At 41.4% G+C, this 72089-nt stretch overlaps 1 protein-coding gene across 1 annotated transcript; it reads left to right on the top strand.

Annotated features, from left to right (window-relative positions):
- The first annotated feature begins 27569 nt into the window (after window positions 1-27569).
- p2rx7 (purinergic receptor P2X, ligand-gated ion channel, 7) lies at window positions 27570-54164 on the top strand. Its single transcript, XM_034171245.1, has 13 exons — window positions 27570-27842; window positions 30328-30475; window positions 30556-30627; window positions 31180-31252; window positions 31744-31840; window positions 34532-34612; window positions 37658-37793; window positions 38300-38436; window positions 41187-41277; window positions 45888-45953; window positions 47470-47574; window positions 47796-47903; window positions 52617-54164. Exons 1-13 carry the CDS (start codon window positions 27724-27726, stop codon window positions 53118-53120), a joined length of 1737 nt encoding a protein of 578 aa, XP_034027136.1. The 5' UTR covers window positions 27570-27723; the 3' UTR covers window positions 53121-54164.
- The last annotated feature ends 17925 nt before the right edge of the window (window positions 54165-72089 follow it).

The raw sequence follows: 72089 nt of genomic DNA, 5'->3' as shown, positions 1-72089 counted from the left end.
TCTCCATATATGGTTCTACTGCTGCAAATTCAAATAGCACCCACCATTCCTCATCTTCTCACCTTGCATCGAAACAGGCTGAGGCAGCCGCAGAGCTGGCAGTGAAGGAGGTCGAGTACAAGATCGCTCAAGAGGAAAGAAAGCAGAAGGAAAGGATTAAGGCTTTGGAAGAACAACACAAGAAAGAAATGGAAATTCAAAGATCTGAGTTGGAGCGTCTGCAGGCTGAGAAAGAGGTGGAAGCAGCCCGAGTCAGGCTTGAAGCTTACGACAGACAAATAATACAGGTGGGAGACGTCCAATCAGTCAGAAGTGAGCAAGTCATCCCCAACAGCGCATCTCAGCTGCCATCTAACACACCTACATCATCAGTAACCCCTAGTGTCGCTCAGCTTGCAAAGGCAGTTCAAGACAGCGTAATGATGAACAGACTTCCTACACCAGAGCCGACGGTGTTCAATGGAGAGCCAATCCTCTTTATTGAATGGAAGTCCTCCTTCATGTCACTGATTGATCAAAAGGGCATCTCAGCTGCAGACAAACTCTATTACCTTAAAAGGTATGTGAGCGGTCCAGCTCGTAAATGCCTTGAAGGAACCTTCTTCAGAAATGATGAGGAAGCCTACCGAGATGCCTGGGAAAAGCTTAACCAGCGGTATGGCCAAACATTCGTTATTCAAAGAGCATTCAGAGAGAGGCTATCAGGTTGGCCAAAAATACAGTCTAAAGACGCTGAAGGGCTAAGACGCTTTTCAGATTTCACAAATGCATGCATGCTTGCTATACCCCATGTAAAGGGCCTGGAAATATTAAACGACTGTGAAGAAAACCAAAGGCTCACACAGAAACTGCCAGACTGGTTAGCTGCCAGGTGGAATCGCCATGTTACAAAGGCCCTGATGGAAGGTAAAGAGTTTCCCCGCTTCAATGATTTTGCTGCATTTCTTTCAGAAGAAGCGGAAGTTGCCGGTAACCCAGTCACCTCTATTCATGCACTCCGTTCTCTGGAGACAACAGGTGACAAAGGTAATCCAAAAGACAATAAAAGAAACAAGGCCAGTGTATTCAATACAAAAACGACTGTACAAAGAGATGAACAATGTACTCATAAAACACGCACGGGATCTCCATGCATGTTGTGCCAAGACACACATCAACTCCACAAGTGCCCAAACCTCATGAAAATGCCTCTGAAAAATCGAAGGTCATTTGTCAAGGACAATAAATTGTGCTATGGCTGTTTGAAACCAGGTCACGGTGTGAAGGACTGTAAATACCGCCTTACTTGTGACATATGTGCAAAAAGGCATCCAAGCTGCCTTCATGATGTAAATTACAGTAGTGATCTGAAAAGAGAAAGGCATATGAATATTGAAAGTGCAGCACAAATTGACACACCAGAGACAACAACCGCCATGTCACTTAACATCGCCAGAGAAGGACAATCTGTCAACACCTCAATGATAGTTCCAGTGTGGGTGTCATCAACTGCAAATCCTTGCAAGGAAAAGCTTGTCTATGCACTACTGGACACACAAAGTGACACCGCCTTCATTGATCAGGATGTGAGCCATGAACTGCAAACCAATGTTTATCCAGTGAAATTAAAATTAACTACCATGATGGGAAAGAATACAGTTGTAAGCAGTGGAAAGGTGTGTGGTCTCCGTGTCAGGGGCTACAGCTCTGCAACAGTTATCCAGCTCCCTCCTGCATACACGAAGGACTGTATTCCGGCAAACCGCAATCACATACCAACTCGTGAAACAGCCAAACGCTGGAGTAATTTATCACCAATTATCGATGAAGTCCCACCACTCCTCAGTTGTGAAGTAGCTCTCTTGATTGGTTATAACTGTCCCCGAGCCTTAGCACCAAGACAAGTGATACTAGGCCAAAATGATGAGCCTTATGCTGTGCAGACAGACTTAGGATGGAGTATAGTTGGCAGCTCAGAACCTTGTCTTGAGACTGATATGACAAGCAGCCTCTGTCACCGTGTCACTGTAAAAGAGATCCCTTCAGTAACTCCCATGGATGCAATTCGTGCATTGGAAAGTGACTTTAAAGAGGTCAGCAAAAATGACCGAACAGTGTCACAAGAGGATCTCATCTTCCTCGACAAACTCAAAAAGGGCATAAGGAAGACTGAACAAGGTCATTACAAAATGCCACTCCCCTTTAAGGAAAGACCACAGATGCCTGATAACAGACAGCTCGCAGAGGTCCGACAACTCAAGAGGAAATTTGCCCGAGACGAGACATACAAGGAAGATTATGTCAAGTACATGAATGACATCATTCAAAGAGGTGATGCTGAGGAAGCTCAAGATGATGCATTTCCTGGTGAAACGTGGTATATACCACATCATGGCATTTATCACCCAAAGAAACCTGATAAGCTGCGTGTGGTTTTTGACTGTTCAGCCAAGCATAAAGGAACCAGTCCCAATGAGCAACTCCTGACTGGACCAGACATGATCAACAATATGACAGGTGTTCTTCTATGCTTCCGGCAGCATCAAATAGCTCTAATGTGCGACATAGAGAAAATGTTTCACCAGTTTCAAGTCCAAGAGAATGATCGCAACTACCTCTGCTTCTTGTGGTGGAAAAATGGAGATACAAGCACACAGCCACAAGTGTACAGGATGACAGTACATCTGTTTGGCGCCGTCTCCTCCCCAGGGTGTGCAAATTATGGGCTAAAACACCTAGCCAATGAGAACAGTCTTGCGTTCCCACTAGGTTCTCAGTTCATAGCCAGAGACTTTTATGTGGATGATGGAGTAACAAGTGCAAAGACCGTAGAAGATGGTATACGGCTGGCACAAGAGGCTCGTGAAATTTGTGCAAAGGGTGGTCTGTGGCTACACAAGTTTGTATCGAACAGCGATGCACTTCTAAACAGCATACCAGCATCAGAACATGCAAAGGACATCAAAACAAAGGACCTTGCTTTCTCTGAAACAACAGAGAGAGCACTGGGTATTCACTGGAGCATAGAAAGAGACTGCTTCACATTCAACTTTGTGCCAAGAGAACAACCTCCTACACGGCGTGGGATGTTGTCAACTGTAGCATCTATATACGATCCTTTGGGATTTGTCGCCCCATACCTTCTCAATGGCAAAAAAATCCTGCAGGAGATGTGTCGTCAAGGTACTGGATGGGATGACCCACTGCCTGAACATCTAAGGCCACGGTGGGAGTGTTGGAGAAAAGATCTCATCAAACTAGAGAAATTGCAGATAGCTAGATGTTATGTGCCTGATGGCTTTGGAGAAGTGGTGAAAGGGGAACTGCATCATTTCTCAGATGCAAGCACCACTGGATACGGACAATGTTCATATCTAAGACTGATAAACAGTGACAGAGATGTTCACTGTGCTTTTGTCATGGGAAAGGCTCGTGTCTCTCCCACAAAGGTCACCACCATCCCAAGGTTGGAACTCACTGCAGCAGCAGTCTCAGTCACAGTGAGTAGCCTGCTCAGAGAAGAACTACTGTATGACAATGTGGAAGAGTTCTTTTGGACAGATTCAAAGGTCATCCTAGGATACATAAATAACGAAGCAAGACGCTTCCACACCTTTGTCGCGAATAGAGTACAGAAGATTCGCAATAGTACAATCCCACAACAGTGGTTTTATGTTCCCACCTGTGAAAACTCTGCAGACAAGGCATCCAGGGGAACAACAATGGATGAACTACTGTCATCTGACTGGTTCACAGGTCCTAAATTCCTGTGGGAAAGGGAAATACACCACCCCACAAAGGAGAGTATTGAACTTCCAATCGGAGATCCAGAAGTGAGGAAGGTGCAAATATTACACACACAAACTACCGAACATGTGAGTCTTGCTGATCGACTGGTAAAGTTTTCATCCTGGTCTCATGCCATCAGTGCTGTAGCACGTCTCAGACGCCGTCTGCTGAAGGATAAATCAAAGGCACACTCTACTGTAAGTGAACGACAAAAGGCAGAGCTTGTAATCATCAAAGCTCTCCAAAGACAAGCATATCGGGAAGAAATAAAGTTACTAAGCAAAGGTAGACCATTACCGAGTAACAACAAACTGCACCCTCTTGACATGTTTTTGGACAGAGATGCTGTGCTCAAGGTGGGAGGACGACTGCACCACTCATCCCTTTCAAGCTTTTTCAAACACCCAACTGTCATTCCTTGAGAACATCATGTCGCAAAACTGATAATTGCACATTGCCATGAAAGGGTTAATCATCAAGGCAAAGGTATGACAATGAATGAAATACGATCCAATGGCTACTGGATTCCCAGACTGGGTCAAGCAGTTGCATCCTATGTTCGCCAGTGTGTGTTTTGTCGTAGACTTAGGAGACCTGTGGAATGTCAGAAAATGAGTAATCTCCCAGTGGAAAGAATGGAACCCTCTCCACCCTTTACCTACTGCGGCATGGATGTTTTTGGTCCATTTCTGATAAAACAAGGACGGAAAGAACACAAAAGATATGGTCTCCTCTTCACATGTTTCTATTCTCGTGCCATTCATGTTGAGATGTTGGATGATCTTACAACTGATGCATTTATCAATGGACTGCGATGCTTTATCGCATTACGGGGCTCGGTCAAGCAGATTAAATGTGACCACGGTACCAATTTTGTAGGCGCCAAAAATGAATTGAATGCAGCTCTACAGGAAGTTGATGCTGAGAGACTAGTAACTTTCCTCACAGAAAAGCAATGCGATTTTGTCTTCAATGCACCTCATGCAAGCCATGCTGGTGGAGTGTGGGAGCGACAGATAAGGACTGTGAGAAATATTCTGAACTATACACTCAGCCTCTCGCCTAGTCGACTCAATGACACTTCCTTAAGGACCTTTTTGTACGAGGCAGCAGCGATCGTAAACAGCCGCCCACTCACAACAGACAACCTCAACGATCCGAACAGTTTGGAACCACTGACTCCTAATCACCTCATCACCATGAAGGCTACCACCGCTTTACCCCCCCCCAGGAAGGTTTGTTCGGGAGGACCTGTATGGACAAAAGAGATGGCGCCAAGTGCAGTATCTGGCAGAGCAGTTCTGGAGCCGTTGGAGGAAGGAGTACCTCCACAACATCATGGTCAGACAACGATGGCACAAGCCTAAGAGAAACATTCAAGTAGGTGATATAATAATGGACATGGACGAAACACAACCACGATCTATGTGGAGGCTCGGAAGAGTCTCAGAAACTGTAACAGACAAAGATGGGCTCGTAAGACGGGTGAAGGTATTGCTTGGAGATAAAAATCTGAGCAAAAGAGGTGAACGCGTGAGTAAGGTATCTGTGGTAGAACGCCCAGTTCACAAGTTGATTCTGCTATTAGAAGCTTGTTAGAGATAAAGTTCAATATAAAATGCAGGAAGGTTTATAAGTTCATAATTTTCTGTAAAATGGTCATTTCATGTAAGGAAATAATTTGTGTGTTAAGTTAAAGTGTGTTAAAACACCAAATTATTTGGTGGGAGTGTGATGACCCAAGGGTAAAGTTTATTTCCATTAGATGTTTTATTGTGCTTTTATTTTTGTACTTCCTTTCAACCCGGAAGTGTATCAAAAAGGACAGTGTCGGAAGGTAACTTGACACAAGGTAAAAAACGAGGAGGGTGAGCAAACGCAAGGAGAAACGTGATGGAGCTCAAACGGGGAGAGAAAGTTTAGTTTCAGTCGAAAGTGGCTACAAGGTACGGTAAATTTATCGAGGAATATGTTGTAAATAAGCATGTTATGTCTTTAGTAAAGAGTAGAATATTAAGTTAAAACCCATAAGTAGTCTGTGTTCTAATGTATTGTTTTATTTCTTTGCCCCTTTTTTATAGCTCTTACGTTGGTTTGAGAACGGCAAAAAATCAATAAAACCCTTAAACCATCAGTCCGGGCTAACTGATTTCGACTGGAAGCTACAACCATCTATCCAGTAGAGTATGGACAATCATACATATTGCTTAACACAAGAGAGTTTGAGGGAGCACAAATCTGTTATTCAATATACGAAGACAAAATCGTGATCCACAAGAATGCAATCTGCAACCTCACCACTAGATGACAGTGTAGCTTTAATTTACCAATTAACTTTGCTTATTTTAAAAAAATCTTTATGGCATCAAGAACAACCTACAAGAACTTTGATACAGATCCACCAACAGTTGATTTATTTTAAATCACCAAAAATAAAAAAAAAATAAAAAAATCCTCTGAACATGTAGTTTTATTGATGTTAACAGCAAAAATCAGGAAATTGTTAATACAGTACAAATAATAAAAATTCTTACTTGAAAATTACAGTTCATTTGAAGAACATGCAAAAATATCTTAAACACTTGATCTAGCAGAGAGCTGGCTTCTACTCTGATGGTCTGAAGACTCTTCTTGGAAGAAGCATCCTCTTCACGTACTGCAGCTGGTGCAGTTTATCTCGTAGTACATTATACGAGCTGCAGGATGCATCCTGAGCAGGTCGCCCAGTCCGTTACAGAGACAACCAGTCACTCTCACACACGGAATATACAGAGAGACCATCCTTTATTCTCTCTATTTGTATGGGTTTTTTTTTTCAGCATTGCAATCCTGAAGTACGTGATGCAAAAATACCGACTTTAGTTGCAGACCACTGGATGCCAGCAGACCTGCAGCAGCGAGCTCGTGTTAATGAATACCTGTCTTGGCAGCACTTGAACACCAGAGCTCTCAGGTCAAAGGTCTTCCTGCTCAAGGCAGAACTGCGTGATAACCTGATCTGCTTCACTTCTTAGAAAGATGTTTAGATAACCTGATTCAGTGAGAGTGTGTGTGTGTGTGTGTGTGTGTGTGTGTGTGTGTACGCAGAGTGCAATGGTACCAAACATATGGAACCAAATTGCACTCTAAATGCAATGCAACACAAATGGGACGAATAATTCATGTTACGTGACATACAAAGCACCAATCAAATGACAAGGATCCACTCAGCCATTAAATAATTATTGTTCAAAGAAGCCAGTTCAAAGAACGAAAACTAAATGGTCGTTCTGATGCATTCATGAACAGAATGGAGAAATTAACTTTGAGAAGTAAACAACCTTTTTTGCATTTGAAGTTGTGTGCATTGTTTTCCCGGCTTCAAATCTTGGTTCCAGGAGTGGAGTTTCTCCTTGTTTTCTCCACAAAAATATATTCACATTGCTGCAGCTTTAACGGCAGTGATGAAGAGGGGTCGAAATCAATCTGCTCGGACTGTGCGGAGGCTTTGTTTATGTCGGGTGCTGTGCTGAGACCAGACCAGAGTGGGCTCGAGTGGCCCTGAGGGATATGAGCCGAGGTTATTGCCACACTGGGAAGGAATCTGGGCTGGAGGGCGTGTTGTCCAGGAGCATGGCGGTGGATACAGAGTATCACGTTCACACACTGTTAAAATGATGTTGGATAATTATTTTTATTAGCATTTGTAGACCAGAGGCTGAAGAGGTCTAGGAATTGCTCGACATGTACGCGATATCTTGACTAAGACCATATATCGAAGTGACACTTCACTGGAACCTCTGACAATTTCAACAGGGGTGTGTTTTGATGCTAAATGTGGCCAACAGAGGGCACAGTCTCTCGCCTCATTTCCACTGAGCGCCATAGCACGGTACAGAACAATATTTAGCGAATTTCCACATTCAGATTTGGGGTACCATAATAATGGAAGGGTAACAAAAGGGAGGAGCTAACCCACTGCTGGCTTTTGATTGGCTCATAGCAACACAGGAACGTGTCATCACCCTGTGACACCCAAGGTTGGGTAGGATTACTTTGAAAGAATACATGTGGATTACATGTATGTACATACATTTGGGTTACTTGTAATCTGATTACTTTTGGATTACATTTCAAAGTAATCCTACATCTTATGCACTCTACAGAATCCTGTTGAAAATATACACACAGCATTTTAAATATTCACACAACACAGAATGTCAGCACAAAGCAGCCAAGCTTGGTCAGATGAGGAGGTGCACAATTTCCTGGTGGTCATTGTGGAGGAACAACGATATGTCACGCTGCCAATCTCACTGACATGTCGACATCTATCATGCTCCACCTACCAAACAAAGGGTACTGCTGGCAGTGGAAACGCAAGCCAAGCCACGCTTTCCCATTCCAAACCGTACTATACCATGTCGTATCCATCCTGACCGCTTGGTGGAAACAAGATAAGTGACGTGCAAACTATTCCAGAAAGGGACTAGAGGGTGCAGGTTTTCTTTGCAGCCACTGACTCCAGCAGGTGATTTCACTGATGAACTCATCCCACCTGTTCAAAGGGATGTTAATCAGTGAAATCACCTGCTGATGTCAGTGGCTGCAAAGAAAACCTGCACCCTCTCAGCCCTTTCTGGAATAGTTTGAACACCACTGGTATAAAGTGATGCCACAAGGATGTCATGGATCCTAGTGAAACTTGCTCCTGTAGATTATACCATGCACAACCTTGAAGTTGGGCTTGCTGATGCAAGTTGAGATCAGTATTGCTCTAGTTCTTAATTCCATTAGTCACTGACAATCATCAATCTGAAGCGGATGCATCATTAGTGTACATTTTTTATTAATTTTGTTTAGTACTTAAGAGTCCTGGCAAGGTCATATATAGACGTGACTTTTCATTAAATAAATCACACTGGATTATAAATTGCAGGAGTTCCCAAACAAGGGGGGGGGGGGGGGGGGGGGAGACGACCTTGTACTCCCTCAAATATGGTTCCAAAAGGAGAAGGTTCCCAAATCAAAACCACTCACACCTGTTCTCCATGGAACATGGAGTTACATCATGAAGGGCAGCCGCTAAATCAACATGTGCATCCACTGTAGACAAAAAGCCAATAGACTTGAGTATTTGTGGAGTTAAGTTTTAGTTCTGCAGAAGTAGTGATTGAAAACTCAAGACTAGCTGAAAATATCAGTTGACTTATCAAGCATATTAATCAAAATGTACATGCTGCATATGCGTCAAACATTTAAACTCTAAAGAACAAAGTTAATCATAAATATAATTTGTGCTTAGAGTTCATGTATTGCAATACATTTCCCATGTTCCTTCCTCAGTTAACAGTTCCTATTTGTTAATGTTAAGATGTCTCACTACAGGGACTCCTTTAATTCAGTCTCAAATGGTGACTTGAACACCAACATTATATAGTTTGCAACAATTTAAGTATTAAAGCTGGTTTACTGTGTGTGTTGGGCTGCATTCACATTACAGGCTGAAGTGACCTGGAAGTGTGCGCGCATGTTAATGGTCCAAATCAACTCCAAGAAATAAGAGTTGGACACAAACATTTGTGAAGTTTACTGGCAGTTTCAGTTTTGACATCAGCCCATTTAATAAGTGACAGATGCACACTTGGCAGACTCAATGAGAGAACCACTTCAGCTGAGGACTTTCAACTTAGACCCTCAATTATTAGCACATGACAGTAAAAAGTCGTAAACCTTTATCTCAAAACACATCACAGGCTAAAACTAGAGCTTGGTGAGACTTTGAAATTTTTTTAAGTCCCAGAACCTTTGACCCATTGCTGTTAGAAAGTCCAAGTCTAAGACAAACTGACGTGTTTCTCTGGATAATGTATGTTACAGGTTTAATTGGAGTTCACTGGGAACAGAACCTGCTTTCAACAGCTACATCAGGTCTCTTTCCTTCCATCATGTTGCAAAGTTCAAAAGCCAGATGGTTTCTCACAGGATAAACATATTCAAATGAAAGTTACACATTTAGGGAGCTTAATGAATGTTTTAAGAACACAATAGGAGACAAAGTATGACAAAAGTGTTTATTTTCACAAGATACACACTCCCTGTCACAGTCATCAATTGATCAAGATGTCCAGCCTGAAGAACAACAGACTTGTACACACACAGCAGATTTACAGTAAGACTCACTGTTCTGATTCAGGTTCATAACATTAACCAGCCATGATGTCCAAACCGCTGCTTCTGCTCCCAGGATACAGATCTGGCTGCTTGGACCTGAAAGTTCAACGCATAAACATTAAGAGACATGGAGGAATCGGCATCACCAAGAGGACCATTATACGCTACTACCCACCGTGTGGATGCACCTTTAGGATGGTAAAAACTGGGATGGCTCCTGGCATGGAAGCTAGGGTGCTGGACCATGACCTGGGGGTGGATCCCAGGTTGGTAGATGAGGCGCTGCAGCGGAGCATGGGTACGCAGCCAAGGCTGGACCTTGGAGCCCTGAAGCAGACGGGCCGCTGCCTGCGGTGGATACTTGGGCTGGACCTTGGGGCCTTGGAGCACATGGCTACCTGCCTGGAATGGATATTTGGGCTGGTAGCTCAAGCCTGGTTGCTGAGAAGGGCGGCTCCGGGGCTGTAGCAGATTCCCTGGGTGGTACCACATCACTTGACTTGGGTACCCAGAAGTGAGAGATCTCATATTGTACATGGAACCTTTATAACTGGCATCAGGCTTTTGTAGACTTTGTAATCCACCAGGATGTTGATCTACAGGAGAAAGCAGTTTCATAGCCCAACACCACAAGTTAGATACTTGCAAGTTTTAGCATATTGTATGAAGAAGAACTCAACTTTTATGATCTAAAGATTGCCTCAATTATTCAGCACAACTGGATCCTGAAACCTCAAACTTACATGTACTTGCTTGAAGATGTCCAACAGAAACCAACCAGAAAATAACCCTAAAACAAACAGAAATAAGAGAAAACAAGCTACAACAATTTCAGACATAAAACACCAAAAGGACATCAGGATGAAATATCACCATAAAACTGATCCCATGGCTTCTGAGACCCCGGGTTCAAAGAGCTCTGCTATCAGCCGTCTCCACACTGCCAGAAATCTTCTCTCTCAAACCTGCAGGGTTCAACATATAACCTGTCCTGTCAGCCAATCACACACTCTTCCTAATTGTTAAGTGGAAACAGGTGGAAATCTCAGATCTGGGAGTTGGGGGCGCTCATCATCTTCTTCATGTTTTTTTTTAAGCAATAGCTAAAACTTATTGGTGCATTACTGCCACCAACAGGAAAACGTGTGAATAACATACTGACTATACATCTCAGCAGAAATACTCATTGTGTAACAGTCTCACATTAAAACCTTATTGAAGTTATATGTCCATATCTTTCGCTCCTACGCCATCTTGTGGTAAAGTAGAGGGACCGTTTATTTTATTATTTAGTTCCGCCCGAACCCTAATTAAGTGCGCACTTCGCCACAGGGGCACCACGTGTACTGATTGTCTCCGGAAAATGTGAAGATTAGTAAGATAAAACAAGAAATTAGGCCGATTAAAGAAGAAAGAGTACAAGTAAAGACCTGAGAAGAACATTTAGCCCCTCGTGGATGTCACCTTACGATGTTTGTCCAAATTTGTTTCTGTTGAATTGCATTTAATTGATGGGCAATTCGTGTTTTCATATTTATTTTGTTGTATTTCTTTTTGTGACGTTCTCACGGGTTGTCAAAGGTTATGAAGATAATAAGCCGTTTTAACCACCTCGTGCCTATGCTAAATCTTTGAAGGTGCTACAGTGAGAACTCGTCTGCTCCACATGGGTGGACGAGAAGGATGGTACCGTGCCAGGGACGAGGGTGATGACAGCATGTGCCATCTGCCACGGCCCGATGTACATAGCAAAGGACGCAATAACCAAAGGAAGGCCAGGTTCCCCCAAGGTTAATGTTGCTTCAAATAAAGGACTCATAAAGATTATTTCATAATAAGAGAAGTTTGAAGACACTCCAACTTCATTCATCTTATACCTGCATACACAAATCAAGCAGCCTGTCCCAGCAGTCACAAGGCGTAAGGCGGAGTTCACCCTGGACAGGATGTTAGTCTGTCGCGGGACCACAAATAGACAAACACATTCACACACACCTACAGACAGTTTAAAGTTTCCAGTTTATCTAAGCTGCATGTTTGGATGTGGGAGGAAGCCGGAGCACCCGGAGAGAACCCACAGGAAAACTGGGAGAACATGTAAACTCCACACAGAGACCAGGTGGGAAGGGAAACCATGACCCTTATGCGGTGTTATAGATCTATCTAGTAGGTGACATCAACATTATTCAGTCCATGAATTGTTCTGTGAATTATTTCTGTAATTTATGTTTGTATCATGGCCCAAGCAGAGGGTCACCCCTTTGAGTCTGGTCTGCTTGAGGTTTCTTCCTCAGAGGGAGTTTTTCCTTACCACTGTTGCTCTGGGGGTTGGTAAGGTTAGACCTTACCTGTCTGAAGTGCCTTGAGCCAACACTTGTGATGTGGCGCTATATAAAGGAAATGAATTGAAATCGAACTGTTTTCGGAGGATTTTTTTTTTCTACTGTGGAGCTTTTTTTAAGGCCAGTCTGAAGGTGATTCTGTAGAAGCTGTGGGGGACACAGCCTTATGGTTTGGGCCTTATTTAGACAACAATGAGGGAGAAGAAACCTTGAAGGAAAACCTTCAGTCTGACAACAGTGACAATATTGGCAGAGTTCAGAACAGAATGGTGATTATAAAAAAATTAAAAAATAATGCAGGCAATTTCGGCATTCTGGTGGTGATGATAAACTTTTTTTTTTTTTTGCCAGTTCTTTGGTCGTAATCAACTTATTTAAAAAATTGTTTATTTTACTATCTGTGACATCAGAAAAAAGTGATGAGGATGTGTGGATTTTTTTATTTCTTTTTTTTTTCTTACAAACAGGTCATTTCAAATCTGAAAAGTGACACAAGGGACTGAAAAGAGCAGCTATATTTAAAATAAATATTCCTTCTTGAATACAGTTCGTGTTCTGTACATTAACTAGTGCAAACATAAATTTCTGTTATTTTTTTGGTGCAGGGGAGAAACCTCAAATATTAAAGTAGTAATGTGTGTATAATTAACACATGCTTCAAAAGAAGAATGACTCGTGTGTAACAAAACTGTTCCAAGTTCAGTAATTATTTATGTCCATCATTTGGATTAGCGTTGGGGCCTGTAATTAGCCCTGTATTTTCATATCTGTAGGTAGTTTCAAAGACAAACATTTGCTACAACTCTATTTTGTGACAAAGCAGTTTAACTCGTCATAAATAAAAGTATGCCAAGCATCATGTATGTTTTCAGATAGTTAAATGTTAAAGCATTTTATTAGCTTGTACATCTGTTGCTAACGGATTATTTAAGAATTAAAGTTTTTGACAGTAATGCCTAATAAATTCTCTCTCTTATAAAGAACTTTAGATTGAAACTGAACCAGCAGAAATTCCCTGCTATACCAAAGATATCCACAGGGGGGCACTGTTTGCTTATACATTATTAAAAAGTGCTATATATAAACAGTTTCTTATTTTCCCTTCTTGTTTCTCACAGCTTCAGTCTTAAAACACATCTAGACAAAAATGAAAAAAAAAATGATTGGGTAAGAATTTTTTATTAGAATATTACAAAAGTATATTTTTTTAATGAAATATACATTCTAAAAATAGAAATAATAATGAAAAATGTTTCTCCTCATTCACAGCGGCTGTGTATCCGATTCCTTCTGCTTCTACTCACGATGCATTTGGAGAATCAGGCTCCTGATCTCCCTCTTCTGTTGCACTCGTTTCTGTGAAAACCAGTGATTAGATGTTAGTATGAGTGTTAGTCCTTTTGAGTTTTATCAAGTCTCAACGTCATTCTTGGGTTTGAACAGACATTTATTTTGGCCAATATGCCTCCATAATGCCGTCAGAACTAAGGCAGAGAAATATAAAAAACATAAATTAGCTCACAAAATACAGAGAACTTACACAAAATAAAACAGAAATTCAGATGAATAAAGCAGTACAACAGAAACCAACAAAAAAATTACCTCATTGGCCGCATTTACTCAAAAGGAATAAAGGTGACTTCACACAGCTTCCTCTCAACGCAAGACACCTTCTCCTCGTGTGGCTTCTAATGTGCACCAATTAATTATATCCCCTGAACGTGCAGAACAAAACACAAGTTCCCCTTCCTGAGGTGTTTTTATCCAAATGAATGAACTATATTTACATGAATTTACTTTAAATGATTACTTATTTATTCTTGAACCTTTTAAATGAAACAATACTATGTATTTGTCTTTTTACAAGAGTATTAAAAATAATGAATTACATATATGGCAGCAGCCTTTGACGGCAGCCACACTCCCACCAAATCACTTGTGATTTCTATTATGAACAGATGAGTTGGTCTATTCTAAGGTCTATTCCAGAGTACTGGAGAGGAGAATTCGACCGATGGTCGAACCTCGGATTCAGGAGGAGCAGTGTGGTTTTCGTCCTGGTCGCGGCACACTGGACCAGCTGTACACACTCCATCAGGTGCTCGAGGGTTCATGGGAGTTCGCCCAACCAGTCCACATGTGTTTTGTGGATCTGGAGAAGGCGTTCAACCGTGTCCCTCAGGGCACCCTGTGGGGAGTGCTCCGGGAGTACGGGGTTCGGGGTCCTTTGCTAAGGGCTATCCAGTCCTGTACAACCGCAGCAGGAGCTTGGTTCGCATTGCCGGTAGTAAGTCAAACCTGTTTCCAGTGCACGTTGGCCTCCGCCAGGGCTGCCCTTTGTCACCGGTTCTGTTCATTATTTTTATGGACAGAATTTCTAGGCGCAGCCAGGGTGTAGAGGGGGTCTGGTTTGGGAACCACAGAATCTCGTCTCTGCTGTTTGCGGACGATGTGGTTCTGTTGGCTTCGTCAAATCAGGACCTTCAGCGTGCACTGGGGAGGTTTGCAGCTGAGTGTGAAGCGTCTGGGATGAAAATCAGCACCTCCAAATCCGAGGCCATGGTTCTCGACCAGAAAAAGGCGCTTTGCCCTCTTCAGGTCGGTGGAGTGTCCTTGCCTCAAGTGGAGGAGTTTAAGTATCTCTGGGTCTTGTTCACGAGTGAGGAACGGATGGAGCGTGAGATCGATAGATGGATCGGTGCAGCATCTGCAGTGATGCAGTCGCTGTATCGGACCATCGTGGTGAAGAGAGAGCTGAGTAGGGGGGCAAAGCTCTCGATTTACCGATCGATCTACGTTCTGATCCTCACCTATGGTCATGAGATTTGGCTCATGACCGAAAGAACGAGATCGCGAGTACAAGCGGCCGAGATGAGCTTCCTCCGCAGGGTGGCTGGGCACTCCCTTAGAGATAGAGTGAGGAGCTCGGTCACTCGGGAGGAGCTCGGAGTCGAGCCGCTGCTCCTCCACGTCGAAAGGAGTCAGCTGAGGTGGCTCGGGCATCTTTTCCGGATGCCCCCTGGACGCCTTGCTGGAGAGGTGTTCCGGGCACATCCTATTGGGAGGAGGCCCCGGGGAAGACCCAGGACATGCTGGAGGGACTACATCACTCGGCTGGCTTGGGAACGCCTTGGGGTTCCCCCGGAGGAGCTGGGGAAGGTGTGTGTGGATCAGGAGGTCTGGGCGGCTTTGCTTTGAGCTGCTGCCCCCGCGACCCGACTCCAGATAAAGTGGAAGAAAATGGATGGATGGATGGATGGATGGATGGAGTCTATTCTGCTTCTAATAAAGTGACAGTCTTATGGATAGGTCTGTTCAAGTGTACTTGTTTAGTGATTCTCTTTCCGTGGTCATCTAATGCAGAGTCACTAATAAGTGTTGCACTTTGCGTACACATCCATCTTCACTTGGATACACTGCGATGACTTTAGCAAGTTTCCAGTCATTTCTGGGTGCCGTATCATCATGTATGATCACTATGTCATTGACTTTTGCATTTCTCATTGTTTTCTGCCATTTTTGTCTTTGCTGTAGGCTCAACAAATATTCTTTTCTCCATCTCTGCCAGAACTCATTGGCCAGGTATTGCACTCTACGCCATCTCTTTCGAAGGTACAGGTCCTCCTTTACAAAGTCTCCTGGTGGTGGTAGTATTACTGATGACTTCACGGTCAAGAGATGATTCGGCGTAAGTGGTTGAGGTCCAGTAGGATCGTTGAGTAGGTGTGGGGTGATGGGTCTGCTGTTTACTATAGCCATCACTTCGTAAAGATAGGCCCTTAATGATGAGCTGTCTAATGTTTGGGATGACTGATCCAGAATGGAGGTCACTTCTGATTGTACGGATTTGCCTCTCCCAGGCTCCACCCATATGACTGGCAGAGGGAGGGTTCATGACAAACTTGCAACCTAGTTGCTTCAGGCTTTCCTGGTCCATTTCCTTTACTGCTTCCAAGAGTCTTGCTCCAACAAAGTTGGTGCTTTGGTCTGACAGAAGCTGACGCACATTTCCACGTAGAGCAATAAAGGCTCGGAGTGAGTTGAGAAAAGCATCAGTTGACAGATCATCGAGTAACTCAATATGTACTGCTTGGGAGCACAAGCACGTAAACAGCAGTCCATAGCGTTTTAACTCTTTCCTTCCTTCTTTGACATAAAATGGGCCAAAACAATCCATCCCACAATAGGTGAAGGGAGGAGTTGTCTCCATTCTCTCACTGGGCATGTTTGACATTTTCTGCTCTTCTGTTCTACGTCTGAATTGCCTGCATTTTACACAGTTGTAGATATAGGATGATACTGCTTGACTACATCCAAGTATCCAAATGCCATTTGCTCTCAGTTCATTTATCGTCATGCCACGGCCTTGATGTTGTACATGCTGATGATAGTGATCAATCAGTAATTTTGTGATGTGGCTGGTTTTTGGTAAGATAGCTGGGTGCTTGACATACAGATGTAATGTCACTTGCTCCAATCTATCTCCCACTCTAAGGATGCCCTTGGGGTCCAAAAAGGGATGGAATCGGTAGAGCCTACTTGTCTTGTCTTTAGTTAACTCTTTTCAGGACTGAAGCTCCTTGATTTCTTTGGAGAAGACTGATTTTTGAGCAATGATTCTTCTTGTCTTTCTTCGAGACTTGAGGCTTCATTAGTTCGCTTTTGCATATTTTTGAATTCTTTCACAAATCTAACGAGCCTTGCGATTGCTTTGACTAATCTTGACCAGCTGGAAAATCTTCTGCCAGAGAATCCACCTTTGTTACTGTGTGGTGTACAACAGCTTTGCATACTTCTGGGTCCTCTGCGCCAAGTTCTCCCACCTTAATATCTCCACTGGGAAGCTCTTCTTGCCAGAGAAAACATGGTCCACTAAACCAGTTGGAAGCGATGAGGTCTTTTGCATTGACTCCACGAGATGCATGGTCAGTGGAATTGTCCTCTGATGCAACATACTTCCACTGTGTTGGTTTAATCAATCAATCAATTTTATTTATATAGCGCCAAATCACAACAAACAGTTGCCCCAAGGCGCTTTATACTGTAAGGCAAGTCCATACAATAATTACGTAAAAACCCCAACGGTCAAAACGACCCCCTGTGAGCAAGCACTTGGCGACAGTGGGAAGGAAAAACTCCCTTTTAACAGGAAGAAACCTCCAGCAGAACCTGGCTCAGGGAGGGGCAGTCTTCTGCTGGGACTGGTTGGGGTTGAGGGAGAGAACCAGGCAAAAGACATGCTGTGGAGGGGAGCAGAGATCAATCACTAATGATTAAATGCAGAGTGGTGCATACAGAGCAAAAAGAGAAAGAAACACTCAGTGCATCATGGGAACCCCCCAGCAGTCTAAGTCTATAGCAGCATAACTAAGGGATGGTTCAGGGTCACCTGATCCAGCCCTAATTATAAGCTTTAGCAAAAAGGAAAGTTTTAAGACTAATCTTAAAAGTAGAGAAGGTGTCTGTCTCCCTGATCTGAATTGGGAGCTGGTTCCACAGGAGAGGAGCCTGAAAGCTGAAGGCTCTGCCTCCCATTCTACTCTTACAAACCCTAGGAACTACAAGTAAGCCTGCAGTCTGAGAGCGAAGCGCTCTATTGGGGTGATATAGTACTATGAGGTCCCTAAGATAATTCTAGAATAAATATTCTAGAATTAACAGGAAGCCAATGAAGAGAGGCCAATATGGGTGAGATATGCTCTCTCCTTCTAGTCCCCGTCAGTACTCTAGCTGCAGCATTTTGAATTAACTGAAGGCTTTTCAGGGAACTGTTAGGACAACCTGATAATAATGAATTACAATAGTCCAGCCTGGAGGAAATAAATGCATGAATTAGTTTTTCAGCATCACTCTGAGACAAGACCTTTCTAATTTTAGAGATATTGCGTAAATGCAAAAAAGCAGTCCTACATATTTGTTTAATATGCGCATTGAATGACATATCCTGATCAAAAATAACTCCAAGATTTCTCACAGTGTTACTAGAGGTCAGGGTAATGCCATCCAGAGTAAGGATCTGGTTAGACACCATGTTCTAAGATTTGTGGGGCCAAGTACAATAACTTCAGTTTTATCTGAGTTTAAAAGCAGGAAATTAGAGGTCATCCATGTCTTTATGTCTGTAAGACAATCCTGCAGTTTAGCTAATTGGTGTGTGTCCTCTGGCTTCATGGATAGATAAAGCTGGGTATCATCTGCGTAACAATGAAAATTTAAGCAATGCCGTCTAATAATACTGCCTAAGGGAAGCATGTATAAAGTGAATAAAATTGGTCCTAGCACAGAACCTTGTGGAACTCCATAATTAACCTTAGTCTGTGAAGAAGATTCCCCATTTACATGAACAAATTGTAATCTATTAGATAAATATGATTCAAACCACCACAGCGCAGTGCCTTTAATACCTACGGCATGCTCTAATCTCTGTAATAAAATTTTATGGTCAACAGTATCAAAAGCAGCACTGAGGTCTAACAGAACAAGCACAGAGATGAGTCCACTGTCTGAGGCCATAAGAAGATCATTTGTAACCTTCACTAATGCTGTTTCTGTACTATGATGAATTCTAAAACCTGACTGAAACTCTTCAAATAGACCATTCCTCTGCAGATGATCAGTTAGCTGTTTTACAACTACCCTTTCAAGAATTTTTGAGAGAAAAGGAAGGTTGGAGATTGGTCTATAATTAGCTAAGATAGCTGGGTCAAGTGATGGATTTTTAAGTAATGGTTTAATTACTGCCACCTTAAAAGCCTGTGGTACGTAGCCAACTAATAAAGATAGATTGATCATATTTAAGATCGAAGCATTAAATAATGGTAGGGCTTCCTTGAGCAGCCTGGTAGGAATGGGGTCTAATAGACATGTTGATGATTTGGATGAAGTAACTAATGAAAATAACTCAGACAGAACAATCGGAGAGAAAGAGTCTAACCAAATACCAGCATCACTGAAAGCAGCCAACGATAACGATACATCTTTGGGATGGTTATGAGTAATTTTTTCTCTAATAGTTAAAATTTTATTAGCAAAGAAAGTCATGAAGTCATTACTAGTTAAAGTTAATGGAATACTCAGCTCAATAGAGCTCTGACTCTTTGTCAGCCTGGCTACAGTGCTGAAAAGAAACCTGGGGTTGTTCTTATTTTCTTCAATTAGTGATGAGTAGTAAGATGTCCTAGCTTTACGGAGGGCTTTTTTATAGAGCAACAGACTCTTTTTCCAGGCTAAGTGAAGATCTTCTAAATTAGTGAGACGCCATTTCCTCTCCAACTTACGGGTTATCTGCTTTAAGCTGCGAGTTTGTGAGTTATACCACAGAGTCAGGCACTTCTGATTTAAAGCTCTCTTTTTCAGAGGAGCTACAGCATCCAAAGTTGTCTTCAATGAGGATGTAAAATTATTGACGAGATACTCTATCTCACTTACAGAGTTTAGGTAGCTACTCTGCACTGTGTTGGTATATGGCATTAGAGAACATAAAGAAGGAATCACATCCTTAAACCTAGTTACAGTGCTTTCTGAAAGACTTCTAGTGTAATGAAACTTATTCCCCACTGCTGGGTAGTCCATCAGAGTAAATGTAAATGTTATTAAGAAATGATCAGACAGAAGGGAGTTTTCAGGGAATACTGTTAAATCTTCTATTTCCATACCATAAGTCAGAACAAGATCTAAGATATGATTAAAGTGGTGGGTGGACTCATTTACATTTTGAGCAAAGCCAATTGAGTCTAATAATAGATTAAATGCAGTGTTGAGGCTGTCATTCTCAGCATCTGTGTGGATGTTAAAATCGCCCACTATAATTATAACCTAAGAGCAGACCAACATCGCATTCAATCAGAGGGGCGATCTCTCTCTCTCTCTCTCGGCTTCTAATGTGCACCAATTCACTATATCCCCTGAACGTGCAGAAGAAAACATAAGTTCCCCTTCCTCTTGAGGCGTTTTTATCCAAATGAATGAACTATATTTACATGAATTTACTTTAAATGATTACTTATTTACTCTTGAACCTTTTAAATGAAACAATACTATGTATTTATTGTCTTTTTACAAGAGTACTAACAATAATGAATTGCATACATGGCAGTTGCCAATGACGGTAGCCACAATGACCATGTTATTACTACTTCAAAATATTATCCAACTACGTGGGCTGTCAATAAAGTAACGGTCCTTTTTATTTTTTTCAAAAACTATATGGATTTCATTCATATGTTTTTACGTCAGACATGCTTGAACCCTCGTGCGCATGCGTGAGTTTTTCCACGCCTGTCGGTGACGTCATTCGCCTGTGAGCACGCCTTGTGGGAGGAGTCGTCCAGCCCCTCGTCGGAATTCCTTTGTCTGAGAAGTTGCTGACAGACTGGCGCTTTGTTTGATCAAAATTTTTTCTAAACCTGTGAGACACATCGAAGTGGACACGGTTCGAAAAATTAAGCTGGTTTTCAGTGAAAATTTTAACGGCTGATGAGAGATTTTGAGGTGATTCTGTCGCTTTAAGGACTTCCCACGGTGCGAGACGTCGTGCAGCGCTCTCAGCCGCCGTCGTCAGCCTGTTCAAGCTGAAAACCTCCACATTTCAGGTTCTATTGATCCAGGACGTCGTGAGAGAACAGATAAGTTTCAGAAGAAGTCGGTTTCAGCATTTTATCCGGATATTCCACTGTTAAAGGAGATTTTTTTAATGAAAGACGTGCGGACGGGTCCGCGCGTCGGGACGCAGCCGCCGCGACGCTCCGCCACAGGAAAAACACCTCTGTTGAAAGCCTTAAGGACAAGTTGGAACATGTCCTGCCTGTTAAACAATTTCTCATATACTCACTCCACTGAAAGCCATCAAAAGCCGCCTGGATTTTACAAATGGTTATCAACACGGAGGTGTTTTTCCTGTGCCGCCGCACCGCGCCGGCTGCGTCCCGACGCGCGGACCCGTCCGCACGTCTTCCATTAAAAAAATCTCCTTTAACAGTGGAATATCCGGATAAAATGCTGAAACCGACTTCTTCTGAAACTTCTCTGTTCTCTCACGACGTCCTGGATCAATAGAGCCTAAAATGTGGAGGTTCTCAGCTTGAACAGGCTGATGACGCCGCCTGAGAGCGCTGAGCGACGTCTTGCACCGTGGGAAGTCCTTAAAGCGACAGTATCACCTCAAAATCTCTCATCAGCCGTTAAAATTTTCACTGAAAACCAGCTTAATTTTTTGAACCGTGTCCACTTCGATGTGTCTCACAGGTTTAGAAAAAATTTTGATCAAACAACGCGCCAGTCTGTCAGCAACTTCTCAGACAAAGGAATTCCGACGAGGGGCTGGACGACTCCTCCCACAAGGAGTGCTCACAGGCGAATGACGTCACCGACAGGCGTGGAAAAACTCACGCATGCGCACGAGGGTTCAAGCATGTCTGACGTAAAAACATATGAATGAAATCCATATAGTTTTTGAAAAAAATAAAAAGGACCTATACTTTATTGACAGCCCTCGTATGTTATATGAGGTGGCTGAAAGTTGCTGCCTCCAACGCGATTATTTCAGTAACGAGCAACATATCGAAGTGAAGCTGGTATGAGAATAATCCAAGATCTATTTACTGTCGTTACACCAAACAGTTTTTGGCTGAAATTTCAGGCATGATGTTACGTATGAGCATAGTCTGTGGAAGTAAATCTGTGTCATCAGAATTTGAATTTAAATTGTTAAGGTTGAAAATTTTTTTAGCATCAAAATCAGAGTTTGAAGTTGAATTTCTAAGATTGAGTTTGTAGCATCAAAATATTCAGCTTCAAAAACTTCAACTTAAAAATTTTCAACCTCACAAAAAAGAAAAAAAAACAAACAATTCAACCTCAGAAAATAGAAAAGCAGGGAGAAGCAATCAATCCCTGTCTCAATCAACCAACATTCAGCCAATCACATTTTCTGCCATTGGTCATGTGACATCAAGGGTCACAGGGCACTATTGATGAATCTATTTCAATAAATAAATCAAATTTACAATGATAAATCTATCATTGTAATGACTCATTTACAGATTAGTCCATTAATCTCCAAAACAGCATTTTCAACAGTTTGGTTCTAACGAAGTACGTCAAGATTTCTCAGTCAAATAACTGAATGTTCATAAACTACAGGTTTTGGACAATTTATTATTGATCATTCAGTGATTTATTGACATTGGGAACAACATTTTTTTACACTATATGAGGCTCCAACAGCCATGAGCTGCTAATGCAACGACAGCGCCACCTACAGTCACAGTCCTGTAACTTTTCCACTCCAAGTTTTAAATGGATGATCCTTCCTGCTCTCAGTACAACATAAAGTGTACTGAGACTCACTCTCGAAGATGTTTGCAGACGTCCTCGTGGCTCGACAGCTTGAGCGAATCCATGACGAGGAAGCACGGCCTGCAGGGGGCAGCAACACGGCTCAGTTTAAAGACTGACGAGGAATAACATGGAGACGAGAGACGCCCAAATCTGTTCCTGGAGGGTGTTTGTCCTCATGGTTTCATGTCCACCTGTTCTACTCACACCAGACTATTTAATTCTGGTGTTTGCTGGTTCCTCATTGGCTGAGCAGTGAGCAGTCCGAGTTAATTAACCGTCGGTGGAGCAGGGACGGGGCAGGTGGCCTCCACAGGAGCAGATTTGGGCGGCCCTGGTGTTTGAGAGAACTCACCTCTTCATCACGGTGTCTTTCTGACAACCTCTCTGAGTGCACTCCTTTAAGAAAGACACATTCATTAATTTGTGAATTTAAAACCAAGCAGATTTACAGCACATTTCTGAATAAAATCATATTTCAGTTGTAAAAAAAAAACAAAAAATCTGATTTGACAGAATGTGTGAATTTGTCCCCTGAGTAACTGCAGTGACTTAAGATCTGACAAGCGAACAAAGACAAACTTGACTATTCAGAACAACTGAAATAATACAGAAAGGTCACATATATTTTAGGGTTATATATTTGTAATTTATGTCCTGTCTGAGGATGATTTTATTTAGTCTGCGGTGCGGTGGCGTGTATAACGGCATCCCTGTCAAAAATGTATTTTCCCAAGTCCTGGCATAATTTCACATACCTAACATTTTACTTTAAATTGAGAGTCATTCTCTAAGTTGATTAGCAACACAAATTGGTAATAAAAGAAATCCTTGATGCTACTTGTAGCTTGTAGTGAGATAGACAACTGTCTCCATCTTGTGGCCTTTTTGTGTATTGCAGTTTCAAAAGTTAATATAAAGAAAATATATATATATATATATATATATATATATATATATATATATATATATATATATATATATATATATATATATATATATATATATATATATGTATGAGATAGAAAGACCAGATAGTTTAATAAAATACTCTAAAGTGACACGACCGATGTAAATTGTCTTTCTTTGTTTTGAGTACTTGTGTGTTTGTACCTTCATCTTCTCTACCATTGAGGTTTCCAGAAGGGAATCGTTCACTCGGCTGGCTGGAAACGTTGCTGTTCCTCTTTCATCCCCACTTGACAACACAACTGAGAAAGGGGAAAACAAACAAACAAAACATTTTTTCCACACACTTTTAGAAATATTGGGAAACACACGATATACTCTATGAGCCATTCATCAATTTTGACCTAATCAGTACCACGTAAGGTAACAAAATGACACTTAAAATCCAGCCTCAGTGTATCACGGCCTACGCAAACATGTATGATAACCATCCCAGGGTGGCAGCTGTAGCCAGGTAGGGGTCAATGAAGAATTACACAGAGGTCAAAATGTAAAAAAGCATCAATCATGTTGAAAATGATACCACATTATTTGTCTGATCATAATAATTCCAAAAAGGCATAGTTTGGACTATCTATGACTGAATGTTCTGGAGTTACGGGGTAAAAAGAGCAAGAATGGTGACAAATTACGTTACCTTGCCAGAAAAAAAGTCTGAATTTGTGTTCCAATCTTTTGATATTAGAGGGCATAATGTGGATGGAACATATCCAGCAAGAAGCAACACCTTTTTAGGAGCTGGTTCGTTCAGAAGCACCACTTAGGGTCCTGTCCCACTGGGGAGAGGATTAAATCAAATCAAATCAATTTTATTTATATAGCGCCAAATCACAACAAACAGTTGCCCCAAGGTGCTTTATATTGTAAGGCAAGTCCATACAATAATTACGGAAAAACCCCAACAGTCAAAACGACCCCCTGTGAGCAAGCACTTGGCTACAGTGGGAAGGAAAAACTCCCTTTTAACAGGAAGAAACCTCCAGCAGAACCTGGCTCAGGGAGGGGCAGTCTTCTGCTAGGACTGGTTGGGGCTGAGGTGAGAGAACCAGGAAAAAGACATGCTGTGGAAGAGAGCAGAGATCAATCACCAATGATTAAATGCAGAGTGGTGCATACAGAGCAAAAAGAGAAAGAAACAGTGCATCATGGGAACCCCCCAGCAGTCTAAGTCTATAGCAGCATAACTAAGGGATGGTTCAGGGTCACCTGATCCAGCCCTAACTATAAGCTTTATCAAAAAGGAAAGTTTTAAGTCTAATCTTAAAAGTAGAGAGGGTGTCTGTCTCCCTGATCTGAATTGGGAGCTGGTTCCACAGGAGAGGAGCCTGAAAGCTGAAGGCTCTGCCTCCCATTCTACTCTTACAAACCCTAGGAACTACAAGTAAGCCTGCAGTCTGAGAGCGAAGCGCTCTATTGGGGTGATATGGTACTATGAGGTCCCTAAGATAAGATGGGACCTGATTATTCAAAACCTTATAAATAAGAAGAAGAATTTTAAATTCTATTCTAGAATTAACAGGAAGCCAATGAAGAGAGGCCAATATGGGTGAGATACACTCTCTCCTTCTAGTCCCCGTCAGTACACTGTCAAGTGCTGGACTTGGACAAGTTGATCACAGAGTTAATGTTCATGTTGTCATGCGAGGGTCAACTGTTCATGAGTTTGGGGAGTGGGAGGGGGGAAGCCGCAATATCTCTAAAATTAGAAAGGTCTTGTCTCAGAGTGATGCTGAAAAACTAATTCATGCATTTATTTCCTCTAGGCTGGACTATTGTAATTCATTATTATCAGGTTGTCCTAAAAGTTCCCTAAAAAGCCTTCAGTTAATTCAAAATGCTGCAGCTAGAGTGCTGATGGGGACTAGAAGGAGAGAGCATATCTCACCCATATTGGCCTCTCTTCATTGGCTATATAAATAAAATTGATTGAAATTGATTGACCTCTGCAAGCAGGACTGACCAAACCTAAGCCAGGATTTCTCTCAAGTTACATGGGGTTGAGGAAAACTAGTCTAGGAAGTGTAATTTTAGCTTCTGCATCAAGTCCCTTCCTGTCACATTGTAGTCTGACTCATTTGGAACCAGTCAACTCTGCCAGCTAAGACATCATTACGAGGCTCAGACTCACAAAACCTGACGGCATGATACTGAAATGGAATTTGCACAAGACAAGAGACAAATGTTTATTTTCCTCAAGACACCAACTGCTCAGCCTTCTGCCAGAACATCCAGCCTGGAATGAGTCAGATGATACATTAATCATCCACAGATCATTTTAGATAGTTAGAGAACACTTACAGCAGCACTCAGTTTGGGTCCAGCTTCATTGGCCTCAACCGGTTGGCGTCTCCATTCTACTTCCTTTGTTACCATAATGGAACCATATGCCGATTGGACCTGAAAGACCATGAAGTTGAGAAGCATGAGGAATGAAGAATGAGTCATTGCTAGAAGGCACTGCTAGATTCCGCCCACCCTGTGGATGCTGATCTGTAGACAGCTGGAGAATGCACTGAAAAAAAGAGAATGTTTGAACCAACTTAAAGCAAAGTGTTACAATTTGTAAAAACCTGAATGAATTAAGTTATTTGAACTTAAGTTTGAAAGTTAAATCAATTCTAACTTACAAACTTAAGTTCAAACAACATAATTCATTCTACAATTCAATTCTACAGACAATAAGAAGGAGTCACATCTGTGGAACAGGAATAATAAATTTATACATTTTCTATAGCATATAAATCTTCTTCTGTACTTTTTGGCTCTTCCTGTTAGGGGGCGCAACAGCAAATCAATCATCTCCATCTCACCCTGTCCTCTGTATCTTCCTCTGTCACACCAACCACCTGCATGTCCTCAGCACATCCATGAACCTCCTCTTTGGTCTCCCTCTTCTCCTCCTGCCTGGTGGCTCCATCCTCAGCATCTTTCTCCCTATATACCCTGGGTACCTCCTCTGCACATGTCCAAACCATCTCAATGTCTCCTCTCTGACTTTGTCTCCAAACTGTCCCACCTGAGCTGTCCCTCTGATATGTTCATTCCTAATCCTGTCCATCCTCGTCACTCCCAAAGAGAATCACAACACCTCCAGCTCTGCCTCCTGTCTTTTTGTTAGTGCCACCGTCTCTAAATCGTACAACATAGCTGGTCTCACTACTGTTTTGTAAACTTTCCCCTTCACTCTTGCTGATATTCATCGGTCACAAATCATTCCTGCCACCTTTCTCCACCCACTCCACCCTGCCTGCACTCTCTTCTTCACCTCTTTACCACACTCTCCATTACTTTGAACAGTTGACCCCAAATATTTAAACTCATCTACTTTCGCCACCTCAACTCCTTGTAACTGCACTATTTCACACACATGTACTCAGTGTTGCTCCATTTGACTTTCATTCCCCTGCTCTCCAGAGCATATCTCCACCTCTCCAAACTAGACTCAACTTGCTCTCTACTCTCAATACACATCACAATGTCATCTGCAAACATCATAGTCCATGGAGACTCCAGTCTGATGTCATCTGTCAACCTGTCCATCACAATTGCAAACAAGAAAGGACTCGGAGCTGATCCTTGGTGTAATCCCACCTTCACCTTGAATTAGTCTGTCATTCCTACTGTACATCTCACCACTGTCACACTATTGGCTTGTTTTACGCCGGATGCCCTTCCTGATGCAAGATTCCATTAAATTTTGGAAAATTTCGATAAAAAATCTGTGCAGTAGCTTTGACGTATAACTGCGAACAGACAGACAAATACATAAATAAACACAAATGATTTTATCGGAGATAATAAATCATTTCTGTAAGAGATTCATATCTGCACAATAAATAAATAAATAAATTAATTAATTTATTAATAAAAAACATTTTTGTAAGAGGTTCATATCTCCATTGTATATTGGAATAATAAATAAATAAAAAATAAACTGATGCAAGAAGGAGTCATATCTGTGCAACATACAGCAATAATAAATAAATACATAAGTCCATTTGAGATGGTGTCAAACAGGAATGTGAACAGAGCCTCTTGGCAGTGATGATGGTGGGAGTCAAAGGCAGCTGCAGCAGGTCACGTGACTCCACAGAGGGGAGGAGGAGGAGGAGGAGAGTCAGAGGTTCCATCCAGACCACAAACCTCAGAACCCACCATGCCGTGCGGTCTGCTCGCTCTGTGCCGTTATGAGACTAACAAGGTGATCCAGATCCACAGCCCCCGGCTCGGTTCGCTCAAATGGACCCTGAACGGACTCATTCTGCTCTTCATCTGGTGAGCGGGTTGTTTGGGGTTTTTTTTTTTAGCCCTGCGTTTAGTCTGCAGGCTCAGCTGGTTTCACTTCCTAAAACTACTCACTTTCACGTTTTGCATAAAAACAGTGGAAATGGTCACTTTTATTTATTATTATTTTTCGAAATAAACACAGTGGGTTATATGTTTTTTTTTCACCATTCATAGCAAACTTTTAAAAAGATTCGTAATTGTAGAGTTTTTTTTAATTGATCATCTTGTCAATAAAGTTTTATGAAGATGAAAGTTGGTTTGTCCTAAAGCCTTTGGCTCAGCTTCACGATTTCTCAAATTTGGTGCCAAAAATCCATTTATTATTATTATTATTATTAGTTGGTGGGGTGTTTAATTTGTCAAAACAAGGTATCTAAATTATAGCTACTATAAATAGTTTCAGCAGTCACCTTAAGTAAAAGTATGAATAATGGATTTCCCTCTTAAATGTAATGCAGCTAAGTCACTTTTACATCCAGTTGGTTTTGGACAAGTCGAGAGATGATACATTAACATTTCCACTCATTTGCTTCAATCATCCATCCATCCATCCATCCATCCATTAATTTTCTTCCGCTTCATCCGAAGTCGGGTCGGCGGGGGCAGCAGCTCAAGCAAAGCCGCCCAGATCTCCCGACCCACACACACCTCCCCCAGCTCCTCCGGGGGAACCCCGACGCGTTCCCAAGCCAGCTGCGAGACGTAGTCCCTCCAGAGTGTCCTGGGTTTTCCTCTGGGGCCTCCTCCTGATGTGACGTGCCTGGAACACCTCTCCAGCGAGGCGCCCAGGGGGCATCCGGAAAAGATACCCGAGCCACCTCCGCTATCTCCTTTTGACGTGGAGGAGCAGCGGCTCGACTCCAAGCTCCTCCCAAGTGACCAAGCTCCTCACCCTATCTCTAACGGAGCACCCAGCCACCCTGCGGAGGAAACTCATCTCGGCCGCTTGTACTCGCAATCTCGTTCTTTCGGTCATGAACCAAATCTCATTACCATAGGTTAGGGTCGTAACGTAGATCGATCGGTAAATCGAGAGCTTTGCCCCACTGCTCAGCTCTCTCTTCACCACGACGGCCCGATACAGTGACTGCATCACTGCAGACGCTGCACTGATCCGTCTATCGATCTCACGCTCCATCCGTCCCTCCCTCGTGAACAAGACCCCGAGATGTTTAAACTCCTCCACTTGAGGCAAGGACACTCCACCGACCTGAAGAGGGCAAGGCACCTTTTTCCGGTCGAGAACCATGGCCTTGGATTTGAAGGTCCCGGATGCTTCACACTCGGCTGCAAACCACCCCAGTGCACGCTGAAGGTCATGATTTGACGGAGCCAACAGAACCACATCATCCGCAAACAGCATACATTCTGTGGTTCCCAAACTGGACCCCCTCTACACCCTGACTGTGCCTAGAAATTCTGTCCATAAAGGTAATGAACAGAACCGGTGACAAAGGGCGGCCCTGGCGGAGGCCAACGTGCACTGGAAGCAGAGTTGACTTACTACCAACAATGCGAACCAAGCTCCTGCTGCAGTCGTACAGGGACCGGAAAGCCCTTAGCAAAGGATCCCGTACTCCGGGAGCACCCCCCCCCACAGGGTGCCTCGAGGGACACGGTCGAACGCTTTCCCCAGATCCACAAAGCACATGTGGACTGGTTGGGCAAACTCCCATGAATCCTCGAGCACCCGATAAGGGTGTAGAGCTGGTCCAGTGTGCCGCGACCAGGACGAAAACCACACACTCCTCCTGAATCCGAGGTTCCGCTATCGGTCAAATTCTCCTCTCCAGTACTCTGGAATAGACCTTACCGGGGAGGCTGAGGAGTGTGATCCCCCTGTAGTTGGAACACACCCTCTGGTCCCCCTTCTTAAACAGAGAGACTACCACCCCAGTCTGCCAGTCCAGAGGCACTGCCCCCGACCGCCATGCGATGTTGCAGAGGCGTGTCAACCAAGACAGTCCCACAACATCCAGAGACTTAAGGTACTCAGGACGGATTTCATCCACCCCAGGAGCCTTGCCACCAAGGAGCTTTCTGACCACCTCGGTGAGTTCGGCCTAGGTGATGGATGAGTCTGCCTCTGAGTCCCCAGTCTGTGCTTCCTCTTCAGAAGACGTGACGATGGGATTGAGGAGATCCTCGAAGTATTCCTTCCACTGCCCAACAACATCCTTGGGTGGTGCTTCAATCAATCATGTAGAAATGTGTCTAGAATAGTGAGTGTGCATGAATGTGACTGATGAGGGAACCCACCAAGATGGCTACTGTGGATGTGTGCATGAACATTGAGCAGTCCTTCTCCTATTTACTCTCTAATATCAACCTACCGCAGTTGACATAAAATTAAAATAAATAAATTATTTTCTATTAAAAAGCAGTGCAACATTTAAGATTTTGTGGGAATTTTTTCTCTTCTTCTTTGCTGCACTTTTTGCAGCTTTTCTTAAAATTTATTTTTATTTGGCAGCTTTATGATGCTGTGGAACAGAAAGTACCAGGAGACAGAGCTGGTTGTGAGCTCTGTCACCACCAAGGTGAAGGGTGTGGCCCTGACTAACCTGGCTGGACTGGGGGACCTGGTTTGGGATGTGGTGGACTACAGTGGGCCCATACAGGTAAGTCTCAGGTCCTCAGTGACCGATATTTGGAGAGGGGGGGAAAAAGAATCTGAACATTTGTTTTCTTTTGCTTGTAGGAGAAAAACTCCTTCTTTGTGGTGACAAATGCCATTATGACAAAGAACCAGAAACAAGGAAAGTGCCCAGAGGTGCTCACTCAATCTTTGCTTTTCTTAGTGATGGAGGTCGCGTATATCACATTTTAAAGCACCAGTGAAACAACACTGATGTCCTTTATTTCACTTAAAATTATTTATAATGCGCCCAACCACCAGAAGATGGCGTTATAGATATGAAAAACCAAAACAAAGCGCTCTGAGTGCCCTTCTAGATTAAATTTTTATTTTGTTAACACATTAACTGTATTGCAGCCACAGCTTTAGAGATGTACCGACACAGATTACGGCACGGTTAAAAAGACAACAAGCAATCCAGCACGAGTAATGAAAGCTAACAGTTAGCATGACCAGCTCATTACTTTATTTGCAAAAGGTGATACAAATGGTAACTGATGGAAATGTTCAAATGTATGTTGACTTGACTGTGAATCCAGATGTGGCCACTCAGCTGAACTAGATTGGAGTGGATAATTTACATGACCAGATCTGCGACTGTTGTCAAAAAACATAATGGTGTTATTGCTACATTGGTTTAGGTGATGTTAGCCTAACTTTTCTCATTAGCAGTGTTGTATATTCTAGGTTCCTCCTTATGGCAGACCGTGTCGTACTGATAAGGACTGTGAAACAGGATCCTGGAACCAACACAGTCATGGTACAGTGCAATTGTTGACCTATACAGTTTTTGGTGGTGGGACTCTAGACTACACAAACATAATCTCACGCTAATGTCACATTTGGTTGTGATTTTGGCCACCATGGGGCATAGCTTCTGAAGCCTAGTATAGGTAAGAACTTAGCCTAGGCGTCACGGATGTTGATGAAACTTGGTGCTGTAGGGTATAGCTTGCTAAGACCTTGCACAGGTTTAAGGTTTGGTTCAGCGATGTGCATTAGGGTCAGTGTTGCCCTTATTCTGAGGTCAAGATTGAGTTCAAATTTTACATAGATATAAAAAAACAGTTATTGAGTCAAAACCTTGAATGAATGTAATGATTCAAACCTGTGTTAGACGCTGTGGATGAAAGAATGACAAGTTTGCTTGTGATAATAAGGTCTAAAAGCTAGAAACCATAGTTTGTAACGCCACTGTTAAGTGTCATTGATGGAAGGATGGTGCCGTTTGCTTCATTTTGTGTGTTTTAGGGATTCAGACGGGAGCTTGTGTGAAGTTTGATGCAATGAAGAAATTCTGTGAGGTTTCAGCTTGGTGTCCAATAGAAAGAGAGACAAAGTCTCCGAGGTAAACCAGAGTTTCACCCTCTTCTTTTCTTTGTTAAGGAATTGAAAATGTTAACTTGCATGGTGGTCATTTGGGCTACATGCTAGCCAGCCTAGATGTTAAGAATGGGCTAGGCTAGCTAGTTTTTTGGCTAGTGCGGTCAGATCAGCTGGATTGTTTAAGTTAATGGCTTTAAAGGCAGTCTTGTATAAAGTACCTCAAAGTGATACTTGAGTGGAAGTATCTTACCATAAAATTACTTTGGTAAAAGTTAATGTCTCCTTTAAAAATATTACTTGAGTAAAAGTCTTAAAGTATCTGACATTTTCTGTACTTAAGTATCAAAATGTAATTTAAGTAAAGGTAAAATGTGAAATGGCAACACAAAAATAAAGCCAGTGTGGTGTACAAACTGAAACTGACCTTTACTATTCTTGCTGTTTTTACCCCATAACTCCATAACATTCAGTCATAGATAGTCCAAACTATACCTTTTTGGAATATTTCTGATCAGACAAATAATGCGCTATACTTTGTAATATGACTGGAGCATTTTTAAATTTTGACCCCTGTGTAATTCTTCATTGACCCCTACCTGGCCGCTATATTGGATTTTCAAGTTGCCAGCACTTTCTTCCTCAAACATTGATTTATGGAGAACATTCATGCCAAATCTGATGCTTGTATCACCAAGTGAAGAATTCTGGCCAAAAGTCATACTTATCTGCTCCACTATGAAGAATGCGTAAGTATTTGTTGTATGAAAGCCACAACTTTTCAGACATGTTAAAATAATAAAATTATTTGGATTATGAGATGTTAACCATAATTGGATCTGAAGAGAGAATGGCTTATTTAGCTGCATAAAAGTATTATCAAAATAAAAATAAGTGTAAGATATATATTTTTCAGTTTAAATAAATTTTTGATTCAGCTCTGTAATTTTTTTGATCAAATTTATTTTCCTTCACATTTCTTTTTTTCACCTTCAGATCTTTTTTTTCACTTTGAGATCTTATTTTTTCAGTTTCAAACTTTTGGCCCCGTTCTGGCATGGGAGGGCGTGACTTCGATTGAGAGGGGCGTGGAATTGTGAGTGACAGCAGAGCAATCAGTCCTCACATGATGTTGCATTCAGGAAATATGGGTACTTTGATAGATAATGACTCTGCTCCCGTCTCTATCGTTTATTTATACTACACGGCTGGCGTGTGAAAGAAAATAGAGAGAAAGAAAGCTTATTACGAGGCTTTAAACCCTCGAGATAAAACTGTTTATTGTAATCGATGTGTTACAGTTGGTTCAGTGGATCCGTATGTTGTACCGGATAGTGAATTTAATAACGATGTAACAAAGTTGACCGCCCGTAAATCCAAGCTGCCCGGAAGAGCGCTCCGGTTACCGGCGGTGTTTAGATGCCCCACCGTTACAGGCGTAGCACCGTGGCTCTGAGAGATCCGCCGCTACCAGAAATCCACTGAGCTGCTGATCCACAAGCTGCCGACCAGGGCAGCCTTGCTGGCCTCCTGCAGAGCATCACAGCGGAGCTCTGAAAGCGGAGGTCGGTCTTGAAGTCCTGAGTGATTTCTCTCACCAGGTGCTGTAAGGGCAGCTTGTGGATCAGCAGCTCAGTGGATTTCTGGTAGCGGCGGAGTGCCATAGTGCTGGGCCTGTAACGGTGAGGCTTCTTCACACCGCCAGTAACCGGAGCGCTCTTCCGGGCGGCTTTGGATTTGGATTTACGGACGGTCTGCTTGGTTGTGGCCATATTAAAGCTTCCTTCAGATCTGCTGAGCCAGGTCTCTCTGTGTGTCACTTAGAAAGCTCATAACACTCCACTGCTTGATGGACAATAACTGCTGGCAGCCTGTAAAATGAGCGAACTGCCTCATTTTCATACGGCATGCTGTGCTGCATTCACGGTCTTGTGTGGATTTGGTACACATCGTTTTTTTTAGGTATAGGTGTTAAACTTTACAATCTTGCATATTTTCCAGTTTTTAAACATCAAAAATGACCAAGAGTGGCCTAGAATTACTTGTAATAGGCATCTTTAGCATCACTTTATTTACAGGTATGAAGACAATACAGTGGAGAGAAAGTGTAAAGTCATTATCTATCAAAGTAACCACGTTTCCTGAAAGCAACATCATGTGAGGACTGATTGCTCTCCTGTCACTCACAATTCCACACCCCTCTCAATCGAAGCCACGCCCTCCCACGCCAGAACGGGGCCAAAAGTTTGAAACTGAAAAAATAAGATCTGAAAGTGAAAAAAAGATCTGAAGGTGACAAAAAGAAATTGGAATGAAAATAAATTATTTGATCAAAAAAAAATTACAGAGCTGAATCAAAAAGTTATTTAAACTGAAAAATACATATCTCACACTTATTTTTATTTTGATAATACTTTTTAAATGTTTATAAAATTCAAGAACAAAACTTTAATTTTCAGTTTCAAAATTTATTTTTTCAATCTTTTTTTGTTTTCAGATTACAAAACTTTAATTTTCAGTTTCAGACATTATTTTTTCAATCTTTTTTATTTTCAGATTACAAAGCTTTTGGCATTGATTTAGCTCCATAGGTGCATAGCTAATGTTTAGCTTTATACATCTGGAAATGGAGCATACAAAACTTAGTACAGCGCCACCAGCGCTTTGTCTCAGAGTAAATCTCTGGGTTCTGATTTTTGGATTTTTCTCCATCCAGGCCCGCTCTGCTCGCAGCAGCTGAGAACTTCACGGTGCTCATCAAAAACAACATCCGATTTCCTGCGTTTAATTATATCCGGTAAGAACTTGCTTTTCTGGATTTCCTGTCGATTTGGTGGTACACGTAAAAAAAAAAAACCAAAAAAAAAAAAAACCCTTGACCTGATATCAGGACTTTTTTAGTCATACGCTGTTTTTAGAAAATTTGGAGGAACATATCCATTCTTGGCCTAGAATGAACCAGATAAATCATATGTTCCTTCTTCTGTTTTTCTTGTTGCTTAATACTGACAAATTATACTGTATTTGTTGTTTGTGCTGCCTGATTCTGTTTTTTCTCTGTATTTGATGTGCGGCTCCATCCAGAGATGGGCGTCTTCTTTGGCAGGCCTCCTGTCTTGTACACCAGCGTGGACTCACAAAATTTCCTGTATATTCGTACTGTCAATTGTCTCTGTAGCATGGCCCAAGCAGACGGTCGCCCCTTTGAGTCTGGTTTGCTTGAGGTTTCTTCCTCAAATCATCAGAGGGAGTTTTTCCTTACCACTGTCACCTGTGTGCTTGCTCTAGGGGTTGGTAAGGTTAGACCTTACTTGTGTGACGTGCCTTGAGGCAGCTTTGTTGTGATTTGGTGACTTTGATCTTCAGTTTACCCCACAGAGTTTTAAATGGTATTGAAATCCGGGCTTTGTGCAGGTCAGTCAGTGTTTTGGGTCGTTGTCATTTTGGACGACAAAGCGATGACCCAGTTTTGCTGCAGACTGCATGAGGTTTTCTTTCAAAATCCTCACATATCCTTTCTTTATGATTCCTTCCACCTTGAGGAGATTCCCATTTCCACGTGCACTGAAGCATCTTCAGAGCATAATACTCCCACTGCCGTGTTTCACTGTTAGTGCAGTAGATAACAGAATATTTATAGAGGAATCCTTCAAATGGTGATACAAACACCAAATCTGGCAAAAAGTACACCTTAGATATTACTCTTTTGAAAAAACCGACGGGCCACTTGAATTTTCAGTAGGCGGCCACGTAGGGGTCAGTTGAAGAATTACATAGGGGTCAAAATATAAAAATGCTCCAGTCATATTAAAAATTATACCACATTATTTGTCTGATTTGTAAAGATTCAAAAAAAGTATAGTTTGGACTATCTGTGACTGAATTCTATAGTTATGGGGTAAAAACGACAAGAATGGTGACAAAGTTCAGTTTGTACAGTGGTCAAAAGTTAGAGTTGCTCCAATTTTGTTCAAAGATGATGCAAATTATTGGTTGAGTTAATAGGTTTCAAAAAGGAATAGTTTGCACCATGTATCCTCCTCCTAGCTCTCCTCTGTTTTGCAGAGGGTAGAACTGCACATCTGCTACGAAACATTTAACAGGTAGGTGCTCAACTGATTTTAAATTTTCTAAATGTTTCTAGCTGTTCAGCTTTATTTAATAAGTTATCGGTCTCAAAATTATCAGAGAAAAATTTATCGCAAGATAATTAGTCCGATAATGGTTTTTAAAGTTATCTAAAAAGATAGTCCGATAATGAAAACATTATCTTTGATAATTATCGGAACTGTGCCCACCACTGGTCACATGTCATAGAATTCATTGGACATCAACATTATTTGACCTTTACTTTAGAGACCAAGCATTAAACACAGTCAGAACTATTCTATTTATTAATCCAAGTAGCTCAATCAACAATTTGCACCATTTTTTACTAAAATGGGAGCAATTTTATCTTTTGACACCTCTACAAACAAATTGACCTTTGTCACCATTCTTAAGGTTTTTACCTCATAACTCCATAACATTCAGTCATAGATAGTCCAAACTATACCTTTTTGGAATCTTTATGATCAGACAAATAATGTGGTATAGTTTTCAAAATGATTGGAGCATTTTTATATTTTAACCCCTGTGTAATTCTTCAATTGATCCCTACATAGCCGCCTATTGAAAATTCAAGTGGCCCGTCAGTTTTTTCAAAAGAACAATGTCTAAGGAGAATTTGTGCCGGATTTGGTGCTTGTATCACTATGTGAAGTATTGTTTCAGTTATTTGCTGCACTATGTGGGGGTCAGTGTTCTTTGGGTTATGCTCATCTCTCTTCTTTCTCCAAACATAAGCAGCATCTCGATGACCCAAGAGCTCTAGTTTAGTCTCATCTGACCAAAGGACTCACTTCCAATCTGCATAATCTTTCTCCGGTTTGTCCTTAGCACACTTCAGTCTGGCTTGAAGGTGTCTCTTCTGCAGAAGTGGAGTTTTTCATGGTCTGGAACCTCACAGTCCATTCCTGTCCAGAGCTCTAGTGATTGTCTTCTTTGAGACTACACTTCTCAACTTGTGTAAGTCATTCGCTAGTGTCTTGGCAGTTGTTCTGGAGTCTTTAGACACATCTCTCTCTGTTTTTCTTCCCAGTCTTTGAAATCCTTTGTTTCCTTCCTCTGCCGGACTTGTTCTGTACTCTCTTTTGAATTTCTTGATGATACTTCTCACTCCAGTTCTTGGCCCTTGGAAACACTGTGATAACTCTTCTCGTCTTCTCCTGTTTTGTGAGGATCAACAATTCTTTTTCTCAAGTCCAAACTGATTTCTGTTGATTCTTTCTTAAGTGACAGCTCAAACCCTGACTGAAGTTTTTATACTGTGTGTACACTAGAAGATGACCCTCAGTTCTAACTTGATTTTACAAAGTTAAAGCACATCATTGCACAACAGTGATTTGTGCTGTGGCTCAACAAAAAGTTCAGCATGGTAGTTTTTGGTTTATGTAAAAATAAATTTGTTTCTGTGTGCAAAGTAAAATTATCTGAGCACCCAAAATGAAACTAGGACATTTAGAAATGCTGTTGAAAATATCTCTTGCTCCGTTTAAAAAAAAAAAAAAAAAAAAAAAAAAAAAAAAAAAAAAAAGCACTTGGGGATTTTTTGAAGAAAACATAAAATTTCACAGCAGGGGCTAATTTTTTTTGTCCTCATGTTTTATATTACAAATAGTTTTGCGTTCAATATATTTGAATTTGCTCATATAAAATAAATAACATGATGATGTTTTAGTCTGTGGAGAAATCAATTATTTCCCCACACATGTACAAAATGAGAGATTATTGTGTGTTATAGGAGGAATATTCTCCCTGAGATGAACGAGGCCTATCTGAAGAGCTGTCAGAGAGTCAACGACTCCCTGTGTCCCATCTTCAGACTGGGAGATGTGGTGCGAGCGGCTGGAGAAAACTTCTCAGAAATGGCTCTAGAGGTTGGATTAAAATCTTTGTGTGAAATGAATACTCACTTTCCTGATTATACCCTTTTGTTGGCATACACACGGCACAGACCTGAACGCTGTTTTAAAAGAATTTGGTTCAGGTCAGACTTTAATCTCGAACAAAAGCTGAAACCTTCTGTTTTGGATTTTTAGTCAAAATAACTGAGATGTGAAATCTCATCGTGTTATTCTTCCAGTGCAGAACAAGTTCTGTTCTAGTTCCTTCACCCAAATTTGGGATAGTTTGGAGAACCAAAAGGAAACTGGTTCATTTTTGTTGTGTTCAATATCTAAAACTCACAGGACTTGACGTGGGAACCAACAACCTTCATTTATCGTTGCTGTAGTTTTACCACAAATGTGGATAAAATGAGGTTAGTTTCAGAAATCATACTTTGACTCAACTGGTTTGAGGACCAGGCCTGTTCTTGCAGAATCAAAGCATCAGTGAATTGGCTCGGGTTTGGGTTTTGAACAATTCCTTGTGTTGACCACAGGGAGGTGTTATTGGCATCCAGATCAAATGGGACTGCAACCTGGACTGGCTGATGCACCGATGTTTGCCCAAATACTCCTTCAGACGGCTGGATGAGAAAGAGAGCAACAGGACTCTGTACCCCGGCCTCAACTTCAGGTGGGTTGGGCTCCCTGTCCTTTTTTTTCTGAGGTCAAAATTCAACATTATAGAAGGACAAATGTAAATATTCTGTTAAATGTGCAAGAAAACATGAATATGCCCACAAGGAGCCCAGTGAGCCAAACTATCGGCACATCAAATTTAGTGCTAATGGGATCAAAAGTGTAGATTTCTATAAACATCACACACTAATACAGTTGTTAAATGAAGGCTGTTCAGTAAAGATGTCTCCTGACCACTTTCTGGTTATTGTTATTGTGCTGAGTCTACGCGTGTATAACAACACATATCTCTATAGGTCAAGTGGTAATTTGCAGCCCTGAACACCGAACAGTTTCTTCATTACAGGAGCTAAGGTGGAATAGGAATAGTAAGGTGTGATAATGGAACCAGGTGAATGCAGAGCGGTCATCAGGTTCCTGTACCTGAGAGGTTGCGTGCCACGGGAGACGTTCACAGAGACTCATGGGCAAGATGTGCCATCATGTGACATAGTCGAGCACTGGCATAGTCAGTTCAAGTGTAGTTGGACATCAGTGGAAATGGCTCCCATTCTCTGGCAACCACAGTGTGCTATTGATGAAGACACCATCAGGCAGGTAGAGGTCACCATTTGGAAGGATTGCCAGCTAGCCTGAAATGTCAAGATCGGTTTGGGGTCTGTTGGAGGGGAAAAAAAAAACACCCATACATAATCACTTCTGCATGCAGAAGCTGTCTTTACGATGGATTCCCCCTGATTGCTTGTACCTTTCCAGGAGCAGGAATGAGTCACATGCTCCCAGTCTCTTTTGGCCATGTGTCAAGAAAGCTGGATGTCTTTGACAGACGAATTGCACAGGATGAAACATGGGTTTATCACTGTGATCCAGAGACTAAAGCCCAGCCAAAGCCATAAAAGCATTATGACTCGCCATCTCTGACAAAGGCTTGTGTCCAACCATCAGTGGGCAGGGTCGTGCTCTCGGTCTTCCAGCATGGAGTAGTGATGATGGATTTCCTTTCAAAGGGTGTCACAATTACCGGGACATACTATGTTTCACTGCTGCAGAAATTGCAGAAGGCCATCAAAGCCAACAGGTGCAGCATGTCTCTACTTGCCCAATGGTGTCTTCTGCAATAGCGGACTGTGGCTGCCTGGGAATGGGAGCCGTTTTCACCGATGTCCGACCACACTTGGACTGATGATGCCAGTGCTCGACTATGTCATATGATGGAGCATCCATAAGTCTCATTGAGTGTCTCCCGTGGTGTGCAGCCTCTCAAGTACAGGAACTTGATGACACTCTGCTTTCAACTGGCTCCATTATCACACTTTACTCCACCTTAGCCCCTGTAAATAGAAACTGTTAGGAGTTAAGCGCTGCAAATTACCACTTGAGCTATAGAGATACATGTTGTTATAGACATGCAAGTTCAGATTCCGACAATAACTGGAAGATGGCCAGGAGAAATCTTTAATAAACCTCGGGCGGTTTGTTTCAGAGGCTGAAGTGAAAACTTTATCTTCACCAACAAAGCTATCACCTCCAACCTATCCCAGAGAATTGTTAGGGTGTAACTAAAGCTGCCTCAAGAAAAGACAACTGCTATTATTATTATTATCATTATTACTACTACTGTGCTACTGTTACTTGCAAAAATGAAGAGGTAAAAGTTCAAAGGAAAAAGAAGACAATAGAAAAGAATGACATCAACTTTTAAGCAAACTTGCTCTTCCCTTAACAGTAACTGCTGCTACCACTAAATTGTTCAATAGCCTGTGTCACTCCTGTGTAACTGCCTGGTTTGGCTCAATTCCGAGGTGTTTATTTAAAAGGATCCCCATTAGCTGACGCCGAAACGTCAGCTCGTCTTTCTGGGGTCCAGACAATACAAAACAAAATCAAACATTACAATATCAGTTCATAAAATAAATCTTTTTAAGTAAAATTTACAAAACATCATACAAATCATATATAATTTCATGTGTTAATCTCACGCAATCAAATACATCCCCATGTGTGTGTATGTATATATATATATATATATATATATATATATATATATATATATATATACACACGTACAGTTGTCTCTTGGTATGTAGATATACACACTTCTCTCTGACAGTAAACTGAATATCATACAAATCATATATAATTTCATGTGTTAATCTCACACAATCAAATACATCCCCGTGTGTGTGTGTATGTATATGTGTGTGTGTGTGTGTGTATATATATATATATATATATATATATATATATATATATATATATATATATATCTATATATATACACACGTACAGTTGTCTCTTGGTATGTAGATATACACACTTCTCTCTGACAGTAAACTGAATATATTTGTCTTGACGGCAAAATGAGTCATGTGAGGACATCATCTTGAGCTTTGAGAAACACTGATTGACATTTGTTTCACCGTTTTCTTACTAATTGATTAAGCACCCTCACTGGGATGAATAGTTGAACTCCCAGTATGTCGACCTAGGTTGATTCCTGGTCACGCTACCTGTCTCTCCTTGGACAAGACACTGAACATAACTTGTGTGGACTAGCGTCCAGTTTGGGGGGGGGGGGGGGAGAGTCATGGACTGTCATCCTCTTCATGCTGGGGAATCCAGGGATAAACAACGGGGCCTATAGGACTTCTGTCATATACGCACTTTCCATATTAGGAATCAAATGACCTTCTAGGACCTCAGGATACATCTGTGTACATTCATGATCTGTTGTCCTCTAATCAGATACGCAAAGTACCACACAGAGAACGGAGTGGAGAAACGGACGCTGTACAAAGCGTTTGGGATCAGGTTTGATGTCATGGTCTTTGGACAGGTTAGTGTTTATGTTACCCAAGTACTTCTTTTATTTTATTTATATGTATGTATATATATATATATATATATATATATATATATATATATATATAATATTAAGTATGCAGGTTTTTTTTCTTTTAACTTATATGTCATGTGTCTTATAAGTCATTAGAGTAATGGACAACATTTCTCCAGAACTGTATAAAACAAATTCTCTCTCTTATGTCATCAGTTCAATGAAAACAGCTGAAATAAACTGATACTATAGTGGATATATCTGCCAAGACTGAACAGTCTCGGCATATTACATTACTGAAAGCATTACTGCACAACTGTAACTCCTGTTTCTTGCAGTAATAAATCAGTTCAGTTAATGCCAAACTAGCAGGAGGTGGTAAAATCACATCAGAATTTCAATACATCTACTTGGGAAATGATTCACAATATTAATACCAGCATTTTGGCATCAAAATTAGTCCTATATCTTGAAAATAACCCCCCACCCCTTGAATGTAACAAAGTATGGTCTGTTTTCAATTATCTGGCTATTCCGCTGTTTGTAAAGTTTGTCCATGCTCTTCAAAAACGTTACACAATTCTTTCACAAAGGTTTTATTTCAGTCACACTGTGTGAATAACAGAACTTAGGAGGAGGCCATGCTCTTCAAAAACTTTAAAAACATAAACCATTGTCAAAGGTTTTATCAAATTCTTTAGCCTGAGATCTTGTTTTTGACTTGGCCATGACACTTGATTTACTACAACTTGCCATGCTGTGACTTGAAATTACATGTGTAATTGCATGATCACTGTAATAATATCAGTACTTATGTAGCTTTTGTGACTTCTCTAAAACAAGTACTACCAAGTCAGGAGCATTATATATCATAAACTTGAATGTTGTGTTCAATGCAGCGTTCATCAAAACTAATCATGAAGTCACAACAATTACATTCTAATATTTTGAAAGATGTTAAAATTACAGTATATATTGCAGTTTTCTTTTTTGCATGGGATGGGGTTTTTTTGTCATGGTAGACACCCACTTCCTATATGAAATATCTCCCAAATTACACAATGCACAATCTCTGAAGTGGATGTAAGCATATTTGAGAAAAAAAACATTTCTACCATTACCACCTCCTGCTACCAGAACATGTAATTTAGAACCTGACCGATATATCAATTGGCCAACATGAGCCTTTTATGAACATATCAGTCATGCAGTTATTTTTGCCAATTTTATACAATTATAGACTTTTGATGAGGTGTACCCGTGATTTTGCAGACCTGGTCAGGATGGGGTTCACCCAAGGCCCTCTGTGAACCCCATTCTGACCAGGACCGCAAAATCACGGGTACACCGAAATCAAAAGTCTATAACTGCTTTATTATATGGTAAACAAGAAAACTGAAAAATCAATCTCAAGTTTCAACTCTTTATTATTACTGTCATACTGCACCAACTGACATTGATCGACTGGAGATGCCTGTTAAGTCTGTGATGAAGAGTCATCAGGCTTGTTTTCTTAAAAAGTTCGCCATTTGCCTGTCTAACTTCCACGTAAAATCGACCGAGTACTCCGTCAAGCATCCGTCTGTCATAAGTTTCAAAGTTGGCGCATGTCTCTTTTCAGTGATGTACTTGCGAAACAGGTTGGTTGCTGACTGTGTGTTTCTGCGGGTGTTCTTCACATCTTTTTCGTGTAAAATTAATTTTAAGTCTTCTGCCATCTTGTCAACAAACTGACAGCCAAAGTAGGCGTTGTATCGCGTTATCTGATTGGTCATTATCGATAGGCGTCGCTCGATTAGCTAGCGCTATGCTGCATGTGAGGTGTACTCATTTCACACGCCGGTCAACTCGGCGTGTGGTACAGCTCAGAAAGTGGCAAATGGGCCAATCAGAAGTTGGCAAAATCCCATACCATATAATAAGAATGAAAACTTTTATTGTACCCAATAAACAATGCAGGAGAAACAGTTTGGCTTTAGGAAATGGTATCATTACATAGTTTGCCCAGCAGAAGGCACTCCAATATCAGTGTTCCCAATGCTATCAAGCATGACTGGAATCCCATCACCCCTTGGTCACATCAGCAACAAGAGACAGAGGAAAAAGTGACCAGCTGCCAATCATTTTTCATCGGAGTGGGCATTTTTCAGCGACGAAAGGTCACTTTGCTGCTAGCTAGGTAGGGCCAAAACAGATGAGATGTTTCATGCAAATGCTAACCGCTGTGACACAGTGACTGCTAATCTACAAAGTTCATGTTTAAACTATAAAAGATCAAGTTTGAGTTACAGCTCTTTGTTATAGGGGTTGGATACTGAAATGCTATGCATCACTGTCATATTTTATCTCTCTGTCTCTCTATACGTGTGTGTGTATGTATGTATATTTAACTCCGTAATATCTGTAGTAGCGTCCTAAACATCCATACTGGTCGGACTCTAATACACCAACGGGTGCAGATCTGCAGTTAATTTCTTGTGTTCACTATCTTTTATTCATCAGCATCAGTGGTTTCATATGGGAGCTTTCATTCTCTCTATTTTCTTTCACGTGCCAGCTGCGTAGTAAATAAATGACGGAGACAGGAACAGAGTCATTATCTATCGAAATACCCATGTTTCCTGAATGCAACATCATGTGAGGACTGATTGCTCTCCTGTCACTCACAATTCCACGCCCCTCTCAATTGAAGCCACGCCCTCCCATGCCAGAACAGGGCCAAAAGTTTGAAACTGAAAAAATAAGATCTGAAAGTGAAAAAAAGAAATTTGAATGAAAATAAATTATTTGATCAAAAAAATTACAGAGCTGAATCAAAAATTTATTTAAACTGAAAAATATATATCTCGCACTTATTTTGATTTTGATAATACTTTTTAAATGATTATAAAATTCAAGAACAAACATTGAATTTTCAGTTTCAAAATTTATTTTTTCAATCTTTTTTATTTTCAGATTACAAAACTTTGGCCTTGCTTTAGCTCCATACGGGGGTGTTAGCGTTGTACTCTTTAATTGTGATCGTTACTGAGTTTTTAAAGTGTTTATCGCAAAGCGTTCTTTTTTTTTTTTCTTTACGACATCATGCAAGTTTTATAAGTCCGCAGACACTGATCTGTGGGTTACAGATACAAATCAGTTTCCTCGGATCCACGGAGTTTTGAGGAGAATAAACGCCACTCAAAGCCTGGCTGTTGTCGTAAAGCGAGACTGGTTGGTTGCTCCGGTGACACTGTGTGGTTCCTGTGTGAAGCTTAGCTAAATGTAGCATGTGTACATCGCAAACTTTTAGAACTTTCAAGTTTTTAAAAGAATTTTGCAGCATGTCTGTGTCACGAGCACGCACAGGCACAATGCTGTTTAATACGCCTATTTGAACCACTGCATTAAAGAGTACAACACTAACACCCCCCGCCCCCCTCCCCATGATGAAATCCGCGGACACATCATAATTTAAAAAAATAATTGACCTTGACAATATCACCACATACATACCCATCCATCAGACGCCTCCATTACGGTAATGTGAAATGATTTATTCTGAAATGTCGGTCTTCTCTCATCCGGGAGCATATAGTTTCAGTTTGCCACATCAATGAATGGAACCACACTGCCATCTAGTGGATATCCAGTGTGCCTGAGTGTGTATTTGTGAATCAGTAGGCATTTGTTTGTGGATCTGTGTGGATTTTGCAAAAAGAATGTGTCAAAATTATGTCAGAGGAAAGCGATGAATGCGTGTAATTGGTGATCCACAAATGCTGAAACTCAATTCACAAATACAATTTCCAGTTTTACAAATGTAATTTTTTTTTTTTACAAATTAAGTTTTATATTTGCAAATACAACATTATTGCAAAGACCAATTTATTTCTGTGTAGGCTCTCAGTTGTCCAGGTGGTTTCCATAGTAGACAAGCTTGAATCTTCGACTGGACTGGGTTGCTTGACGCGAGGACGTTTCGCTTCAAATCGCAGAAGCTTCCTCAGCTAAAAGGGAGCCATCAGAAGAGGCTTCCGTCCCATCATTAGGAGGGACAGCTGCCCTGTCATTAGGAGGGTGCTAACTAGAGCACAATAGGTGCTAATTAGAGCTATTGTTTAGTCACTAGCCTATAGCAGTCGGCCTCTCGGTAGGAGGGGTCTGGTTAGGTTTAAAAAACTCAAGCTTTTGTTGGCTTCTGTTTATTCTTCTCTACAAGAGTCAAGACAGAAGTCAGACTACGAGAGCAAGAATTTTAGCTGAGGAAGCTTCTGCGATTTGAAGCGAAACGTCCTCTCGTCAAGCAACCCAGTCCAGTCGAAGATTCAAGCTTCTCTACTAAAGACCAATTTACAAGTTACAAATATGAAATTTGCATTTGTGGATATCTGAACACATTTGCAAATCAATGATTATTTGTAGATCACCCTGCGTGCATTTACAAATATTAATGAGACAATTTTAAGCCCATAGTTTCATGGTTTCAAATTCAAAATCAGCCTGTCTCACTCAGAAATAAATTTTCATGAACCCTCCATTTGTGGAAGTTGAATGAAGATATTTTGGAGTAATCCTGCAGACATGTAGGCGGATTCAGACGTAATAGCTGTTTGTTTTTTGTCTTCCAGGCTGGCAGGTTCAACTTCATTCAGCTGATCATCTACATTGGCTCCACGCTGTCATATTACGCTCTGGTGAGGCGCAGCACTGTGGGAGTTGTTGCACAAATGTCCATTCATCCCCCGTCAGCACTGAACACAATGACAGACAGTGTTAAAGTCTGGAGTGGGATTTTTTTTTTTTTTTTTTTGGCAGCAGGAAAAATGGACTTAATGGTCCCTCTAGTATGCTGTAAACAAAAAAAATCTGTATGCTGAAGAAATGCGCATTCTGCCACCATAACATGAAGGCTACATCCAAAACCCAGTGGATTCTGTTGATGATGATGGACAATAGATGTTTTGTTTGTTTGTTTGTTTGTTTGTTTGCCACTTTACTGATTAGGTTGATTTTGATCACTTCATGTGCTAGGAAATGGTCCCTGTGGGCATGAAGACTCTCAGGGCTGTGACTGACAGTAAGGCTAAGTAGATCCTCTTCCTCTAGAGTTGGTAGAGCGAGTCGTCTGATGACCGAAGGGTCAGTGGTTCAAATCTGGCTCCCAACAAATCAAAAATCTGCATATTGACGTATCCTTGGGGAAGACACTTAACTCACCTTGCCTGTGTATGAATGAGGTGGTGGTCAGAGGGGTCGTAGGCGCAGAATGGCAGCCACGCTTTCGTCAGTTTGCCCCAGGGCAGCTGTGGTGACACTAGTGGTTTACCACCATGAATGTGTGTGTGAATGAATAATGCAACTTGTAAACTTTTGTAACTTTTGTCAAAATAAACCCATTATGGGTAACATTGGGGTTGACTTAAATCTACATACAATACCAAGCTTGTTGGAAACTGGTCAAAAGGCCTGGGTGTGGTGGGCCAACAAAGAGCCAGATGGACTTGAGCTTGACTTCAGTTCCTGACTTTTGGAAAATTTGCCCCTACCTGGGCAACGTCAGGGCCTATCTAGATATGTTTGCCATGTTTGGGCAGGGAATCAAAATTCTGACCTTGTGTTCCTAATGACCTTGACCTCAGTTATCTTGACCTCTGCCAAAACTAACCCTTTAAGATAATTCTGGGGTCAACCTTCATCCACATTCCAAGTTAGGTGGATCCAAGGATCTGGGAGATGTAGGCCAAGGAACAGACAGATAGATTTGATCTTTAGCAAATTTGATATTACTTGGGAAATTTTGTAACTTATCTGCAATATAAGTCAAAAGTTTGGAAGTGTCCAAACTTTTGACTAGTCGTGTAGATATGCAGGGCATGTATGGTGCAAATCTGGGAAGGGGCCTAATGACATTGGCTTTTGTCCCCAGTCAGCTTCACTTTTGCCTAAACTAAACCTTAAGGGTAGTTCCATTTCAGCTTTCATCCACTTACCAAGATAGGTGGACCTGGGACCACAAGAGTAAAAACCAAACAGACAAATGCTGCACAAATTATAGCGCAAGAACTTCCCACTTTGTATAACATGTTGGTGTCTGTACGTTTGTCTTGAGTTGGATTTATACAGAGTTTTGTTCAGACACGGCTCAAAAGTCTTCAAAGCTTTGAATGTCACAGCAGCAGAAGATACCAGATGTCTGCTTTTTCATTCTAGACGACTGTTCTGATTGATTGGCTGATCGGAACCAGCTGCTACTCCGCTGAGGTTGGCCAGAACTACTCTAAGAGGAAAGTGGAACTGGTTCAGGATAAACACAAGGTGGCGTATGACCTGATACCATGATGGAACAACATGTTGAATGCAGATTATCAGTCATTGTGTGTTCTGTGCTGTCAGCCTGGAGATCCTGAAATGTGGAGGTCTTTAAGGTTTAGTATCCTGTAAGAACACTTGGTTAAGTGTAGACACCAGAACAGTTTGGTCTTTGATGACTCTTAATTTGTGCACAGCGTTAACGTTGTGAATGTTGTACTTTGCAGTGCGTCCTCTGTGTGTCCTACGTGGACGAGAACAACATCCGACTAGTGAAGAATTCACAGAAGAAAAGTTTACAAGATGTGAAGCCGATGTCTGTGCAGCCACGGAAGGTAAACCTGCTGCACATGGGGGAATTCGCCAAAAAAAAAAAAACCTGGAAAAAAATTCTAATATTTATTCATGAAAAACCACTTTTTGTGAGTTCCTGGTATTGTAGTGATGCACATTTTGTGTGTGCCTCCACTGTGCTTATGGTAGTGGTATAAATACTTCTGAGAAGTCCTTTTCTACACAAAAGCTGTTAGCCACATGAATTCTTAATTTTGTGGGGGTATAAAGTTGAAGTCATTGTTTCATCCGTCTAACAGTCCATTCTGGATGTTTCCAGTCTTCATGCACTAAAAGGTGAAAAAAAGCAAACTCCATGACAGAGAGTCTCTCTGTGCGCTGCCTGTACCTAGTTTAGCTTTCAAGCCAGTGAAGTTTACTGGGGTGTGGCCATGGCTGTGCACAAAGCAACTACTTGGACCCATAGGTAAGCAGTGAGGACTCGTGTTCATCCAAAGGACAAGGCTGACTTTAAAAGCAAAAGTACTACCACTGCTACTAGACACTGACACCCCAAACGCAAGCACATTCTACAACATGCATGTAGATGTATTAAAAACATGTACAATCCATCTAAAAAGCATAAAAATATTGCCTGGAGTTAACCCCCCCCCCCCCCACCATGTCCACAGTACAATATTTAGAAGGTACGACATTTAAATAACCAAGATTGTGCAAATACATATTTGGAGGCACCATCTTGAAAAACTGCCCATCGTCCTGAAAATTGAATGGCTTTTTCTTTTCTTTTTAAAAAAAAAACAAACAAAAAAACTAAACCAAGTAGTACCGTTGTCAAATTTGGTGCATGGATCACCTAAATAAATAAATAAATTTTTATGATATATGCATTTATCTGCTGCACTATGGTGAGTTGTAACGGTCTTGCAGGAAGCTACGTTAAGTTGATATTTGTTGAACTTTGACCTGAATTCTGCTGACCTTTGTGATTACTGCTCTCAAACATGTTTGTCTGACTTTCTGGTAACTCTTTGCAATAAAGATACATTAATGCAGTAATAAGTGGCGGATACACGCGGTGGAAATGAGATTCCTCCGTCGGGTATCTGCGGTTGTTTACACTCAGGTACAGGGGGAGAAGCTCAACTATCCAGGAGGGACTCTGAGTAGAGCTGCTGCTGCTCCTTTCTTCAAATTGAAAGGAGCCAGCTGAGGTGGTTCGGCCATCTGGCAACAATGTCCCCTGGCCGACTTCCTAGGGAGATCTTCCAGGTATGTCCAACTAGGAGGAGGCCCTGGGGAAAATCCAGGACACACTGGAGGGATTATATTTCTCAGCTGGTTTGGTAATGCCTCGGGGTCCCACCAAATAATGAAGGATGAATAATGAGCCACGCAGCATGTTGTGTTTTTTTTTTTTTTTTTTTTGGTGTACGAGTCCAGTTATTAAACAATTGTGGGAGAATAGTGGCTCTGAGAGGCTCTTAGACGCAGAATATTCAGCTAACAAGGCTCATTTCTGAGCGTTGCACTAATTTCAAGAAGTTCAAAATTTACATTTGGAGCTTTTTCCAGTCTTGTGCGCTAAGGTAGAGAACATATTTGGAACAACCTAAAAGGTAAGTATTTGTAATGTTTTTTGTTATGTGTCGGACGCAGCTCGGAGAACCGACCAGCGTTTGAAGGACCCAGTATGGAATAAGCAGAGCACGGTTCAAAGGCTAACTGAATTTAATACATAACAGTGATAATATAATAACAAAAAGGTGCGGCCTGGCGTGGTGCGCTCCCAGCAGCGCTAACGGTCCGGAGCCAGAAGCTGTTTCGGACCCAAGGACCCCGCCGACACCCCCCAGGTGGCCGCAACAACCGAGTCTGTGAAAGAAGGAACCATTATGTGAGTCCACACTCTACACACAGAGAGAACACTTAAAGGTGTACAAACAGCAAACACTTCCTGGCTTGATTACTGATCAGCTTCCCAACCTGCAGGCATGGAACATCCAGTTCACAAAACTCCACTGCAGTGGAAGCTGATACATGACTAACAAACAGCTCAATACAATAAGGTGTGAGGGACACCACATTTACTGACTGTATAACTGTTAGTCACAAAATCTAACGTACCTCAGGAAGTGTGCTGACGAGCGTGAAACCTCACCCCCTCCTCTTTCACAGACTGTGCATCAAACCTGGACGTTCTCAGCATCCGCTGCTGATGAGATGGCTCCCGAGACGACGATCTCACCCGTCTGGTCACAAGGTCGAGTCTCTGGCAAATACATACTGTGCACTCCAGTCTTAAATGCCAACATGTTCCAATCCATCCAGATGCACCACAGCTGTGAGTCCTGACGAGTCGCAGGTGATCAGGGTGAGGTCCTGACAGCCTCAGCAACACAGCCACTCAGTCCGAAACGCACGCCACCTGGGAGGAAAACCAAAAAACAAACAAACCGGCAGCCAGGCCCCCCAGCCATATAACAGTTTTTATTGTAATAACTTGGTAAAACAGTTACATGTTCATTCTTTCTTCATAAGCAGCTGTAAAAGTATGTTTATGATAGATTTAACATCTTGTAATGGATCAGATGAGCTTGGCTGTGTGTGCACACTGACGCAATGACTCGCACTCAAGACGAGCATTTACGCAGAACGCCAGCTTGCAAAAGAACGATTTTTTTTTTTTTGTTGCAGTCAATAACGGACGAACACAAAGTTAAAAGATGGATCAGTGTGTCAAAATGACTGTCAAGCCACAGAAGAAATGAAGCCCGTGAGAAGACGCGCAGAGACGACTGTCCAGGAACGCAGAACACCAGCACCAAAAAGAGCAATTTTGCAGGCATTAACCTACGAACACAAAGTTAAAAGTTGGATCACGGTGTCGAAATGACTGTAAGCTGTGAAGAAATAAAGCCAGTGAGAAGAAACGCAGAGACGACTGTCCAGGAACCTGTGGTTTGGTTCTAGCTGGTCTGGTGCATTTAATGACTCTGGAACGCTGGTGAACAGCAGCCTGGCGCACGGATGCGCACACCAGCCGGACTGTACTGGAGCGTCTATTTTTTAGATTGTGTTTAAAAACTGTGACATCATCTTGAATGGATGGTGTGAACTATAAACCCACACTTTAAAGGGACCAAGTGTCGGAGGGCTGGAGGTTTGGACCAAACCCATGCCTAAACATGCACCAACGTCGCGCTGCATGGATCATATGCGGCGACACGAGCCATTTCAGGGTGGAAGGGGCCCGAATGACATGTCGCTCGTGGCTCACTAGAGGCTGATACCTGGCACATGTGCGCTACAGAAAGGCACACAGACGCACCTTAGTAGCGGATACATGATGGCTTAAAACCCGAACCATTCTTTGAATAATTGCTGACACACCCGTGCATGGCTCATTATTCGTGGCTTATTATTCGGTGGGACCGAGGCTTTAGAGGACTTGGCCTATGATGGGGAAGTGTGGGATGAGCTACTTGGTCTACTACCTCTGCAAACCAGATAAGCGACATAAAATGAATGAATAACAGTGAGTTAAGACTTAAATAACATGTTTTGTAGTCACTTATTAATGGTGTTTATGTTGAAATTGTTAAATATCATGGACAGCTTTAATAACCACTAACTTTAACAGTTAAACTGTAATTCACTGTTAGTTGATGCTTATCACTGTATTAATTGACCTTTATTGCAAAGTTACCAAAATTCTGTTATTGCGAATCACCAAATGGGCTTTATGTTGACGCAATATGAGTGGAGCGCCACACAGTATAGGTGGGTGGATTGATCCTAATATCGATACCATCGGTGGTATTGATATTGAACGATCCTCGTGTAAAACGATCAATACTCAAGCTTTTTTTCTCTCTCCCGCATGCACTGACTGCTGTGCACACAGAATCATCAAAGTCTACTCTCTGTCTGTAAGAGCAGCACTGCGCTGTGTCACACAACACGGAGCAGCGCACCCTTGTATTATGGTTTGTCAGCCCTCTACCTCAGGAGATTTTGTTTTAAGTTGTGTTGAGTGATATTTTTTTTAACAAAAATGTTGATTGTGATAAAGTATTTGGTTGTCACCTACAACGTATGGCGAAATTTTATCCTAGGTCTTATGGATCTATGAAGCTTAAATATGAAAATATCGGTGTCGATATCGGCGATACTGGGCCTGTATTTACTTGGTATCGGATCAGTACCAAAATTCCCGGTATTGCCCACCTCTACCACACAGTGGCGCAAGGCTCACTCTGTGGTAGACGGAGGCACAAACCGGAAACGGTGTAAAACTTGTGCCATTTCAACAAAGTTTAAAATGAGAGCTGCCAATATAGCGCCACCAACATTTTTGGAGTCGTCATTGTTTATGTACATCAGAGGAACACACTTCCAGTTGTAATGGGAAATGACTCAGATGTTTTTACTCTCCAACAGTGTCACTTTAATTTGTGCACAACTGTTGTGATTTTTTTTTAAACAAAATGTAGTTGTCCCACACTATTGCCGTAATTTCCACCACAACACTGTAATGTCCCTTTAAACAGTTTGTATGAAAGATTGTTTGGGTAGTTTCTATGGAGATTAACAGTGACATCAGAGCACATGTGTATAGCGCCAAATCACAACAAACAGTTGCCCCAAGGCGCTTTATATTGTAAGGCAATGGTGTGGTGGAAATTACATTTACAAGGCCAATAGTGCCCGTAGTTTAAGAATCACCCTTTTATTCTTGTCCTCCTGATCAGGATGAGGCGGGACACCTGATGGTTGTGCTGTGTCTGCTGCAGCCTGATGTCAGCCTGGATCCTGACCACCAGGCTGCTTCCATCCCAAAGTCAAGCCCAGACCCCAGACGTGCCTGTCCAGCCTGGTGCCAGTGTGAGTGCTGCTTCCCCTCCGCTCATCCACAGGAGGAGCTGTGCTGCCGCCAGAGTCGGGGCAAATGCATCACCACGTCAGCTGTGTTTGAGCAGCTCGTGCTGCGTCGCCCCCTCCTGGAGATCACACTTCTGTGCCAGAACCCTCTGTCTTCACCATCCCTGCAGGGTCAAACTGCAGCTCTGCGTCACTGTGCCTACAAACGGTACATCAGCTGGAGATTTGGGGTCCTGCCCGGCTACGCCCACCCGGTCATCCCCAGCTGCTGCGTGTGGAGAATCCGGGAGGACTATCCGAGTCCGGATGGGCAGTACAGCGGTTTCGGGCCCCAGGTGGTGTCCATGCAGACCTGTGCAAACGGAGAGCTGTGAGGGGAGAATGTCTCAGCACGATGTTGAATTAAACTGGTCACTTAACAGGAAGGTGTGAGGGTGAAGAATGTCCCGTTTACTCATTATGCATGTTTATTTTTTACTCTGTGATGTCATCAGTTCAGCTGATTGTGCACACTTTTGGATGTTGTTGATTTGTTTCATGTGATGGGCAATGAGCAGAGATAGAGACTTAACTTATGGGGGAAAAGGCGCAGTACCTGGACACACACATGGGGGCGCCATTCCCCTTCATCTGAATCATGGTACAAAAGGACACTTTTTCAGGACCAACTTTATGAATCAGTTATAAACACATTTACAAACCATGAAATGTAAAATTAGAGTAGCACTCATTCTTAATGCACCTATTGAAATCTTCACAGTTGGTGAATCTTTTAGCTGCATCATCTGATTGACATTCTGCAGTGTAATGATGCGCTCGCTCCACAATATGATACAAATCATGATACACCTGTCATGATTCAATACATAATTATATCACCATTCACACTAATTACATAGGAAATAATCTGGTGAATGTTTAACAATGAAAGAAAGCATTCTGAAGTACAAATTGCAATTGATGCTATCTGTGTCTTGTTTATATATTTCATAAATCATTTATGATTCTTCTACAAGAGGCTGTTATTTCTTTCATGCAGTTGACTTAAAATAGATTCTATACAGACTTCAAAATATGATTATCACAATACATTGTCACGTGTATATAATGTCTTCTAAAGAGTCAAATCTGAATCCCTTTGTGGTTACATGCCCTTGGTTCAAGTTGGGTCCAAAAGTATTTGGATACTGACAGTTTTTTTTATTTTGCCTCTGCACTCCACCACAATAGAATTGAAATAAAAACAATTGGTGGTCTTTTAGTGTCCACTTTCAGCTTTAATTCAAGGAGTTTCCCCCAAATATTGCAGTAATCAGTTGGGAATTAAAGCCATTTTCAGGGACCATAAAAAATTGGACAAATGATTTATTGTGAATACACACATTGCTTTCAAAAGCAGTTTTCTTTAGATCATGTCATTAAGAAATACAAACAGTACTGACTTACTATAGTACAGTGTGGTAAAAATGCATACAGTAGGGCGTTTTCACAAACTGACTGCAAGAAGGAGACAAGTGAGGGAAGCCACCAAAACTCATTTCACGGCTATAATGTTACAGCTCCTGTTCCGTCACAATGGAAGTGGTGAAAAACCAGACCACTGCCCCCCCCCCCCCAAGTAGGACAAGCAGACTGCAGGAGACATTAATTGATGTAGGAATGTAGGCACACAGGCAGGGGACAGCCATCAACCTTCATGTTTATTTTATTTTAATGTTTATTTATCAGGGACGATAAAACATTGCCACAATAAAGTGAAAGTGTCATGCATAAAAGACGTCTAGCTTCAACTAATTTGCAGTCTTTGTCCCTGGTCAGGCTTTAGATAATTAAATACAATACAATGCAATGACACAAATAAAGTGAATAATACAATTAATAAGTCACATGAACAAACAAACATAGTTGCAGTTGCACATTAGAGATTAAAACACAGCTAAATGTAATAAACAGTGGTAAAATGGTACTGCAATGAAAATGACTTGAAATAAATTAATGTTCACATTTCTGCTGCTGCTTGAGCCTGTGTGTGTGTGTGTGTGGTGGGGGGGGGGGTGTCAGACTGATTTTAAGAATTTATTTCAGTTTAATGTCAGCACTAAAACCCTTGTGACCTCACAGGCACCAACGACTTTACAGTGTCTGTTGTAAAGGTCACTCACTGACCACAGAAACCACGCCCTCCTCCACGTGACCGGACTCCACTCCATAACTTGAATCTCTCCAAAAATGTACATTCTCTCTCTCTCTCTCTCTCTCTCTCTCTCTCTCTCTCTCTCTCCCTCCACTGTACTGGTATTTTATTTTTAAAGTCTGGACAACTTCTATATTTAAACTTGTTCTCCTCTTCCTTGCTTTTGTCACTATTGCTGCTGCTGGTGTGTGTGTCTTCATTTTGCAGTCACTTTCTGTGTGTTTGGGGACGAGGACTTAAGGAGGACCCTGCGGTCATCACGGAGGTACGTGACTCTTCTCGTCTTGACAGGGACGTTGGTGCAGGCTGGACCCTCACAGTCCAAAATCTAAAAGATAAATAATTTTAACATTAATAAATCGCCTAATTCTGCCTAAAATGCATCGTGCAGCCTAAAGCCCAGATCACAGTAAAGTATCAAGAATGAAATGTGTGACCATATTAATTTATGACAATATAATTATAACTTTATGAGCTTAACTTTTAATAACTTTTATGTAATTTGCTGGATATATTGTCAAAGTTAGTTTTGCATTTTCTTTGATGATGATTGGTCTTAACTGTTTGACATACATGTTGAGGATTTGTTGGCCCTTTGTTGCGGAGGTATGCGCTGCCGATTAATTAGTGCTCACGCGCAGGTGATAAACAGTTCCACGGTTCGTGGACGTGTGTATTCACTCTCAGTGAAAGTGGTTGTAATTCGCAGCAGCCTCCCCGCTGGGAGGCCGATAAGGAGGATTATCTTAATGTAAATCAACTTTTTATCTGGTAGCTGCGGGGATCAGGCGCTCCTGTTGGTGACCACGTGGTCCCGCAGCGGTTGGTCGCGCGCCGCCTTTAAAGAGCTGTGCCCGCGCGCGCTCGCGGAGCTCGAGGCGCCACGTGCTCTTGTGTACTGCGGCGGCAGAGCTCGCGCCGTCCTCAGCCGCCGCCTTAACAGCGCTGCACTGCCGGAACATCAACATTATAAACGGTGCAACTGCCCAAAATGATCGTCTTTGACACGGCAACATTCCAGAACCTCAAGAGGACTTCTCACATCTTCAGAAGCAGCGGTGGGCACAGTTAAGCTAATGGGCAAATAGCTACGAGCAAGCTGATTAGCTCTTTAGCTAACTTTGAAAACTCTTAGTGGACCAGTTAGCTAAATTTAGCTTAAAGTCAGCAGACATTTTTCAAAACAATAAAGTTTAATGGTTGTAAATGTTTGTAAACTCTAAAGTCATACACATTTGTTCTTGTTGGGGCTTATACACGAATCCAGTAAGCGGAATTGACACATCCCGTGAAGACAACAAGCATCACCTCCAGGTCAAACCAGAGTAGCTCATATTCTCTATATGGGCATTCGCCCTATTATTGAGATATTCCATAATCCATTGCGCACCAGAGTCGCTGCCATCAAAACAGCATAGAGAAACGACATGACAATTGCAAATCAATCAATCAATTTTTTTTATATAGCGCCAAATCACAACAAACAGTTGCCCCAAGGTGCTTTATATTGTAAGGCAAGGCCATACAATAATTATGTAAAACCCCAACGGTCAAAACGACCCCCTGTGAGCAAGCACTTGGCTACAGTAGGAAGGAAAAACTCCCTTTTAACAGGAAGAAACCTCCAGCAGAACCAGGCTCAGGGAGGGGCAGTCTTCTGCTGGGACTGGTTGGGGCTGAGGGAGAGAACCAGGAAAAAGACATGCTGTGGAGGGGAGCAGAGATCGATCACTAATGATTAAATGCAGAGTGGTGCATACAGAGCAAAAAGAGAAAGAAACAGTGCATCATGGGAACCCCCCAGCAGTCTACGTCTATAGCAGCATAATTAAGGGATGGTTCAGGGTCACCTGATCCAGCCCTAACTATAAGCTTTAGCAAAAAGGAAAGTTTTAAGCCTAATCTTAAAAGTAGAGAGGGTGTCTCTCTCCCTGATCTGAATTGGGAGCTGGTTCCACAGGAGAGGAGCCTGAAAGCTGAAGGCTCTGCCTCCCATTCTACTCTTACAAACCCTAGGAACTACAAGTAAGCCTGCAGTCTGAGAGCGAAGCGCTCTATTGGGGTGATATGGTACTACGAGGTCCCTAAGATAAGATGGGACCTGATTATTCAAAACCTTATAAGTAAGAAGAAGAATTTTAAATTCTATTCTAGAATTAACAGGAAGCCAATGAAGAGAGGCCAATATGGGTGAGATATGCTCTCTCCTTCTAGTCCCCGTCAGTACTCTAGCTGCAGCATTTTGAATTAACTGAAGGCTTTTTAGGGAACTTTTAGGACAACCTGATAATAATGAATTACAATAGTCCAGCCTAGAGGAAATAAATGCATGAATTAGTTTTTCAGCATCACTCTGAGACAAGACCTTTCTGATTTTAGAGATATTGCGTAAATGCAAAAAAGCAGTCCTACATATTTGTTTAATATGCGCTTTGAATGACATATCCTGATCAAAAATGACTCCAAGATTTCTCACAGTATTACTAGAGGTCAGGGTAATGCCATCCAGAGTAAGGATCTGGTTAGACACCATGTTTCTAAGATTTGTGGGGCCAAGTACAATAACTTCAGTTTTATCTGAGTTTAAAAGCAGGAAATTAGAGGTCATCCATGTCTTTATGTCTGTAAGACAATCCTGCAGTTTAGCTAATTGGTGTGTGTCCTCTGGCTTCATGGATAGATAAAGCTGGGTATCATCTGCGTAACAATGAAAATTTAAGCAATACCGTCTAATAATACTGCCTAAGGGAAGCATGTATAAAGTGAATAAAATTGGTCCTAGCACAGAACCTTGAGGAACTCCATAATTAACTTTAGTCTGTGAAGAAGATTCCCCATTTACATGAACAAATTGTAATCTATTAGACAAATATGATTCAAACCACCGCAGCGCAGTGCCTTTAATACCTATGGCATGCTCTAATCTCTGTAATAAAATTTTATGGTCAACAGTATCAAAAGCAGCACTGAGGTCTAACAGAACAAGCACAGAGATGAGTCCACTGTCCGAGGCCATAAGAAGATCATTTGTAACCTTCACTAATGCTGTTTCTGTACTATGATGAATTCTAAAACCTGACTGAAACTCTTCAAATAGACCATTCCTCTGCAGATGATCAGTTAGCTGTTTTACAACTACCCTTTCAAGAATTTTTGAGAGAAAAGGAAGGTTGGAGATTGGCCTATAATTAGCTAAGATAGCTGGGTCAAGTGATGGCTTTTTAAGTAATGGTTTAATTACTGCCACCTTAAAAGCCTGTTGTACATAGCCAACTAATAAAGATAGATTGATCATATTTAAGATTGAAGCATTAATTAATGGTAGGGCTTCCTTGAGCAGCCTGGTAGGAATGGGGTCTAATAAACATGTTGATGGTTTGGATGAAGTAACTAATGAAAATAACTCAGAACAATCGGAGAGAAAGAGTCTAACCAAATACCGGCATCACTGAAAGCAGCCAAAGATAACGATACGTCTTTGGGATGGTTATGAATAATTTTTTCTCTAATAGTTAAAATTTTGTTAGCAAAGAAAGTCATGAAGTCATTACTAGTTAAAGTTAATGGAATACTCAGCTCAATAGAGCTCTGACTCTTTGTCAGCCTGGCTACAGTGCTGAAAAGAAACCTGGGGTTGTTCTTAAATGAACATTACACTACCAAAATGTAAATTTTTATGCTTTTCATCACGTTATTAAGACACTGCATGTATAAGATCCTGAAAACTTGCTAAAAGTATACTATATATGTACTATGTACTAATAGTATGTACTCATTGGAGCACCCAGGGGGCTATTCAAATGGGCCAACTAGTAACATATCACTCCTGAAAGCGATCTTTGGCTTTTCACGTGAGGTAAATCTGCCCTACGATTGGATTTTGGAAAACCATGTGACAGTGAACCAATTCCGATTGGACACTCACATTGCGCACGTCATCACACAGCTTCTATGAGGAGTACAAAGATGGCTGATGGCTGGCTCAAAGGTCCGCGGAGTTAACTTTTCAGCAAAAAAAAAAAAAGGACGTTTCTATCTCATATCATTAAAAAGTTATTTATAATTTAGTAAAGCTTGGTCTTAGCCGTTGTATACAACGGCGTCGGCCCCAGAGGGTTAAAGAGCAAACTTCACTTTCTCCCAGAACGACAGGAACAGGAAGTGATCGCGGCTCACAGCAATTCCCATTGAAAATAACGGAGAAACAACCTGAACTTCTCACGTTTACATAAACAACAAAGTCTAAAAACCCAGATAATATAGTCACAAGAGTTTTAGGCAATATAAAAATAGTTTTATGTTGCAATGTTAATGCTGTTGTCTGTGTGCAGCAGTTAAATTGCAGCCTGATCAAAGCGTCTCAATGCAGTTCTCAATGTTACTGACATCTCGCAGAGCGGCGAACTCTCCGAAGTTTTGCGGGATTTGAAACCTCAATAGGGCGAATGGATGGGCAGCACCCCAGCACTCTTAGGTGGGGTACTGCCACAGTACTCCATGAAAACTTTGCAGAACTCTGTATGTAATTTGGTCACTTTTCAAAAGGGTCAGATATGTCAATAAAGTCAGTGTAATGAACAGTGGTTCATGTCAGGTCAGCTTGGTATATAAATCTCATCGTTCTAGGCAATAATACTTAAGGAGCAAGCTAGCGACAATGCCAAATCAGCTGATTTCAATAGACAAGCATACAGCCCAGCGTGTTTTCACCGAGTGGCCAGTCGCACATGTATGCGGAAGTACAAATTCTGCCTTCGGATTCACCACTTCACTGGATGTGACATATACATTCTGGAAACGAGCTTTGCGCTTTCATTGGCTATACCCACGTTAAATATGATCCTCTTCTTCTTCTTTTAATTTAACCAGGCTGTAAACACATTTACTTGTTTGAAAGTTGAGCATTTAAACATGGGCTTCTATGAGAATGTGCTCTTTTTGGAGCCAGCCTCAAGTGGCCAGTCAAGGCACTGCAGCTTGGACAGATTTTACCACACGCATTAGTTAGAATAAAAAGAATATTTTCCAAGAGTATTTGTATTTATTCATATTTTTCGTTCATTTTATCCTTTCTGTACTGCAAACTTTATTGAATATAAACAGGTGTTAAATGGAATTTGTTCATTTAATGATTTGTGTGTGTGTATATATATATATGTGTGTGTGTGTGTGTGTGTGCTAAACTTTTTGGGAATCCATGTTTATGCTACATTAAAAAATTCACACACACACAACAACTAAGCCAAAGCTAAACTCATAAATTCATGTGATAAATCTTGGCAGCTGGCTTTATCACTAACTTCAGCTAAATGGTTTAGGGGTTTATCGGTTTAGCGTTACCTTCAGTTAGCAGATTAGCTTTTGTCAACGCTAACTTGGAGGTTAGGGCTGCCCACCGCTGCTCAGAAGGACATTTCAGAACCTCAAGAGGACATCTCAGAACCTTAAGAGGACACAGTCAATCCAGAACCTTCAGCCTGGTCATGGACATGGACGATGTTGTTCTCAGAGGAAGAACAATGATTTCCAAATCATTCAGAGCATGTCACTAAAGATTGGAGCCTTCAGTGGTAAATAATTTTTATGATATAGAATCTGGGTCTGATCACGAGCCACAACTAGATACCATAATCTTGGATGAGGACTGAGCCACATTATTGCACAACAGTTTAAAATGTGATGCGTGGAGATAAGTGTTTTTATTACTGCTACTATCAGTACTACATCAGACAGAACAGCGGACTCAGTGAGCTCAGACTTGGGATACCAATATGTAAACCCGGGTTTGATTTCTGCCCATGCAGTCAGTCTGTGTCCTTGCACAAAACATTTCATCCGCATCGTCCCAGTTCATCCACCTGTAAATGGGTGCCGACCTTGGCTGGGAGTCTAACGTACGATGGGTGAGTGCCTCTTCAAGTGGGAATCGTAGACTCATCTTTGCCTCATGCAGCGTTTGTCTGGGAATAAGCACCTGGTACCAGTGGACCTCGGGCCTGGACAGGAGTTCGTCTTTTGCTCCAGCCAGATTTACCGTCCAGTACCGTACTACAGCCCCAATTCCAATGAAGTTGGGACGTTGTGTAAAATGTAAATATATTAATATTTAATGTTCAAACTGATAAACTTCATTGTTTTTGTGCAAATATTTGCTCATTTTGAAATGGATGCCTACAACACATTTCAAAAAAGCTGGTACAGTGGTATGTTTACCACTGTGTTACATCACCTTTCCTTCTAACAACACTCAATAAGCATTTGGGAACTGAGGACACTAATTGTTGAAGCTTTGTAGGTGGAATTCTTTCCCATTCTTGCTTGATGTACAACTTCAGTTGTTCAATAGTCCGGGATCTCTTGCGCTTCATAATGCGCCACACATTTTCAATGGGTGACAGGTCTGGACTGCAGGCAGGCCAGTCTAGTACCTGCACTCTTTTACTATGAAGCCACGCTGTTGTAACACATGCAGAATGTGTCTTGGCATTGTCTTGCTGAAATAAGCAGGGACGTCCCTGAAAAAGACGTTGCTTGGATGGCAGCATGTGTTGCTCTAAAACCTGGCTGTACCTTTCAGCATTGATGGTGCCATCACAGATGTGTAAGTTGTCCATGCCATGGGCACTAACACACCCCCATACCACCACAGATGCTGGCTTTTGAACTTTGCGCTGGTAACAGTCTGGATGGTCTTTTTCCTCTTTTGTCCAGAGGACATTACGTCCATGATTTCCAAAAACAATTTGAAATGTGGACTCATCAGACCACAGCACACTTTTCCACTTTGCATCTGTCCAGAAGGCGGCGGCGTTTCTGGATGTTGTTGATGTATGGCTTTTGCTTTGCATGGTAGAGTTTTAACTTGCACTTGTAGATGTAGCGACGAACTGTGTTAACTGACAATGGTTTTCTGAAGTGTTCCTGAGCCCATGCGGTAAGATCCTTTACACAATGATGTCGGTTTTTAATGCAGTGCCGCCTGAGGGATCGAAGGTCACGGGCATTCAGTGTTGGTTTTCGACCTTGCCGCTTACGTGTAGAAAGTTCTCCAGATTATCTGAATCTTCTGATTATATTATGGACTGTAGATGATGGAATCCCTAAAGTTCTTGCAGCTGAACATTGAGAAACATTGTTCTTAATCTTGGACTATTTTTTCACGCAATTGTTCACAAGATGGTGACCCTCCCACATCTTTGCAAATGGCTGAGACTTTGGGGATGCTCCTTTTATACCCAATCATGACACTCACAATTAGTGTCCTCAGTTCTCAAACGCTTTATGAGTGTTGTTAGAAGGAAAGGTGATGTAACACAGTGGTAAACATACCACTGTCCCATCCATCCATCCATCCATCCATCCATTTTCTTCCGCTTTATCCGGAGTCGGGTCGCGGGGGCAGCAGCTCAAGCAAAGCCGCCACCACTGTCCCAGCTTTTTTGAAATGTGTTGCAGGCATCCATTTTGAAATGAGCAAATATTTGCACAAAAACAATAAATATCAGTTTGAACATTAAATCTCTTGTCTTTGTGGTGTATTCAATTGAATATAGGTTGAAGAAGTTTTGCAAATCATTGTATTCTGCTTTTACTTACATTTTACATAACGTCCCAACTTCATTGGAATTGGTTTTGTATTTGTACTTAGTAATTATTGATGGAAATCAAGTCCAAAACATATCCAGTAACTTGGAAAAGCCTTTATATCCATCTTCTGACTTATTTTAACAAAAGTCTGTAAAAGTAATTAATTATTGCAAATGCATCCGGTGCCAATAACTGGAAACTGTACATTTTATGTCTGCATTTTTTTATAGTTCACTCTACCAGAGATTTTTAAAATAATTTTGGTCATTCAAATTATCCAAAATTGGTTAATTTACATTTCTTTGACTTATTTTAAATTCTGCACTTAAAATTCAGTGTGCTAATTCTTATATAGGACTGTATAAAATGGATATGAAACGGTTAGGGTAAGTGTACCCATTAAGCCCACTTTCAACTTTGATGTCAATTTACAAAAAAAAAAGGAAAATATATATTTTGACATCCATTTCTTCATCCAGTCAAATGGTTTGTTACTTCTATGACATTTTTATTGCATACAAATCACATTTTCTATTGTTGGGTTAGCCCCACCTCAGAGTACACAGTCTTGGGACCCCTGACTAGAAGACACCCAAAAACTTTGGTGTCTTGAAACCTGTCAGATTTCATTCATTTTCAGCAAATTTCAGCCACATCTTTGGTAAGTACATCAATATTAATGTCAAATAAGAGATACATATACTAATTTTGATTAATAGAAAAACAGTATTTTGCCAAATTATACGATTTCCCTTCAAATGGAAAGATGAGTTTATGAGCTAGCAAATTTAGCTGATCTCCTGCTAACACGCCTAGTCCTGTTAACGCTACTCTGCCACAAGAACTAAGGTTGTCAGCTACAAATATTAAGCATTTTGTTATTCACTTAACATTGATATTTAGATAAATGCATCATAAATTGTTCTGTGGAGCTGAATAATTTCATCAATTAGCTTTTTTTTTTTTTTAACAGGTAGGCTTAAATGGTCCATCCCATCAAAATGTATGCAAATTACAGCGAGCACATGCTAATATTCAATGACAAAAACTTTATATTTCTGAATGTGCGCACAGTAGTAACTGCTGTAATGTTTGATGCAAACTGTGACTGTCTAGCGTTGGGACCAGGAGGCAGAGCTGTGGTCTTACACACCTCTCTGCAGCTTCTCTCCCCCTGCCATCCCCTCATTACCCCATCCCCGTAGAGACGGTGCCTGCTCCCAGACCACCAATAACCAGCAAAAATCTATTTAAGCATAAAAATTAAAAAAGAAAAAATAATATAGCACCTTCAATTGCACCACAGACTAAAACAGTTAAATGTGGTCTATTAAACATTAGGTCTCTCTCTTCTAAGTCCCTGTTGGTAAATGATATAATAATTGATCAACGTATTGATTTATTCTGCCTAACAGAAACCTGGTTACAGCAGGATGAATATGTTAGTTTAAATGAGTCAACACCCCCGAGTCACACTAACTGTCAGAATGCTCGTAGCACGGGCCGAGGCGGAGGATTAGCAGCAATCTTCCATTCCAGCTTATTAATTAATCAAAAACCTAGACAGAGCTTTAATTCATTTGAAAGCTTGTCTCTTAGTCTTGTCCATCCAAATTGGAAGTCCCAAAAACCAGTTTTATTTGTTATTATCTATCGTCCACCTGGTCGTTACTGTGAGTTTCTCTGTGAATTTTCAGACCTTTTGTCTGACTTAGTGCTTAGCTCAGATAAGATAATTATAGTGGGCGATTTTAACATCCACACAGATGCTGAGAATGACAGCCTCAACACTGCATTTAATCTATTATTAGACTCTATTGGCTTTGCTCAAAAAGTAAATGAGTCCACCCACCACTTTAATCATATTTTAGATCTTGTTCTGACTTATGGTATGGAAATAGAAGACTTAACAGTATTCCCTGAAAACTCCCTTCTGTCTGATCATTTTTTAATAACATTTACATTTACCCTGATGGACTACCCTGCAGTGGGGAATAAGTTTCATTACACTAGAAGTCTTTCAGAAAGCGCTGTAACTAGGTTTAAGGATATGATTCCTTCTTTATGTTCTCTAATGTCATATACCAACACAGAGCAGAGTAGCTACCTAAACTCTGTAAGGGAGTTAGAGTATCTCGTCAATAGTTTTACATCCTCATTGAAGACAACTTTGGATGCTGTAGCTCCTCTGAAAAAGAGAGCTTTAAATCAGAAGTGTCTGACTCCGTGGTATAACTCACAAACTCGTAGCTTAAAGCAGATAACCCGTAAGTTGGAGAGGAAATGGCGTCTCACTAATTTAGAAGATCTTCACTTAGCCTGGAAAAAGAGTTTGTTGCTCTATAAAAAAGCCCTCCGTAAAGCTAGGACATCTTTCTACTCATCACTAATTGAAGAAAATAAGAACAACCCCAGGTTTCTTTTCAGCACTGTAGCCAGGCTGACAAAGAGTCAGAGCTCTATTGAGCTGAGTATTCCATTAACTTTAACTAGTAATGACTTCATGACTTTCTTTGCTAACAAAATTTTGACTATTAGAGAAAAAATTACTCATAACCATCCCAAAGATGTATCGTTATCTTTGGCTGCTTTCAGTGATGCCGGTATTTGGTTAGACTCTTTCTCTCCGATTGTTCTGTCTGAGTTATTTTCATTAGTTACTTCATCCAAACCATCAACATGTTTATTAGACCCCATTCCTGCCAGGCTGCTCAAGGAAGTCCTACCATTATTTAATGCTTCAATCTTAAATATGATCAATCTATCTTTGTTAGTTGGTTATGTACCACAGGCCTTTAAGGTGGCAGTAATTAAACCATTACTTAAAAAGCCATCACTTGACCCAGCTATCTTAGCTAATTATAGGCCAATCTCCAACCTTCCTTTTCTCTCAAAGATTCTTGAGAGGGTAGTTGTAAAACAGCTAACTGGTCACCTGCAGAGGAATGGTCTATTTGAAGAGTTTCAGTCAGGTTTTAGAATTCATCATAGTACAGAAACAGCATTAGTGAAGGTTACAAATGATCTTCTTATGGCTTCGGACAGTGGACTTATCTCTGTGCTTGTTCTGTTGGACCTCAGTGCTGCTTTTGATACTGTTGACCATAAAATTTTATTACAGAGATTAGAGCATGTCATAGGTATTAAAGGCACTGCGCTGCGGTGGTTTGAATCATATTTGTCTAATAGATTACAGGTTGTTCATGTAAATGGGGAATCTTCTTCACAGACTAAAGTTAATTATGGAGTTCCACAAGGTTCTGTGCTAGGACCAATTTTATTCACTTTATACATGCTTCCCTTAGGCAGTATTATTAGACGGTATTGCTTAAATTTTCATTGTTACGCAGATGATACCCAGCTTTATCTATCCATGAAGCCAGAGGATACACACCAATTAGCTAAACTGCAGGATTGTCTTACAGACATAAAGACATGGATGACCTCTAATTTCCTGCTTTTAAACTCAGATAAAACTGAAGTTATTGTACTTGGCCCCACAAATCTTAGAAGCATGGTGTCTAACCAGATTGTTACTCTGGATGGCATTTCCCTGATCTGTAGTAATACTGTGAGAAATCTTGGAGTCATTTTTGATCAGGATATGTCATTCAAAGCGCATATTAAACAAATATGTAGGACTGCCTTTTTGCATTTACGCAATATCTCTAAAATCAGAAAGGTCTTGTCTCAGAGTGATGCTGAAAAACTAATTCATGCATTTATTTCCTCTAGGCTGGACTATTGTAATTCATTATTATCAGGTTGTCCTAAAAGTTCCCTAAAAAGCCTTCAGTTGGTTCAGAATGCTGCAGCTAGAGTACTGACGGGGACTAGCAGGAGAGAGCATATCTCACCCGTGTTGGCCTCTCTTCATTGGCTTCCTGTTAATTCTAGAATAGAATTTAAAATTCTTCTTCTTACTTATAAGGTTTTGAATAATCAGGTCCCATCTTATCTTAGGGACCTCGTAGTACCATATTACCCCATTAGAGCGCTTCGCTCTCAGACTGCGGGCTTACTTGTAGTTCCTAGGGTTTGTAAGAGTAGAATGGGAGGCAGAGCCTTCAGCTTTCAGGCTCCTCTCCTGTGGAACCAGCTCCCAATTCAGATCAGGGAGACAGATACCCTCTCTACTTTTAAGATTAGGCTTAAAACTTTCCTTTTCGCTAAGGCTTATAGTTAGGGCTGGATCGGGTGACCCTGGACCATCCCTTGGTTATGTTGCTTTAGACGTAGACTGTGGGGGGGTTCCCGTGATGCACTGTTTCTTTCTCTTTTTGCTCCGTATGCATCACTCTGCATTTAATCATTAGTGATCGATCTCTGCCCCCCTTCTCGGCATGTCTTTTTCCTGGTTCTTTCCCTCAGCCCCAACCAGTCTCAGCAGAAGACTGCCCCTCCCTGAGCCTGGTTCTGCTGGAGGTTTCTTCCTGTTAAAAGGGAGTTTTTCCTTCCCACTGTGGCCAAGTGCTTGCTCATAGGGGGTCGTTTTGACCGTTGGGGTTTTTCATAATTATTGTATGGCCTTGCCTTACAATATGGAGCGCCTTGGGGCAACTGTTTGTTGTGATTTGGCGCTATATAAGAAAAAAGTTGATTGATTGATTGAAACTATATTTAGGCTCCATGCACAGTTTTGTGAGCATATTTTACATTTTGAAAGGAAAGCTTTGTCTTTTTTAAACGTTCTTCATGGTGGAACCATTTAAGCCCAGCATGCTGTATTTAAGCCCACCTCATGTATTTCAATAGAGAATTTCCTCAACTAGAAATTAAATACATTTTTCTGTTCAAAAGCGTTTAAAAGGAGCCTAACAGTTCACTGTGTGACTTTAAATTACTGATCTACTTTACTAGATAGATAGAGAGGCAGATAGACAGACAGATATATAGATAGATAAAATGAATTAATAATAAAATAATCAAAAAATAAAACAATAAAATTAATAACTTTTAATATGTATGTATAAATGTAAAAATTTTTTGAAAGACATTCAGTATGTAATAAATATATTGCTGTTTATTTTTAATTGAATTGCCTGAAGTGCCTGAAATGAAACTAAATTAACTGATTCATTGTTCTGTGTTGTGTACTGTACTGTTTGTCAAGTATGTCATTTGTTCAAATTATGATTTTGTTCAAAAGGGATTTAAAAAACACTTTCACTGTCATTTACAAAATATGAGGTCTGTTAGAAAAGTATCCGACCTTTTTTTTGCAAAAACCTGATTGATTTGAATCACTTGTGCTTGCATGAGCCAACCTTGAACCTTCGTGCGCATGCGGGAATTTTTTCATGCCTGTCGATTGTGTCAGTTGCTGGCAAGCAGCATTTGTGTGAGGTCGTGTGTAGTGCTCTCGGCGGATTTTCATTGCAAGGAAAATGACGGAACGACTGGAGCAGCGCTACTGAATCAAATTTTGCCAGAAACTGGGCGACAGCCAGGTGGAAACCATTCGGAAGATTCAGACGGCTTTCGGTGACTTTTCAGTCATGTGACTATCCGAGAAATTGTGGAAGAGGTGGGCATCATTTTTCGGAATCCAGCATGTCCTGTGAGACTTCAACACGAAGGCGCTTTTGCTCCGCCGTCAGCATCTTCGACACAAATTTCACCGCCACTCTTTTCTTTTTTCATGGCCAAATCTTCTGTCACAGTGGAATGGCCGATGTCCACCTCTTCCGCAATTTCTTGGATAGTCACACGATGGTCCCGCATCACCACAGCGTTCACTTTGGAAATGACCTGGTCATTTCAGCATGTTGATGGCCGACCGGAGCGCGGCTCGCTCTCCACCGTTGTGCGGACGTCTTTAAACCGGTTGTACCTCTCCTTAATCTGTGTGATGCCCATAGCATCGTCACCGAAAGCCGTCTGAATCTTCTGAATGGTTTCCACCTGGCTGTCAACCAGTTTCTGGCAAAATTTAATGTAGTAGTGCTGCTCCAGTCGTTCCGTCATTTTCCTTACAATGAAAAACCACCGAGAGCACTACACACGTGCTCACACAAAGGCTGCTTGCCAGCAAATGACGCAATCGACAGGCATGAAAAAATTTACGCATGCGCACGAAGGTTCAAGGTTGGCTCATGCAAGCACACGTGATTCAAATCCATCAGGTTTTTGCAACAAAAAAAAAGGTCGGATACTTTTCTAACAGACCTCATATATTACATTAATTATATTTTTATGCATTAATTATTGCATTAAGCAAGTTTATTTTATCAATAAATGATGTTATGGTCTTATTTAGAACACACATGGTACCATTTAAGCCCATTCCAGACTTTTGACTTTTTCCATAAAATTTCTTACTTTCTTTTTGAATTGTACATCAACTAATTACTAAATATTCAAATGAGAGGTAAATCTTGCCCCTTAACAAATGATGTCACTTACAAATAATGTTAGGACAATAGCGAAACTTAGATTTTGGTGGGCTTAATGGGTACACTTACCTTATATTTTAATTTATTATGACTTTTGCATCTAAAAACAGCCACTTTGCTGTTTCAGTCTCTGTTACATGATGATGTATTATCTCTGTGAGTAAACCTTTTCAGAGTAGATTCATTGAATGTATTTTGGTAAAACAGTCGTGTTAATTATAAACAAAAAAGCGGTTGCATCTAAGTACATGCTCTGTGCCGTCTGGAACCAGCAGAGAATCAACATTGGATTTATTTATTTTCCCCCCGTGCACAATTCTTTTTATTGACGGTTGACTGGAGTTTGTGGCCAGGGGACAAAGAGGACTGTCCCCAGCATTAACGAATCACCCCCGCTTTCATTCAGGCAGACTATAAGTCCCAGCCCATGTGGGGTCTGCCATTAAAATGGTCCATCTTCTCACATGTCCCACGTAGGCATATTGGGCTGCGAGCCAACTGGATGTAAAGCAGTGACAGCTGTGTTTGGAAACCAGACAGAATCCAGACAGGAACCACTGAATTCTAATGTCATCCAGACTTATACCAGCTATGTTTGTCAGTCTAAATTGACCATTACCGCCCATTTGACAGACTTGCTTCTAATTAGAAAATAAATGATTTGATGCAACTCAGTAAACCTAAAGCTAATACTGTACATTTGCTATTGTGGTGACTTGACAGTTTTCAACTGATACTGTAGCGTGAATGTAATGAGAGTATACAACTTTCCCTGGACAGGACACCAGTCCATCATTCATATTTGGTTGTCCAAGGACACAGACTGGTTGTGTGACCAGGAATCAAATCCGAGTTAACGTATTGGTAGTCCAACTCCTTCCCACTGAGCTACCTACTCTGCATTCTGGGATGGTGAATCTAAAATTGCAGACATTCTAAAAGACCTGTTCTGAAGTTGCATACCTTCATCAAAGGCTAACCTTCAATCATTTCTGGATCTCGATTGTGATCTGGACCAAATTTCATCTTGTAACAACCAGCATGTTCATTTTAATTGAAACTGTTAACCCAGAGTATTTTATCTCTTGTTCTCTTATCTTCTTTGTTCACTTCCAGGCTGTGCCCCAGTTGGGCAAAACCCGCAATGGTTCTTGAGGCTCCCGCTACCTACCTCAGTCTTGTGGAGATCCCCAGCTGTCCTTCAGGGTAGCAGGTACAGGAAATTCCCATCCAGATTCTCCAGAGCTACCCAAGTGTCCAAGCAGATGAGGTGGAGTTGAAGTAGTATGTAACAATAAAGGTGTCTGTTTCTGAAGACCTTTTGATCTTTTAAACCTGTGACCCTCTTGTCCCTGTTGAGCTGATAATAGTAACCATTTGTTGATGTCGGCCCACGTGGGGCTTTGCGCATTTAGTTTAATGCCAAGACAGACGAAGCCTACAGGACAGACTGATTCAAGAAAGGTAAACTGTATCCTAAACTGGATTCAAGACCCAAAAGACTTTACAGGCAAACAGTCTCCAGCAGCTGAATGTTGGCTGGTATTGTTCTTAATGTTTGATTTGTAGCTTTTTTAACATCAGTATTTAAGGTCTCCAGTTCACCTAGGCAGAAGGCAGGATAGCCACCATGCCCAGGACCAGGGCTAGGACTGATCACCCCCCTCAAGACATTGATGATGTATCAAAAGAACCGGAGGTGGTTCAGTCTATCCGGGTGGACAGGAAATCCTTACAGAAGACATCTCCCCTGAGCAAGTACATCCAGATTGAACACCAGCAGGCGGGGCTTTTCTGTATGTCACCTGTCAATGGATCTGTTGACTCCCAGAAAAAAAGGAGGAAGAAATGTGGCACTTGCCCTCCATGCCTCCGAAAGAAGAACTGCGGTGCCTGCCCTAACTGTTGGAACCGCAAGAAGGGCAAGCAGATCTGCAAGCTGCGCAAGTGTGAGGAACTCAAGAGGAGACATCGCGAATGTGAGGTCAGTGAAGTTGTAAAAATGTTCAGTGATAACTGGTATTCCATTTAAGGCCACTGCAGACTTCCTCTGACAGAAAAGCACTGCATTTTTTGACGGGGCAGGTGGTGTATCTGGCAGATGTCTAACTTGCCAACACCAGCACTTCATCAACACATACTCCAGTCTCCCTTTTTGAGCTTCTTCTAACTCTGTGTTGGACTTCTAGCTACAAGTGATGGTGGTTTAAAACACTATACCCCTGACAGCTTTCCCGGCCTGGTCTGACAGACCTACAGACTGTCTGATGATGTCTGCAGTGGCCTTTAGTGTCCGAGACAGGAAAGGAGAATTGTGCTTGTAGAGTAGCATTAGAGGATAGAATGTCTATCTTGGAATGAAAACCTACAGACCAGAGGTGGGAGTAAGTCACCATCAAGTTACTCTGAAGTCATGAATCAGCAAGTACCAAGTCAAGTCTCATGTCATAATGACCACCAAGTGTTTGACAGCTGACTTGAGACTTGACTTGGGACTTGAAGGTTGATGACTTGACTCTGACTTACTCCCACCTCTGCCACAGACCCCGTCACAACATAAGGTTCCCCATCTCTGATCTAAAGCTGTATTCCATGACATTTATGTTTATGCATTTGACATCTGATTTTTATCTAACGTGACAAAAATGAAAGAATAATACAAGCTGGATCAGATCAGAAGAACCTGCCGCAAAGATAAGTTTCACTTCTACTAGGATTAAATTATTTTGGGGGCAGGGCAGGGGACACTCATTTACACTCAACAAAAATATAAACGCAACACTTTTGGTTTTGCTCCCATTTTGTATGAGATGAACTCAAAGATCTAAAACTTTTTCCACATACACAATATCACCATTTCCCTCAAATATTGTTCACAAACCAGTCTAAATCTGTGATAGTGAGCAGTTCTCCTTTGCTGAGATAATCCATCCCACCTCACAGGTGTGCCATATCAAGATGCTGATTAGACACCATGATTAGTGCACAGGTGTGCCTTAGACTGTCCACAATAAAAGGCCACTCTGAAAGGTGCAGTTTTATCACACAGCACAATGCCACAGATGTCGCAAGATTTGAGGGAGCGTGCAATTGGCATGCTGACAGCAGGAATGTCAACCAGAGCTGTTGCTTGTGTATTGAATGTTCATTTCTCTACCATAAGCCGT

The sequence above is a fragment of the Thalassophryne amazonica genome, chromosome 5, assembly GCF_902500255.1.
Source record: "Thalassophryne amazonica chromosome 5, fThaAma1.1, whole genome shotgun sequence".
NCBI lineage: Eukaryota > Metazoa > Chordata > Actinopteri > Batrachoidiformes > Batrachoididae > Thalassophryne > Thalassophryne amazonica.
Note: the sequence above shows the minus strand (reverse complement) of the source record. Positions and strands in the feature narration are given on the sequence as shown.

Excerpts from the sequence above, each read along its gene's own strand:
- p2rx7 (XM_034171245.1), top strand. The coding sequence starts at position 27,724 with ATGCCGTGCGGTCTGCTCGCTCTGTGCCGTTATGAGACTAACAAGGTG. Across the intron at positions 27,843-30,327 it reads CTCATTCTGCTCTTCATCTG|CTTTATGATGCTGTGGAACA; the intron begins GTGAGCGGGTTG and ends TTTATTTGGCAG. Across the intron at positions 37,794-38,299 it reads TCTCAGAAATGGCTCTAGAG|GGAGGTGTTATTGGCATCCA; the intron begins GTTGGATTAAAA and ends TGTTGACCACAG.